Below are 72,089 nucleotides of genomic sequence, written 5' to 3'. Positions count from 1 at the left end.
TCATCAAGCGATAATTAAACTGGAGAGGGTAGAGAGTTACTACAAGATTTTACACATCAGGTGAAGCAAATTATTACTATATTTTTAAAAATTTCAGACTCCATCAAGCATGGCCAAGCACCCAACAATAGGTAGGTTACCAAGTTAAAAGAGATTTACTTGAACTTCATTAAAAAGCACTTCTTTATGGTTAATTAAAAAGCTCTTTATTTGAACTTGATCACAGAAAGACAAAAATCTTAAACAAGCAAAACAATTTATGCACCAAGACATAAAATAGAGAACACACTTTGATTAACCTCAATCACAAAAGGACAAAACATGAACATACGATGTGAAACAAAAATCAATAGAAGCACCTGAGCGTTAACTATCCTTTCCCTCCCTGACATTCCATCCATCTTTTTTTTTGGGGGGACGGGGGTGGTGGGGGTTGGTCGTTGAACAGCTTGGGGAATAATCAACTCCACAGTTTCTAGTTCCACCCTCAAAAGTGAAAAGTGAGGTAATAAAAAACTATTCAACCTGGATAAATCGAATAACATCCAATATCAGATGAGGCAAAAATGTCCTTTGCCAGCTTCCAAAAGATAACAAAAGCACCTTCATAGGTGTCATTTCCATAGAAGACACCTACAAAACACCTGCCTCAACATGCACCAAAATGCCGCTAAATAAGATCAGTAGTTGCCTGAAAGAAATCAGGTAGTAGCTTCTATACCAAAAAAAGTCTTAGTGGGGCGTCCCTTACCCTTATACCTTATACATGAATAGGCTTCGAGAACAAAAAATGGTTCTCCATACCTGTACTCTTGTAACTATGATTATTATTCTCACAAGGCCCTATATAGCTGCCCGTAGCGAAAGGGGGTTAACAATTCTAATGCTATGGTATCGATTTACAGAAGAACAATGCGAAGGCCTAATAAAAGGCATGTCAGCAGGCACATCATAATGCAACTTGCAAAGATGAAATCAGACAGCTAATAACAAACAAACCATTACCGGATTGCATTACAAAGTCTCAGTTACGAGCCTATGATATAATAGTTCAAAATTAACAGATATACATAAACATTTAACTGTACAGTTCCACTCTGTTACAGTCTAATCTTTAGCTATCAGAAAAGGAGACACTGACAATTCCATAATAAGTGAAGCCAATTTCAGCCACATAAGCTGTTTAACCCAATGTCAGCTCCACATATAACTCTAGCACTATTGCCACCATCCATCCCACAAACAGACCATAAATGGCATAGTGATCAAATCCTGTCCAGTTGAGCTGTCATGGCGCTGATCTCACACCCAGCAGAATCAATAACAGAGAAGGAGGAAAAGAAGAATGTAGAATTAAAGATCGATAAGAGCCAAATCCTGGAACACTCAACCCAATGACTTGCAATTAACTACAAGTGAGACTAATTGGTGATAATATACGAGAAAAACAGGCCTCCCCACAGAACAAGTCACAGTAATGAACTTAGGTAATTCTGATTTTTCGACAGAAAATATTTGATAACTGCAATCCGATAAGCAACAAACATTAACTGAACCTCCATTCCTCTCGAAAAACCCCCAATCAACAGCTTATGGGGAAAAAACTGAAGACAGGTCTTACAACAACAGATATGCCAGAACCAATACCCAGAATCAAATGCAGAACATTATAATCATCACATATTCACATTTCATTGGCTGTTATGCTAACTCATTTTTTAAAAAAAAAAAAGAGAGAGGATGTGTCCACCTTCAGTTTTAAGCAAATCTGGACTCAAAATGACAAATTATAGCAACAAAGATGTAAAATTTCATAGAAGTCAACCGTTCAGATAATGCATCCAACGCATAAACAACGTGCCCCAACAGAACAATCACGCGAGTCAATAAGACAAAATCTAAAGCAGCAAACTTTAGTTAATATACCCGCCAAGCACATCTCAGATTCACCATTAGCTTAACCCATAGTCATATCCATCAATCGACCAATACAATAATTCACTAATTGCCTACTATCCAACTCCTAAATCACCAACAAAATAAATAAAATCAAAACAACACAACACAAATTGAGATCGATTCTATGAATCATCTATATCCATGCCGGTTCAATTGGACTCCTTTCATTACAGCATTCAATAATTTGTCTATTGAGACGAATCAAATTGCTAGAAATTGATTCGAAAATAAAATTACTAAAATTGAAGGTTTCTTACCGGATAAATCAATAGAAGAAGATTGGTCGAAAGGGAGAATGTGTTAGAAAGAGAAAATGAGAGGTAGGGTTTTCATATAGATGAGATCGAAAGTGCATGCGTCATTTCCAGTTATTCTCAAACAATTTTTTAGAGAGATAAAGGGAGCGAGGAGAGAGAAGGAGTATCGGATTCGTCGAGGCATTTTCTACGCTACTCATCTTTTCCTATCTGGTTTGCGGGCGGGAGATAGAGAGGGGAGGAAAGGGCAACAACGGTTTCACGCGCCGGTTTGAGAAGTGGCTGTTACACCGTATAAAAAAATGGTATGAAGGTGATGGGATTTATGTTTTAAGATGACGACAATATCATAGTTCGTAACCTTTTCTTCTTTCTTTTTTCATAACAAATAAATTATTATTTTCCTGAAAAGGCGTAAGTTATACTCCATCTGTTTCATATTAAATGAGGTAGTTTGACTCGTCACGGAGTTTAAGAAAAAAGATGAAGACTTTTGAAACTTGTGGTCTTAAAAGCTTAAGGGTAAAAAGTTTGTGGGGCCATGACATTTGTGTGGCTATAAAAGCTTCTCATTAAGGATAAATGAATAAAATGAAAAAGTTTAAAGTTGAATTATTTCCAAACTTAAAAATATATAATTTGTTTTGGAACAGACTAAAAAGGAAAGTACCTCATTTAAATGAAACGGAGGGAGTAATATATTTTTACAAGTGAAAATAATTCAACTTTAAACTTTTTATTTTATTCATTTTATTCTTAATAAAAAGCTTTTATACTCATACAAATGTCATGGTCTCACAAAGCTTTTACCCTTAAACTTTTAAGACCACAGGTTTTAAAAGTTTTTTTTCTTAAACGTCGTGCCGAGTCAAACAACTTGATCTAAATTGAAACGGAGAAAGTATATACTATTATGTGGAAAATAATACTCCATCTGTTCCAATTTATGAGAACATTTTCTTTTTGGTCCGTTCCAAAAAGAATGACCCCTTTCTAAATTTGAAAACAATTTAGCTTAAACTTTCAATACTACACTTAATGAGAAGCATTTATAACCACATAAATACTTTGGACCCCTTTTTAACTTGTTTAGTACCACAAATTCTAAAAAATTTATTTTTTCTTAAATTCTGAGCCAGTCAAACATGTTCACATAAATTAGAAGGGAGGGAGTAGTATTTCAACTAAATATTGGAAGAGTATTTCACGCAAGAATTTGAGATTAAAAATTATTAAAATTGCTTAAATATTTACAAAAGATATGTAAGTATGTCCAAATGGCATTAAAATAAAAAAGGAAGTGAAATCTACGCGCGTTGGGTGGTCACGGAAATGGGATTTCGAATAGTTTAAGACGTGAGGTCATTGATCAACATGGGACGACGTGACAACGAGGTTAATGCCAAACACTTTTTAAGTTTCCAAGGCACTACCACTATAAGGTTAGTTGCGACATTGCATTAATTTTTCAAAAAGAATCTAGTAATTTTCGTTAGCTAAATAAAAACTTATTTGTAATGTGTTTTAGTTTATTTATTTAAAATCATATAAATTACTTTTCTATATCATATTGCCATTACTATTTAACTTTTTTTACTTGGCAAGTTATTCTCGAGTTTATATTTTCCCCTTTCATTTTTACTTGTCCAGTATTCTAAAAATAAATTTTTATTTTTACTTGTTACTTTTCGTATATTAACAAAAAAATAATTTATTTTTCTTATTTTGCCCTTTAGCATTAATTACTCATTTCAAATTATTTTTTAAATTCATTACGACTATACACTAACTAATATGGATATCATAATAATTATGAACTTTAATTATTATTTCTTCTTTAAGGGACGTGCAAAGTCCAAAATAAATAAGTAAACGTGAATGGAGGGAGTAGTCGTAAACCTTAGCCATATATGCCTTGACTTAGGAACATCGAAGCAGAACAAATGTTTGATTAATTATTGTAGGAACTCCCGAAGGATACACGCAAAGGACCATGAGATCGAAACTTGATTTAGATTCTATTAGTTTTATCCAATGAGATCGAAACACGAGCTTAGTTTAGAAAACAACTAATTCATACTTGACAGGTAATCTCTAATAAGAAGTCATATGCAAATCATAATTTGCTATATAAGTTTGACTTCTATATACACTTCTGCCTTGGTTAACGAGAGTTCGATTCTCCACCTTATAATTCTCTTTTGTATATTTTTTTTAATTAAAAAAATAAATACATACAAATAATATACAATAATTCCTAATGTCATACAACGATAATAATAAACAATCATCCATGAAAAGGTGAGATTAATACTCAAGTTATATGCTCTATATAACGGGTTAAAATTACAGTAATAGAGCAAAAAACCTTATTTTATAATTTATGTTAAAGTTAGATACTAAGGTGACGTTGGGGGCGTAGAAAGAATAATATCCTTATCAGTAATCTACTATTCCCTTCGTTTTAATAGGAATCTAACATATTTCCTTTTTAGTCAGTTTAAAAAGGAATGATCTTTTTTTAAATTTAGAAATAATGTAATTTTAAATTTTTTATTTCACCCTTAATGAGATAATTTATAGTCATACAAATATTTATAAATTATTTTGGACTATAAGTATTGAAGCCTTCTCTTCTTCCTTAACCTTCGTCCCCAATCAAATATGTTCAAACAAATTAAAACGAAGGGTGTATAATATCTATCCCCTATTAGTGGTAATCTTTTCCATATTGTTGACAATCATATATTATATGATGACGAAAAACCCAAATCGATAAGAATGGAAGTTGCCTTTAGAACAATTGTTTTTCTCGGTAAGGATTGATACAAAGTCACTCGATTATAAAGAGAGGGAACAACTCACAATATTACGCCCAAAAATAATACGAAGCCCTTTCAAATGATCTATAATATATAATCTAAAGAGTCTAATAAACTATACTCGCCCGTGAGGTGAGTGAAGAAAGTTGTGAAGCTCCTAACTTTAATTACCAACTCAGAATTATCATATCATCATTATCATATTATATTATTGTATTATATTATATCATAATAATATAATAATATAATTAATTAATTAATATTATATCATAAGTATAAGTTAAAAGACTACCATAGCCATCAAAGCTTGAGTGATTGTTTTGCCATTATTTCAAAACCTGTTTGGGTTAAAAATGTAAATATATATTCTGTAAAGATAACTATACTTTTTAAAATAAAAATAACCAAAAAAAAAAAAAGTAAATTCTGAAGAAGAGAACGTGGGAGCCGTTGATGGGAAATTGCACAATTAGCCACTAATTAGAAATGTCTGTACTCTTTAGCCACTATTTCAAATGTATTTACTCTTTAGTCGGTGCTTAATAAATTTTTACTTGCCCAGACAAAAGTACCCTTGTGCTAGATATGGGTGATGTGTAAATATTAAGGACAAAGTGTCATATATTTGCATCTTATGTTGTTAAACTTTAGGACATGGCGTCCTTAATTTCATGTGTGCAATGTAAATATTAAGGACTTGGTGTCCTTAACTTCATGCGTGCAGTGTAAATGTTAAGGACATAATGTCCTTAACTTGTATTTGCATCTACTGTTGTTAAACTTTAAGATATCGTGTCTTTAACTTCATATGTGCAATGTAAATATTAAGGACATGGTGTCCTTAACTTCATGTGCATAGTGTAAATGTTAAGGACATAATGTCCTTAACTTAACTTTATGAGTGTTGTATAAATATTAAGGACATGGTGTCCTTAACTTCATGAGTGTTGTGTAAATATTAAGGACAAATGTCCTGTATTTGCACCTTTTGTTATTAAACTTTAGGACATAATATCCTTAACTTCATGAGTGTTGTGTAAAAATTAAGGACATTTCCTTAACTTTTGTCCTTAATATTTACACACAGGGGCGGATCTATTGAGGCCCGAGGGGTTAATACGCCACCCGCAAGCTTTGGTAGGAATTCTATGTATGTATGTGTATATATGTAACAAAAAGGATAAATAGAAGTGGTGCCACCCAGAGTATTAAAAGACACCAAGGTGCCAGTGGTTGAAGCGCAGAGTTTTCTCCTTGATGGCGAGGGATCAAATCTTTCTTGTAGCATTTTTCGGATGTTTTGGCTTGCTGCATGTCTAGGACTTTTTAAAAATTATATTACACACTTTTTTTCGTTGATAAGTTTAGTGTATAAAATTAATTATATTATATTTGTTATAAATAAAATTCTATTTAAGGTGAATGTCTATATTCTAGAGAGATTCTAGGGTTTATTACTTGGTGGCTAAGTCACCCTCTCCCTATAAGTAGAGGGTTCTATTCCATTGTAATTCATCCCAAAAATCAATAAGAGTTCTCTCTCCCTACTTTTCTCTGCAATATTCTTTTTCTTCTTCTTCTTTTATTGTTTCATAACACGTTATCAGCACGAAACTCTAACCAATTGGGTGGAAGCTTTGAGATTGAGCATAATAATTGTCAATTGTTCTATGAACTTCCTTCATGATTAAATTCTGGATTTAAGGTAAGTATTTTACTTTTCTCTTTCAAATTCTTGACATTCTATAATTTGATTTTAAATACAAGCAAAGACGATAAATTTTGATTGCAACTCTAATGGAATTTGAAAGAGATTATAACCACCCAAAGTGGTAAAATTTCTATGTCTTGCCATGATCAAAGTCATGTATGATTGTGAGCACAAGAAGTGAAAACTCGTCCCATTGAATTTGCTTCATTCTCATTCCCTTAAGAGAATGTGATAGCAATATGTGATAAGTCTGAAAGAAGACAAAATTATTACCGCGAAGGTATCAATGGATATGGACGTGGCAATAAACAAAATTATAATCGTCATCATTGTGATAATGAGAATAATAAGGATTCTCAAAATAATCTTTCACTCTGTGAAAGTAATATTTGTCATCGATTTGACATGAGATTGTATAAAGCACATATAGATGATTATGGTCCATTCATGATGTGAATGTGACAACATCTAATTTATGAATACATATTCATTCTTGGAAGAATATGAACGTGCTAGTGGTAGTGAATATACCACACTCACCTCTAGATGGAGGTTTGAGATGAAATAAGAAAATAATGTCATTATTATGGCATGAATGATCATTGGTCACGTACTTATTGTACGCCAAAATATTATGGCAATGTGATTATTAAAAGACAATGGTAATGCAAGAAACATATCTTGCATATAATTTGACCATGACCACAATGGTATAACCTTTTCTTTAAAAAAGATATTCATCACATGGATGTTGATGAATCTGTGGTAGTACAAAATTAATTGAGAGCTCTGAAAGAGCCAATTATTACTATTTTGGAGGAATACAATTGATTATCATGTCAATTTATTGTGTTGTAGTAAGTCTCAAAGAAACTTATTCAGTTTCCAAAGTACACGCGAAAGCGGTTGATTATATTGAGACTATAAATAAAGGAAAGATTTAATATCTTCTATTACTACAACTTGTAGCGGGATAATATATATGTGAAAAGCTACCCGCTTTATTCTCCAGTTTGTACTACACAAATAAAAGAACACCACACTAAAGTGGATATTTATTGATATAAAAATCCATATCATAATAAACTTGGAGTTTATTGATAATTGCACATGTCATGGTGTAAACCTGAACTTATCAATATTGATATTTTATTCAGTTGGCATAATCAGTTTAGCCATATCAATTTAAGTATAATGTGCAAAAATAATAGAGAATTCACATGGGTAAATATTAAAGAACTAGAAAGTTATTTACGAATTCTCTTATATTGCTTGTTCTCATTAATTAATTGACCAACTAAAGTTGGGATTGAATCCAATGAATTCTGGAAATATCAAAGGTGAATATGGGTCCATTCACCTGCCATGTATACCACATAAGATGCATTTATGGGATGGTTACATGTGCGATTATTATTAACCTGCAACCTGGCCGGTGCTTGCCACTTGCTCAATAATTTAATTTAGAGCATATTCCAGATATTTTTTATTCAAGATAGTTCATCTTGATAAGTTGGTTTACATCACAGTTGGTTTAGCAAAATAATTTATTGAGTGCCTCCACTTAATAGCTAAACTATTTCTTATGAGAACAAAGTTATATATATCAATTTGATATATGTTATATACGAAAGTATATTGCATTCTCCCCTCACAAGTGGATCAGGGTCAGGAACCAAATAATTTCATCTTATTATTATTGATGTGCGGTGTATATTTTCATTAATATCATAATGCACAAAGATGGATTTTCAAAGTTGAGGAAGCAAGTTAGGTTTTCTAACATGAGGGGGAGACATGATAAACAGTTGAGAAAAAAGTTACATGGAATGAATTATTATTTATACATATAGATCCTCGAATAGGATAATATGAACCTGAAGTTCATAAAAGGATAATTCATTTGCAATATATTGCAAAGCATTCCATACGCATTTGCTGACCCAAAGAAAGTAATTATATTCTCATTGCAAATGCTCATATTAAGTCCTAGAAGGCCAAAGTCTGTGGTACGCTTAAAGCGTATAGACAAATCGGTTTCAAATAGAACTTTTTGATAAAGAAGATGAGCAAATGATCAAAGTGATCATAATAAGGAGGCAAGTGATCTAGAAATTCACATGACATAACACTTCATAAAATCTTATGAGAGATTCAGGTACCTGAATATATAAATGAAGAGATCTCTATGTTATATCTTTATGAAAAAATATTGGAACCGATATAAAATGTTTGTCGACGACATCTATCATAACGCTAAGTATAGATGAGGATCTTAAGTCTATCGAATATAGACACAAAAATATTGGCCAAATGGAAGAGACACAATTCGAATAGAATTGGTTTCATATAAAAGACATATAATTTTGTCTATGTTGTTCAAATACTTGAAAGTATAAAGTCAATGGTATGTGCAATCAGTTTTCGATATCTTATATATCTAACATGACATGAAAACTTGATATACATCTAAAGTCTCTTTAGATGGCTTATATGACTTAACTTATATGACAATCCATGAAGGATTTAAGTTGCTTAAAGCATATACAATTCTTGATCATTAAGTACCACTTTCTCAGTGCAATTTGTGCACATTTGTATCTTGCTATAACTATAAGCATGATAATGTGATGACGAGGATTTTTAAGGTGCAATATATTCATTGGAGTTAATATGGCTGATTTATTCACCAAAACTCTGCTGATGTCAACCTTCAAGAAGCTAGTGCACAAGATTGGAATGTGAAGGCTCAATGATGTTAATTGATGCTCTCATCAGGGGGAGTTAATACGCGTTGCACTCTTTTTCCCTTACAAGGTTTTGTCCCACTGGGTTTTCCTAGCAAGGTTTTTAACGAGGCAACCAAAAGGCGTATTGTTAGATATGTGTACTCTTTTTCCTTCTCTAGAATTTTTTTCCTATTGAGTTTTATTTAGTTAAGGTTTTAACGAGGCACATTATCTGTTGAATAGACATTCAGGAGGAGTGTTATAAATAGAATTCTATTTAAGGTGAATGTCTATATTCTAGAGAGATTCTAGGGTTTATTACTTGGTGGCTAAGTCACCCCCTCCCTATAAATAGAGGGTTCTATTCCATTGTAATTTATCCCAAAAATCAATAAGAGTTCTCTCTCCCTACTTTTCTCTGCAATATTCGTCGTCTTCTTTTATTATTTCATAACAATATTAGGGTTTAAAATCAATTAATAAGTTTCCTAAACAACGTGGGATTTTCCCAAACCAAAATTTCAAAGCCCGCTATTTGTAATTTGGCTATGAAAGTACTCTAAAGGCTAAAACTATACCTCGAAAGCTTCTCTTTCTTCCTTTTTTTTAAATTTAATTCTGGGTTAATCCAGCTCACAGGTTATTCATATTTTTTGTTGTCACTTTTATCCTGTTCTCTTAGGATTAACGTAAATATAAGAAAAATTAACATGAAAGGTATTATGGTTATGTTACATAGTTTAAAAGTAAATAATTTATATAAGGTAAAAACTTATTTGAATTTAAAGTCCTAAATATTAGGACCTTCTATGTACCTCAAATAAATAACCATAATTTTAATTTATTTTTAAATTATTAAAAAATAATAATAATTTTATCCAATATAAAACGTTTCAAGGATAAAAAAAAAGTTAATCAACATTTTGCGAATATACTTCGTGTTTGGGGTCACCTTAGGAGAAGCGTTTGCCACTAGCTCAAGCCTCACTCTAATTATATCGTGAGGCTGATTGAATCCGGTTCAAAAATCCGAAAATATATATAATATAAAATTAAAAAAAAATAGTTTCCTTCTTCCAAATTTTCATAATTATTATGTTTTTTTTCTTTAATTGATTTGTCTGTATAAATCGTAGGACAAACAATGAGGGTCGAGAAAGCCCAAAATTGATCAAATCAATTAATATTATTCTAGTTGGACCGTATAAATAACAACATGTTTATGTTTAAAGTAGTGTGGCACTCGTAATATTCAAATTTTGGATCCGCCTCTATTTATACAGGACTCATGAAATTAAGGACATCATATCCTTAATAATTATACAACACTCATGAAGGAAGGCTAAACACATCTTTTTGTATTAATCTAAAAATAGAGTAATGGTTTTTTTTCGCAATATTAAAAATACTGAATAAAAATTAAATACCATATTAAAAAGTGACTATGTCACGCCATTTCTGCGCCGTTGATGGCCACGAATGTCATATTCACATGACCAGCTTTTAATGTCATTTAGGCTTTTGGGTTTATTGTCAAAGCTCAAATAGGAAACAACTGTACAAGTAAAAGAGTCATACGTGTAAGCTCACACATGAAACAACTAATGAATTGTTTGATTACAAAATTCATTATTACGTCATGAAGTTCGTATGCCTCTCCGCATCACAAACAATGAAAAATGAATAACAAAGAATTATTTCATCCGTTGCAGAAAATTATTAGACAGCTAACTAAATTTTAATCAATGATCAATTTATATAAGTAAACTATAAATCAATATATCTCTAAGTATTACCGTTTTACTCGTAAAACAATACAGTTGAATTTGTAATGTTTATAGACACGTGAATTAATTTGATCCAAAAATATAAAATAATTAATAATAAAAATAAATTGATTAAAGAAACTTGAAGAAACTATAAACCTAACGGTGAGATGAGCTTCTCTGGAAGCAAGAATAAGAACAATATGTAGAATAAAAAGAAAGAATGTTGTTAATATTGTCACGACACCAAATTTCCCTCCATATGATGTCGTGATGACACCTAGTCTTAGGGACTAGGTGAGTCTAACACTTACTGAATTATCGGCATACTCAACCAACAACTATTAGATATGAACTAGAAATTTTCTTTACAAAGTCAACAATTTCAAAACCAGTAGTACAAGTCATAAGCTCTATTGAGTTTGCTAGGAAATCCCTAAGTACAACTGTTCCAGAATAGAAAAGGTAAAATTTCAGAAGGTGACTCCGAGGCCTGCGAATGCAACAACAGGTATACCTTGAATCTTTATAACAATTCTCGATCAGCTAGCTAATGATCAACAAACATCCGGGGTACCTGGATCTGCACAAAAGTGTGCAGAAGCGTAACATGAGTACATCATAGCGGTACCTAGTAAGTATCAAGACTAACCTTGGTGGAGTAGTGACGAGGGACAATCAAGTGAATCATGTGTTTTAATCATAGTTTGCACTCTAATTACTGCATTTTACTTGTGTTTGTGCTTAAATGTTAGTGTATTGCACTTATTATGTGTTTTATGCATTGCAGGAAGTGATTTCGAGTTAAAAAGATATTCGGGAGAAAAATCGAATAAGTTGGAGTTTTGGAGTCTGAGTAAAAGCCCACGAAATTAAATCAGGAATTTCTCGAACATTGTTTAAATCCAATCTCTGTGGAGACGATGTTATACTATACTATCTTTGATTAACGAACATCAATTTCATGTTGTATTTTGCGCTCGTCAAATTTTAGTGCCGTTGCCGGGGATTGGCAATCAATAGTGTTCAAAATAGTTTTTGGTGCTAATTCAGAAATTTATTTTATTTTTTATTTTTATTTTTTTTTACGGGTTTCCTCTTCCGTGTGCATGCAACGGATTGACGTCTCTGGTGTATGACTTGATCTTCTTCAAAGGAATTGATTCCATAAAATCTAGAGGTAGAAAAGAGTCTGCAACATTGAGGAAAGAGAAAGAACTCACCAAAAAGTTCGTAGGGAAACCTTCAACCCAAGAACACATGGCTAACAACGGTGAAGACAAGGTGCAATTATCTGCAAGAGAGGCAACATAGTAGCGAGAAGAAACTGCAAGGATAGCAGCGAAGGCAGTTCTTAGAGCTGCTGAGGAGACCGTCGAAGATGATAGGTGTCAAAGATTCAATCTAAATCGACATTTGATTGAAGACTAGTTCAAGAACACGGTACCTAAACCGGGTAAAGCATTGGATAATTATGCCAGATCAGTCTATAATTAGGGACTGTCCAGTGTCATACCTCCACCAGTAGCAGCGAATAATTTTGAGTTGAAGCAAGGCTTGCTTCAAACTATCCGTAATAATTGTGTCTTCAAATGGAAGGTGAATGAAAATCATAATACTCGCTTGATGGATTTTGAGGAAATCATGAACATCTTCCAATATAACAGAGTGTCAAAAGATGCAGTATACTTAAGGGCATTCCCCTTTTCACTAAAGGATGACGTGAAGCATTGGATTCGTAGCTTACCAACAGTGTCAATCAGAACATGGGAAGATAGACTAGAAAGTTTCTTGACAAATACTTCTTAGCTACAAAAATATTGAAGTTCAGAAGGGAAATTCACAACTTCTGCCAGATGGACAATGAAACAACTTTCGAGGCTTGGGAAAGATATAAGAAGATAATGAGGAAGTGTCAGCATAATGGTATTGAATTGTGGATGCAACTCCAGGACTTTTGGGATGGACTGACACCTCCCACAAGACGAACTCTGAACACTGCAATTGGAGGTCCTTTAATGAAGAAGACTCCTGAGGAGATTGTGGCAATACTTGATGAGCTCTTTGAAGATGCTAACCATTGGCCTGCTGACAGTAATGATAGAAGAAAATCAGTTGGAGTTCATCAAGTAGATTCTAACACAGCAGTGCAAGCCTAGCTAGACGTTATGGCCAAAGAGATAAGAAAGTTAACCTTAGCCAAGGTCCAGAGCCAACCATCACCAGTTTGTGATTTCTATGGAATGGGTCATCCAATGCATGAGTGTCAGGCCTTAGCTGCAGATAAAGTGGTAAATGCTAGAGGAAGCTTTGATAGAGGCAACTACCAGAGTGGTAATAATTTCAATCCTATGGGACAGAGGCACCCAGGCTTTTCTTGGAATTCACCAAGTGAAAGCCTGAACTCATGGAAGCAAAGTAACTCTAGACCCCAGGGACAAGGAGCTCCAGGCTTTCAAAATCAACAGAGGCAACAATATCAGCCTCCACAGTCTAATCAGTCTAGTATGGAAGATCTAATAAAGGCTTTTACTATCAAGATAGAGGAGAGGCTTGAAACTCATAGCGCAGCTATACGAGAATATGGTGCAGCTATCAAAGAACTAGGCACGACTTTTCGAAACTTGGAAAGACATTTTGGGCAACTAGCGACTCTATTGTCTGAGAGGGTTTCAGGAACACTCCATGTTGATACTGAAAGAAATCCAAAAGAAACAATCAATGCAGTGCCTTTGAGGACTGGGCGCGAGTTGGAGGATCCCATAGCAAAGCAAAAGCATGAGTTGATGGAGGGAAAAATAGAGATTGTGCAGGAGCAGAAAAATAGCAATAGTCAAGAAGGTGAGTGAAGGTAGATAAGGGTTCAAAGAAGAAGGGGAATATTAGAGCTCATAAAAAGAAGAGAGATGATAATGCAACAAATAATGAGACTGAAGAGAGCAAATACATGATTGCTCTACCTTTTCCCTAGAAGCAAAGAAGAGAAAAGCTCGATAAACAATTCGAGCACTTTCTAGAAATGTTCAAGCAGGTGCATGTGAATATACCTTTCACAGAAGTGCTTTCACAGATGGCAGCTTATGCTAAATTCATGAAGGAGATATTTTCCAAGAAGCGGAAAGTGGAAGAGACATCGATTGTCAAGCTGACGGAGCGTTGTAGTGCCATCTTGCAAAATAATCTCCCTAAAAATGTGGAGATCGAGGGAGTTTTACTATACCTTTCTCTTTAGGAAGTACTAAATTTCAAAATTTTTTGTATGATTCAGGTGCTTCTATTAATCTTATGCCTTTGTCTATTTTTAGGAAATTGGAGGGAGAGATTGGAGAGATTATGTCGATCCCTATGTCCTTGCAACTGGCGAATCCGACCACAATCATACCGGAAGGAATAGTTGAAGATGTGTTGGTTCGAGCCGATAAATTGTGTTCCCTGTGGACTTCATTGTGGTGAAAATGGAGGAAAATATGGAGGTCCCTCTGATTTTAGGAAGACTTGGCTACAAGCAGAGCAATTTTAGACATTCAAAAAAGGCAGCCTATGCTCAGAGTGGGGGATGAAAAGTTGTTCTTCAAAATGGAAGGAGAAAAGGGGGCCCTGAAAGAGAAAATTGAAAAGAGTGAAGCTGATAAGTGTGGGGTGTACCTAAAGAAGGTATAAAAGAATCTCTCAGCGTGGATGTGTGCACTGGGTCGGGCGTACAAAGGAGATCCCAACTTCGATTCAGACCCCGACTAAATGAATCATGGAAGTTTCCTTTATCTCATACTTTTTATTTGTGTGTCACGGAGAGATGTCACAATTTAAAGTGTGGGGTGGGGTATGTAAATATGTATGTGTATTCGTGTGTTTGTTTTAGTTTCTTTTGATTGAATTTTTTTTTGACTTTTCCCGACGATGGATTTTCTCGACTGTCTTCTTAAGGGATCAAAGTCGAAGAAAAAATATTTTGGCTTTCCTTAGGTAGTGTAATAATTCTCCCTTAATTTTTCTTTGTGTCACGGTTCTTTTCCAAGGGTTTTGTTTGAATCAAGTATAGTTAGTTTTCTTTTATTAGGAATAATGAAGTCTTGTGCTATGATATTAAATGAAGATGTCTTTTGACGTTGTTGTGCCTTGAGAGCAAAGAGTGCCTTAGTTGTGATACCTAGGCTCAGTTTTTGACTCATGTATAAGTGCCTTAAATTATTTGATTTTGACTTTGCCTAACTGCTTTGACTGGAGAGTCGAAATGGATCTGATCCTAAGTGATTTTTGTGCCAATGTGTGTGTGAGATTTTGTTGATATTCTGTGCATGTCGGTTAATGTCTAGAACTTTTCCCGTGTGTTTCTGAAGTGAAATATTAGTCTTGTTCAATCTAGGAAGTGATATGGGCATTTCTTTATTGAGCCGGATATATGTGTTTACCCACTTAATGAATGTGTATCTTAATTAGCCCCTTTGAGCCTGTAATCCTATTTCTTTGGCAACCACACTACAAGCTTGACCCTTTGTTTGAATTGTCTATCTATGTGAACTTTTTACCTCTCTTGAGCACTTGAATTCGTTATGAACGTGTTAAAAACTAAGTGAGGTATGGTCAGATTTTTGAGTAGAACTATTGAAAAAAGAGAACATTGTGTGAAAAAATATTTTGAGAGCCATTTATAGAGAATTGAAAAAAATGAGTTTGCTTGAAAAGAAAAAAACAGAACTCAGAAAAGAAAAAAATGATTCCATGTTAGTGGTAGTTCTCATCTTGTTGTGCTTAAAGATATAGGGAGCTTGATGCTATTATGTGTGAAGGTTGGGATTTGGTTCAAAATAAGTGTGGTGTTTAGATCACTAATGTATATGTATTAAAGTGCTCAGGGAGGTGTAGTCACTATATCCAAATCTATCCTACCCGTCCTGTAGCCTATATTACAACTAATTAAAGTCGTACTTGATCCTTGACTAAATGATCTCAATTAATAGAGTATTACACTACGGGCAAGTCTATGGTACATTCTCTGTGGCACATGAAACTTAATTCTGAGAGTGAGTGAATTCTTTCTATCTTGAGTTCTTAATTGTTCTTGAAATTTATTGTGTGTAGAACTACTCTCTATTATTTATGTGAGGGCACATGGTTTGCGAAGGTAAGGTTAAGTCTTTAACCTCTGTGTTGCAATAAGTGAGCATGTTGTGAAAAATGTGTAGTGCTCGTGAGTCGAGTCTTGACGCGAGGATGTTATGATATGGTGCGTAGTCTGTTTTAAATATTCTTGGCATGATGCATTAGGGAAGTTGTCTGATAAGAAGGTCGTCTCTATGTGAAGTGTAGTTTGATTTCTCGAGGACAAGCAATGGTTTAAGTGTGGGTGTTGATGGTCGGGTAGAATCATGTGTTTTAGTCATAGTTTGCACTCTAATTACTTCATTTTACTTATTTTTGAGCTTGAGTGTTAGTGTATTGCACTTATAATGTGTTTATACCTTGCAGGAAGTGATTTCGAGTTAAAAGATGTTCAGGAGCAAAATTGAACAAGTTGGAGCTTAGAAATCTGAGTAAAAGCCTTAGAAATTAAACCAGGAATTACTCGAATATTGTTTAAATCCAATCCCTATGAAGACAATAATATATTATACTATCTTTTATTAACGAGCATCAATTTTGTATTGTGTTTTGCGCTCGTCATCAAGACACCTACTGGACTAAACAACCTGAACAAGTATGAAGGTGAATTAACGGGGAAATAATGTTAATATAAAGCTAAGCACGGCAAGGAAGACAAAACAATACTCGCAATATGATACTGGAAACAACAATTAGCAATAGGAAGCAAACATGTAATAATGTTGTAGAGTAAGTTGAACACAGTTTAAGTCCGGTGAAACCAAATAAAGGAAAATAAGTAACAACTGCTTTTACACCATATTTATTCAAGAATTTCCACGAGGTATCAAACCTTAAACTCACAATTCACGGGTCCCAACTCATGAACACTAATCACTTAGCATGCTCGGATTACAATTCATAACCGCACGAACGACTCATGTGCTAAGAGAGTGACAATACCTAATATCCGTACGGACAACTCAAGTGTCAATAATAACAATAACTTATGACCGCACGGACGACTGACGTGCCAATAGAATAATACTCCCATAGAAGGCAAGTAAACAAGAGTACATGTAAATGACCAATAACATTAGGATTCATCTTCTTAAACCGAAATGGGTGATTAATTATATGTATGCTTGTGCAAGTGTTCTATCACAATTCAAGTCAACAACCAAGAGTAGAGATAATGAGTGGCACATAAGAAACGATCATCACAAAATGTATAAAGTAAAACTCACACGGTAGGCACACCACTACACAAATATCAACAATAACAATGCCCCAAGCCATCACAAGTCATCACAAATTATTCCCCGACATAACCCACCTTGTCTCGCCACATGCGTAATAATAAAGTAAATGCACGCCTTGTCTCGCCGCATGCACATAATAATATTCTCACCTTGTCTTGCCACATGCGCAAACCCACATATATAGCCTACCTTGTCACTCCACATATGTAAATATCAATAATAACAACAGCACGGAAACTCACGTGCAAACACCCCGACAATCCTCTCAACAATACCACGTGTGCCAAAACATAACAACACAATAAAATGACTTTCACAACATGTGCCCATATGCCACAATATTTCCTCGAAACAATTTCAGTACCACAACCATGCATAGCCCTTGGCTCAACAGCACTGAGTACAACAACAACAATGATTACAACAACAATAATACGAGAATATGACAAGTAAATCAACACAAGAACTTAAGAATACAAAGAAACGGAAGAACGAGCTTACAAAGAAAGACACAACATGGAATAATGGTCTCAATAAGAGTAGCTCAACAAGGGAGAGATAATGAGTAACAATGATTCCACAAAAGTATAATTCGATGATAAGAGAGATAGCATAAATCAATGGCCCCAAATAAGAACACGTCAACAATTAAAGGGATAACAAAAACTTCAATTAAGGCTAAGCAATTACGGAAGAGGTAATAATAACTTCAATTAAGGCTAAGCAATTATGGAAGAGGTAATAATAACTTCAATTAAGGTTAAGCAAATACGAAAAATATAATAATGATTTAAATCAAGGTTAAGCAATTACCGAAAAGACAATATGGCAATAAAAGAGGCAACAACTTCAATTAAGCCACATAAGAGTTCAATTGGCAACAAGGGTAGAACATGAATCAATTAACTCCAAATAAGACACGTAAGGGTGAATTTAATAAATGGAGGATTTAACATGATAAAACAATTTCATATCTGGTAAACATAAGAACCTAAGAGCCCTAAACGGTCAATTTTTTACAAATAAGCCCGAGTACATACTCGTCACCTCGCGTACACGGCCTTCACATGACCTAATTAGCACAAATGACTCAAATCCTAAAGGGTAGTTCCCCACATGAAGTTAGACAAGATACTTACCTCAAATAAGCTAGACTAACAAAATTCAACCCTAGAACCGCACCTCGGAACCCGACAAAATTAACAAACCCATTTGATAATAAGTCCAACCATACAAGAATTACCAAATTCCGATATCAATTCGTCCTTCAAATCACCATTTTACATTTTAAATTTTTTTACAAAATTCTCATATTCTTCCATTCAGTTCACTAATTAAATGATAAAAATAAAGATAAAATCATGAAATAAAATAAAATTCGGGTAAAGATCGCTTACCCCAAACAACCACATGAAGAACCCCTAAAAAATCGCCAAAATCCAAAGTCTACAATCCAAAATATGATAAAAATGGCTAATCCTAAAATTAGAGTACTTTTATATTCTGCCCAAATATAACACATCGCGATCGCAGAAAATTCCTCCCAATCGCGAAGAACAAAAATGAAGGCGGTCAAAATAACCCTATGTGGATGCGGACAAACATCTGCGAATGCGAAACACAACAACCTCCTCTTATGCTATCACGAACCCATTGATGTGAAAGCGAAGAATGAATTCCTGATACCCTTTCAAGCTCTAACTCTAAGCGAACGCGGAATACACATCGCGAACGCTGACCATAGCCAACTGGACCATACACGATCACGTGCACAAAGTTTCAAACGCCATGAACAAAAACACTGAGCTTCCAGAATCACTTCGCGATCACAGCTTCGTCTTCGCGATCACGAAGAGCAACAGTCATTTATGTAATTTTATTTATAACAGCAGGCTACATACCAATTAATCCAAATTATCAATCAATAATTATTAAATAAAGTTATTTATAATTATCATTTTAGTAACATGACAGTATAATTTTTTTACGCCATCAATATATAGAACTTAAACTCAAAAAGAAATAGACACGACAAAAGCAAAAATGAAAAGTGAATTGAAAGAACTTTACGCAAAAAAAAAAAAAGAAACATCATAGCAGAAACACCCTAGGACGTGGACTAATAGCCTGTTTGGCCAAGCCTTTTGGGCCAAAAGTACTTTTTATTAAAAACTGATGTTTTTGGCTAAGCTTTTAGAAGGAAAAATAATGCTTTTGAGGAGAAGCAAATGCAGTTTTTGAGAAGCAGAAAAAGAAAAATACACTTAGAAGCAGTTTTTAGAAACTTGGCCAAACGCTAATTACTACTCAAAAGTGCTTTTCAAATTAATTAGCCAAACACAGACTGCTTATTACCAAAAGCACGTTTTTGAAAAGTACTTTTGAGAAAAGCACTTCTCAAAATAAGCTGACTTTAGAAGCTTGGAAACAGGCTATAAGTTGATGAAGTTGGAAAGAGAAAACGATGATAAATCAGGGTTCGAATTTCGATAGGCGGAACAACACAAGTGGATCCTGAGGGGTGCCTAACACCTTCCCCTTAGGATAATTTCAAGCCCTTACCCTATCTCTGGTTATCAAACATAGTTGTAGTTGGACCTTATAGGTGCCCTAACGCACCTTAAAATCGTTAGGTGGCGACTCTTCAAATACCTAATTCCTAAAAAGGAAATGAGTCATTACACTTCATGAACGTCGAAACCCGGACTCCTCTCCGTGGAGGAAAAAAAGGGGGCATGACTGTCCGTAGTAGATTTAGGCTTGAATTGGCGAAATTGGATTTTTGGCGTTTTCCGGTTGCTAGGTGAGGTAATTTCACTAAACATGCTGCATAGAGTTCAAATAGGCAGTTAAAACACGTAGGCATGCTTTTCTAATCTAAACAAGGTAGCTACATATGCTAGTGTAGTTCAAACAAGGAGAAATAGGTTATGACTTAGTGAAAAATGGAGTTTTACAATAAATAGCCCGTGTATGTAGTCGTCACCTCACGTACACGGTACTCACATATCAAACAGTACCAAATCCTAAGGGGAGTTCCCCCACACAAGGTTAGGCAAGCCATTTACATCAAACCAAGCTCAAATCAATCCGTAATAATGCTTTTTCCACAAATATCCAGCTCCCGATGGCCCAAATCTAGCCAAAACCAATTATATAACATAAATATAGCTACAAGAAACTAATCTAGCTAATGAAATCAAAGCTAAGGCAAGAAATTAGAAACACACCCAAAATGCCTCCTCGGGCCCACGTCTCAGAATCGGGTAAAAATCACAAATTATGAATACCCATTCACTCACAAGTTCACTCGTACCAAAATTATCCAAATCTGATGCCTAAATCCCAATCAAAACTCAGAAATTCGATTGGGGAACTTTTCCCTCATTTTCCCAACTTTCTCACTCAAATTCCTTGATTAATTGAAGAAAACAACAATAGATTAATAAAATGTAACCAAAATCGAGTAAGGGATCGTTACCCCCAAGCTTCCTCTGAAAATCCCTCGAAATTTTGCCTCAATCCGAGCTTTCTAGGTCCAAAAATGGAGAATGAAATCAAATCCTCGCATTTAGTCCTTTTCTGCCCAGTTATTCCACATCTGCGAACTTTTCATTGCACCTGTGGAATTTCCAGCGTAGGTGCAAAAATGACTTAAGGGACTAGGTCCGCATCCGCGAGCAATTGGTCGCGCCCGCGTTGCGCACCTACCGGCCCATGTCCGCTTCTGCGGTCTTCTTCCACTTTTGCGAGTCTAGAAGCGCATCTGCGGGCATCGCAGATGCGTCATTTCCTTGGCACCTGCGACCCCTGACCATTCCTTCCAAATCTGCTTATGCACCTGATCTTCCACACGTACGAGTCCGCACCTGCGGTCTCCCCTCCGTAGGTGCGAAAACACCAGAAACTAGCATATCTCAGCAATTGCCTAAGTCCAAATTTCAATCTGTTAAGTATCTGAAACACGTCCGAGGCCCCCGAGACCTCAACCAAATATTCCAACAAGTCCTAAAACACCATACGAACTTAGTCGAGCCCTCAAATCACATCAAACAACGCTAAATCATGAATCACCCTCCAATTCAAACTTAAAGAACTTAAAACTTTAAATTTCCACAACCGATGCCGAAATCTATCAAACCACGTCCGATTAACTTCAAATTATGCACACAAGTCATATTCAAAACTATGGACCTACTCCAACTTCCCGAATCAGATTCCGATACCGATATGAAAAATTCCACTACCGGCCCAAAACTCCAAAAATTCGACTTTCACCATTTGAAGCCTAAATGAGCTACAGACCTCAAAAATGCAATCTAGACATGCCCCTAAGCTCAAAATTACCCAACGGAGCTAACGGAATCAACGGAACTCCATTCCTAAGTCGTCTTCACATAGTTCCGACTTTGGTCCAATATCTAAGTCTTAAGCCTCCGTTTTAGGGACTAAGTGTCCCAAACACTTCGAAAAACCAAAATGAACCTCCCGACAAGTCATAATAGCAGAAAAAGATACGGGGAAAGCAGTTAATAGGATATCGGGTTTCTATCTCTCAAAATGACCGACCGGGTTATTACATCCTCCCCCTCTTAAAACAATCGTTCGTCCTCAAACGAGCATAGAGACATACCTGAAGTGGTGAAAAGATGAGGATAACGGCTGCGCATTTCCTGCTCGATTTTCCAAGTCGCCTCCTCGACCGGCTGGCCCAGTCACTGAACCTTTACTGATGCAATGTTCTTTGACCTCAGCTTTCGAACCTGCCTGTCCAAAATAGCCACTAGCTCTTCAACATAAGATAGATCCTTGTCCATCTGGACTGTGCTGAAATCCAACATGTGAGACGGATCTCCGTGATACCTCCAGAGCATCGAAACATGAAATACCGGATGAACTCCTGCTAGGCTGGGAGGTAAGGCAAGCTCATAAGCAACCTCCCCAACTCGCCGCAACATCTCAAAAGGACCAATAAACCTTGGACTCAACTTACCCTTCTTTCCGAACCTCATAATGCCTTTCATAGTGAAACCCGGAGCAAGACGCACTCTCCAACTATGAATGCCACATCACAAACCTTCTGGCATGCATAACTCTTCAGTCTGGACAGGGCTGTGCGAAGTCTATCCTGAATCACCTTAACCTTCTCCAAGGCATCCTGAACCAAGTCTGTACCCAATAATTTGGCCTCGTCCGGCTCGAACCAACCCACTGGATACCGACACAGCCTACCATACAGAGCCTCATACGATGCCATCTGAATGTTGTATTGATAACTGTTGTTGTAGGCAAACTTCAAAAGTGGAAAGAACTGATCCCAAGAACCTCCAAACTCCATCACACACGCACGACGCATATCCTCAAGAATCTGAATAGTGCGCTCAGACTGTCCGTCCGTATAAGGGTGAAATATTGTGCTCAACTCCACCTGAGTACCCAACTCCTGCTGTATGGCTCTTTAGAACCATGATGTAAACTGTGTACCCTAATCAGAGATGATGGATACCGGCATGCCATGAAGTCTGACAATCTTACGGATATAAACTCAAGCAAGCTGCTCGGAAGAATAAGTAGTCATCATTGGAAGGAAATGATCTAACTTGGTCAGTCTATCCACAATCACCCAAATTGCACCAAACTTCCGCTAAGTTCGTGGAAGTCCAACAACGAAATCCATAGTGATCCGCTCCCATTTCTACTCCGGAATCTCTAACTTTTGAAGTAATCCACCCTGCCGCTGATGCTCATACTTCATCTACTAATAATTTAGGCACCAAGCAACATACTCCACTATGTCCTTCTTCATCATACGCCACCAATAATGCTGCCTCAAGTCCTGGTATATCTTTGCGGCACCAGAATGAATAGAGCACCACGAGCTGTGAGCCTCCTAAAGAATCAACTCATGCAAACCGTCTACATTGGACACACATAGCACGCCCTGCATCCTCAAAGAACCATCTTCCCTAATAGAAACCTTCTTAGCATCACCATGTTGGACCGTGTCCCTAAGGACAAGTAGATAGGGGTCATCATACTGACGCTCCCTGATACGATCACAAAGGGATAATCAGGAGACCACACAAGCTAATACTCGACTAGGTTGAGTAATATCCAATCTCACAAAATGGATGGCTAAGGCCTGAGCATCCAACTCCATGGGCCTCTCTGCTGCTGGTAGATAAGCTAAACTCCCCAAACTCTCTACCTGGTGTCACACCTCCTTTTTCTACCCCGAAAAAGAGCATAAGGGAGTTTTTCCAATTAAATTGACAATAATTGAAACGAGATTATTTATATTCAAATTCAGAGTCGCCACTTGGGATAATTTATGGTGTCCCATGTAACCGATTTATTTTAAATCCCAAATCGAGGAAAATTTGACTTCGTTTAAAGTCTGCGAAATCAGAAAAAATAGGTAATGAATTGTGTTAACCCGGGAGAAGGTGTTAGGCATTTCCGGGTTCTGTGGTTTTAGCACGGCCGCTTAGCAATTTATCCTTGGCTAAATTAAATTGTTTAATTATTCATTTTAGAACTTATGTGCATTTTCCTCTTACTGCTTTTAATTACTCGAATATTCATGATTATGGAATTATCTTGAAAACGAGTCACGCGTACGTGTACTCATTTTGTTTGCGCATCAAGAATAATGTCACGCGTACGTGTCCATAATTAATAATGCTTTATTAATATTAAGAAATTTTGGTTGAAGTTGTGTGAATGCATACTCCGATTTTATTTTTAAAATTGTAATCATGTCACGCGAACGTGTACACAACCACGATGATATATTAAACGTGCCTAAAGCAAACTACGAATATAACAAGTGATAAAACATTAAATGAGAGCAATAAAATATCCAAGTTCCAAATTCTCGTTACTATGTTCAGAACTTCATGGCTTAATTTCATTTAATCACAATTACCCCAATGACCCAATTGGTCAATGAATTTACTACCCCAATTGACCCTAACATTGTAATACCATTCTAAAGTCAAAATTATTATCCCATCACTATATAATAATCCAAATTTTCTAGCATTAAAATCAACTAAGTAGCTTGTTAATAACCAACTAAAATAAACTGACAGCGTGAAAATTACTTACTACTACATACTATTACATAAGTTAAATCCTATTCAAAAACATAAGAGATGGTAATTAAATAGGAACTTAAATTAACTAAGGAGCTAGAAATAATAAACGAAAAGAGGCAGTACAAAAGGCAAGCAATTAATAATGGAAATATATTAAGACATACAACTAATGAGGATTACAAAACAAAAATATTAGGAAGGAAAGAGCTAACCAAACGTTCTGGATTTAAAACCATTTTACAGCAATAGAACACTAAGCATTTACGATCAGATGAAGTAATGACATCCAAAGCTAGTCTGACAGCAAATCGAGCAAAGCGAATAGTAATAACTTTTAATAATTCCACTGCCTCGAAAGATACTAGAGAACAATGACAATACATCTGAAATCATATCAAGAGCTGGTGAACGTGGAAGCTACATTGAAATAAGGCCAAAATAACAAATTAAAAGGAACTAATAAGCTACTTCTCATGCTTTCCATCATAATAACAAAATAAAATACCACACCAAAGGATCATACTAACAAAATAATAGGTGTAGTAAAGAGAGAGAGTGGACCTTTAAGCCAAACAATTTTCCATAACTTGAATGATATTTACAGTAGAGTAAAATCGACACAACTTGCACGTCGAACAATAAAAAGCTTGAACGCCTCGGACCGGAAACTCGAACGACCTCAGCTAAACCTCAACCATTGGAGTTATTTTGGATTTGCATTTCATGGTGTTTTTCAGCTGGGTTTCTGCCGTCAAAAATGGAGTGGAAGGTTGTCGTTTTGAGTTGTTTTTGCCGGAGTTGAGGGCTGTTTTAAGCTGCATATTTTAGGTGTTTAGGGTTGAAGTGAAGGTGCTTTCATGGCTGAAATTGTTGTCTATTTAGTTGTGTTTCATGGTGTTTGAAAACTGAAAGCTAGAGGAAAATGAATGAGGTGTTTATCGCTGATTTTGGGCTGTTTTTTGAAGCAGATTTTCTATGGTTAAAAGTGGGAGTTTTAGCTCTCTTTTGTCAAGAGCAAGTGACGATGAAGTATTTCAAGAATTCTACGGGGGTTGTGGCTGCTTTCTCCTTTCTTTGTTCATAGATGATGCTCTCCCTCTTCCCTGTTATTTTTCGTTTCAGATCTCAGCCTCTATCTATCAGTGTGTGTATATGTGATAAGAAGTAGCCTTGTGGTCCCCCTGGCAAAAAGTACGTGAATGGGAATTAAAATGGGGTGCATGCGAGTTTGTTACCAAGAGATAAGGTGTGTCTACATTGTTGAATTGATTTCCTTTGCATTTTTGCTTTTTCCGTTACCTCTTTTATTTCTTCGTTCCTTTCCAATTTTTCACGTTTCTTTCTTCTTCTTTTTTTTGTTGTGTTTTATTTTCTATTAATGATAAAATAAAATTAGTTTTTTATCTATAGTAAGTAATATTAAAAGAGAACTATAACAATCATATTAGAAAAATTCAAATACTACTCGATATTTACGAAATACTTATAACTTAAAATTACACTAAAACAAGTAAAAAAAATATTTTTAAAACTTTTCTAAAATAAAATAAAAATAACTAAACAAAATATCAATAATCTAACATAAAAAGAATTTTTTTTTGTAGTTTTTAGTTTTTTTTTAAATAAAATCAACCGAAGAAGTATAAAAATAGCCAAAACAGCGATATTAGACCTAAACTAAATATTTAACACTAAAATGTGTAAAATCCTGGGGAAGGACAAAAATTACATGTCTACAGTTGCCCCTCTTTGACTGAAAATGCGAAGAGTTTTCAGACAAAGAACGACGAGACGTATTTTTTGACCCGACCCTTATTTAGAGAGACCAAAAGCTAAGAGAAAGGAGAATGTGACCGAGCCCTGGTATTTAAGCTGCCTACATATCCTTGGCTATAAAGGAATCAGTCCACGTGTAGTTCAAAGTTAGGAACAGTGATGGAGTATAGAGGTGGAGAGCCGATTGAGGTGCCATCGAGGTTCCGGTCCGCGGTTCCTGTTATTACATCGAAATTAAATTTTAAAAGACTGCCTAAGGCTACCAGCTACGAGTTACAAGATTCCTATCTATAGGTCTTCTGTAGCTTGATCTTGAGTCTTGGTTGGTTCTTCATGCGAACTCTGATCTGAATCTTGATGCTTGTTAGTTGCAGGTGCTGGTTTATTCTTTCACGGCTTCTTCGGATCAAGACCGAACATGTAGAGCTTATGACTTCAATCACATCTTGAGCATTCCACAGCTTTTCTCTACTTCTGCACTTCGAGTTCACTTCTTTTCTTTTCTTCTTTTTTCTTTTATTCTGGATTGAGAATTCTTCTTTTGGTCGTCTCGAACCCTACGCCTCGAGGTAAAACATGCTCAAACACCAAAACAAAAAAACGGACAACATTTTTCTGCCCTAATTTTTACTAGAAAAATTTCGTGAGTTATTGTAACAAAATTCTAAACTACTTCTTTATTGAAAGCAATAAAATCGGGATTGTGTATCCTTGAGAAAAAGAGATTAGGGAGTGGAGACCCTATATCTAAAATAAAATCAACAAGGGATTGGAGACCCTAAGTTGGAAAGATTACCAGGTTATGCTAACATCAACTAAGAAGTGGGACCCTATGTTGGGAAAAGATTACCAGATTATGCTGGCATCAGCTAGGGAGTGAGACCCTATGCTGGAAAAGATTACCAGGTTATGCTGGCATCCACTAGGGAGTGAGACCCTATGTTAGAAAGTGAGACTACTGAATTGTGTACCTATGCTAAAATGAACCAAGAAGTATTTTGTTTTTGAGAAAAAAAACATTTTTAAACAAATTGCTCCAACTTTTTTCAAAGGCATGAACAAAAGACCCCTTTTTTTTAATTGAGACAACCTTTTTTTTCCTAGGAGAAAATTCATCAGACTAGGTTTTTATATCTTAGGAGAAAAATTCGTCAGACTAAGACATCTATCCTAGGAGAAAGTTCATCAGACTAAGTTTTCTAATTTATTATCTTAAGAGAAAAATTCATTAGACTAAGATTTAGTCCTAGGAGAAAATTCATCAGACTAGGTCCTTTTTTTTTTCTTTTTTTTTTGGTATCTTAGGAGAAAGATTCATTAGACTAATATTTCTATCCTAGGAGAAAGTTCATCAGACTAGGTCTGTTTTCTTCTTTTTTTGGTATCTTATGAGAAAGATTCATCAGACTAAGATTTTTATCCTAGGAGAAAGTTCATCAGACTAGGTATTCTATCTTAGGAGAAAAATTCATCGGACTAAGGCTTTGATCCTAGGAGACAATGCATCAGACTAGGCTTTTGTTATCTTAGGAGAAAAATTCACCAGACTAAGATTTTTATTGGGAGAAAATCCATCAGACTAGGACTTTTATCCTAGGAAAAAAAATGTGAAGAGCAATGGCAACATTTTATGCACACCAGCAAGGCAGATAAAGGTAAAGATTTGAGAAACTTCCTTTTGTCGGCTCTTCTCTTCTTTTCTTTTATTCTTTTTTTTCTTCTTTTTTTGAACCATTTTTCTTGCATTGCTTCGTTCCTGTTTCAAACAAAGAAAATTTTGTCAGTTTTAAAATTGGTGGTGGGTTTGTGGCTTTGACTCCTAGGCAGCTTGGCTTTTGCTCAATCAGCTTGAGTCGGTTTCAAAAGACTTTTGCTCTGCATCAACCCTGATTGTTTCACACCCAGTACCATTTGTATTTGTGGCTCAATCAGCCTTATCTCAACTGGATATTTTTGCTTAGGCGACCTTTTCTGATATCTTGAATGACTTCCTACTTTTGAGCAATTTGTCTGTCAGAGAGAATCACAAGTTATATTTGCTTGCGCCAAGTAGGCTGACAAGGGTCTTTTTGGGGGGGACGCCTTTGCATGAATCCTCAAGGCATGTTGACAATAACAACTGAGCGTGCTGGCCAAATTTACTTTGTGCAACTAAAAAAGCTGGTAGTTGATGTTGAAATTTTTTCTTGCTTGTTTTGACAAGGACGGACTTAGAATGAAGGACACAAATGATGCAAAGAAATAATATTAATAAGAAATGTCCCTGTCGAGAAGGAAAGAAGGAAGGTTTTTTTTTAAAAAAAAAATTATTTTTTTTCTTTTTTTTAATAACTAGCCTTAATGAATCATGACATGTATTTTAGACTTAACGGCCTGATCTATCCAACTAATCCAATCTTCCCTTTTATCATTCTTATGACCTTTGAAGTAGGGCTTGTTCGTGCCGATCCTTTGCATTGGCTTCATGACTTACTTTCGACTAGTGGTGCCCCGAGGAGTTTTCACCAACAAGTCTCTCTCATTTATTCATCTCTGCTTACCATCATCTTACAGTGCCTGTGAAGGTTTTCACTAGTAAGACTCTTATTTTCTTTTATTTTTATTTTTCTTTTGCTTTCTTGTGTGAGCAACCTGATAGTGGTCTATGTCGCGTGATAATTGTTGCTCGTTGCATGCGTCTATTGGCATTCTTGAAGGTTGATCAAGAGGTCTTTATTTGGAAGGCTTTTGGATATGGATAGGAAGAAAGTCCGACATGAAGGCTCAAAACAGACTAAAGATGACGGGGTTATATACTTACAACTTTTGGAATCGACTCTTTCAAAAGTGAAATAAAAAATCTTTGCCACTGTTTGAGATACTAGGATTTTTTTTGGAATTTTTCTTTTGTGTTCTTATTTGGTTAGACCAAACTGTGAGGTTGCCTACGTATCCTTTTTATTAGGGAATCAGGTCGAACATAATTCAAACATATGACCTAACTATTTTTTTCATCTTTCTTTCTTTTTCTTTGTCTTTTTTTTGATGTTTTCAAAACAAGTTGCCCCAGCTTCTATTTTCTGGGGGAATGGACTCTTGCCAGTTCTTTTCTTCTTCATTTTTTTTCACTTGAACTTTCTAAGAATTGCCCTATTTTGTACTCTTGGGACAAGAACTTCTTCTTTTTTGTTCTTTTTCATTTTATTTTCTTTTTTAATTTTTTTTTACTCTTGACTCTAAACTTGATTCCAAAAGAGGGTGGTCAAAGAAAATAACACAGGCTCAAAAGGGGTAGCGAAGGATATAAAGTGTTTGGATAGCAGAAAAAGGGCCTCCCAGCCTCGAGAACGCAAAACATAGTATCCTTTCGCAAACACGGCATTGATGAACATGTTTATCTTCTTGGTGTGTCGTGGTCGAAAGACACCTTCCATTCCTTAATGTCAAACTTTTCAACAAGCTTCAATTTATTCTTCCTTAGCCCGATCTTCACAATGATTTTGAAGGTAAAGATTCTTAACCTCCACGAGTATGACTATTCTAGTTCCACTTGAATTTTACTCGGGCTTAATTCCAAGTAATTTCAAATATTTTTCATCCTCAAAAGTATCTTTTTCTCAGTTGTCCAATTCAAGCTTAAATCAATTTTCTAAGATCTGGCAAAAAATTCCGCATACATGTCATGTAATTCAAACTAGCGGGAAAAGAACTATGCATGGAATGACACAAAAGGACAAACTATATTTCATTGAGTAAACAACAAGACAAACAACCTAAAATCCGAGTTACAACCTTAAAATAACCCGGCTAATGAAAATAACAACAAAATAGATAGACAAGACTCATACAGACAGAATGGAGGGATGGAAGGGTTTGACTCAATAAAACAAAGACAACCTTGAAATAACCCACATAGTAGGAAAAACATCAAAACAAGCTACCAAGATTCCTCCTAGTAAGGAGGGAATGACTTTTCAATTTCTCAGGCTTAACATTTAGCCACAAATTTGCTCATCAGAATCAGCAGAGCCTTCTCCAATTTCGTTCCCTAGAGGATTCTCATACTCCATTTCACCAGACATCATCCCCACAAAGTGTGCATCATCATGTGCAGGTAAAGGATTCTGCGTGATATTCTGGGCGTCACTATCTTGGATCACAATCAATTTTTCCTGGATCATCCTTTCTATTTCTCTTTTCAAATTCTGACAGCTTTCAACATTGTGCTCCTGGGCATTGGAATGGTATTCACACCTTTTAGATGGGTCAAATCTTCTTGCACGTGGGTCCACATGATTTGGAGGAATGGGTGCAATCATGTCATGATACTTTAACTTCTCAAATAAGCTTGCATAGGGCTTTCCTATTGGTGTAAAATTATCTTTCAACCTTTGTTCCCTTCTATACCCCTGGCATGGATGTGGGTTATAGGGCACTTGAAAATTTTGTGGAGGCTGGTGAAGATTTTGCGGTGCTGGTGCTCACCTTTTGGGGTATCTTGGTGGTCGGGCAACAAACTGAGGTGAAACAACAGAGTATTGAGGGTTCTGAGGTGGATAACAGTGCTCAAGTGAGTCATGGAAAACCTGAGGAGGCTGGTAATACCTTCGAGATGTTCTCCTAGGACCTCTTCTCGACCCTAATGTCATCATAATTTCTTCAACCTTCTCATTTGTGTCACCAAAATTATCGGATTCAATCTGGACAGCCTGAGTTGCGGCTTTGAGAACTGCTTGACTTATAATTTTGCCCGTCTTAAGGCCATTCTCTACCATTTCTCCCATTTTGATTGCTTCCGAGAAGGATTTGCCAACTACAGACATCATGTTTTGAAAGTAATATGGCTCTTGAGCCTGAAGGAAGACAGTGATTAGCTCGTGGTCATCCATGGATGGCTTAACTCTAGCTTCTTGTTCTCTCCATTTAATGCCATATTCCCTGAAACTTTCAGTTGGTTTCTTCTTCAGGTTTGAAAGGGAATTGCGGTCTAGGGCAATGTCGATTTTGTATTGGAACTGTTTGACAAAGGCCCGAGCCATGTCATCCCAGACATGCCAGTGAGAGGTATTTTGATCCATAAACCATTCGAAGGCTGCTCCCGTAAGGCTTTCCCCAAAATAAGCTATTAGCAATTCCTCATTTCTTTCGACACCTCTTAGCTGATTGCAATACCTTTTTAGGTGGGCTATGGGGTCTCCATGTCCATCATGATTTTCAAATTTGGGAGTCTTGAAACCAGGTGGCAAGTGAACATCGGGGAACATACATAGATCCTTGAAGGCAATGCTCTTCTGACCTGCCAACCCTTGCATGTTTTTCAACCGTTGTTCTAAGCTTTTCACTCCTTGGGTCATTTCCTCATGTGCCATATTTTGGGCAGGCTTCCCATTCTTTGTAGGAATATCAAACAAGTACGAATGGTACTCAAGAGAGTGGTATTGCTCTTATCGGGTAGCAGATTGTGACTCATGACAAGGCTGTCCTTGGCCATTGGCCCATGCTTGACACATTTTGGTCATTTGCTGTTTCAGTATTCTATTTTCCTCAAACACAGTAGACTCTTGTTTAACCCTCTGACCCTGAGTCTCTTGAACACTTGTAACAACTTCAATGTCAGTTATCATTTTTCCTTAGATCTTGTGTTGTCCGCTTACCACAAACTGACCACCTCAAACTTTCTTCACAATTCAAAACATAAGACACGTTAGAATGGACTCAGTCAGTCCTTATTATTATCACCATTTTTCACTTTTTTTCATTTTTTCATTCATTTTTTTGGTTGATCGAATCTGATGTGGGTTGCCTACGTATCATGTGGGAACATGAATCAGATCTTGCGTAGTTCGGAAAAATCAAGAATAAAGTAAATAAACTAACTCTCATTTTTTTATTTTGAAATTTTTTTAAAAAAAAAATCTGAAAGAAAGACTTATAAAGAAGAAATAAAATATTTTTGGATCTCAATTTTTTTTGAGGAATTGTTTTTTTTAAAAAGAAAAACTTCAAAAGAAGAAAGAAAATATATACATCTTTTTTGAAATTTTGATATATATTTTTTGGGGAATTTCAAAAGAATAACTTCTAAAAAAGAAAGGAAATGTTTTTGGTGTCACGACCCAATTTCCGAACCCGCTCGTGATGGAGCCTCTCGTGAAGATAAGGCCAGCCAGACCAAAATGGAACACTTCGTTTTAGCATAATTAAATAACCACAGTCTAAACAAAGATTTCTTTCTTAAGTGCGGAATACAACCCACACGCGGCCCAAACCCGGGTGTCACAAGTCACGAGCATCTATTAGGGTGTAAATACAACTACAAGGTCAAATTATACAAAACAGGAATAATGAACAAAAGGGAGAAAAACGGTGCTGTGAACGTCGACAGCCACCTCGCTAAACTTCGATAACTCTGCCTCTGATCAGCCAAAACCCGCTACCGGGTGTATAAATACCTGCATCTGCACACAAGGTGCAGGGAGTAATGTGAGTACTCCGACTCAGTGAGTAATAAAGGTAAATAACAACTGAGTAGTAAGAAATCACGTAAAGCAACCAACATGCTGTATAGAAGTAGTGAAAACCCTTTGAGAAAAATAGTGAAGCTGTGAAATCTTTAGAAATATCTTAGTTCAGTTTAAACCTCTTTTGAAAATGACTTTCTCAACAGTTACGCAAATGAGTGCAAAACGAATAGTGCAGATAAGCACGGAAATCCGCCCCTCGGGCACAACACTCAATTAACAGATAATGCCATGCAATCAGATAGATATCACATGGAGTAGCACAAACAATAGATAATGGCAGACAAATGAGATAAAGTAAACACATAGAAAAATGTCAACACTGCTGCGGCGTGCAGCCCGATCCATATTTTACGTCGACAACGCTCACTGGGGGTGTGCAGACTCTGGGAGGTGCTCCTTACGGCCCAAGCGCAATATCAAGCCATCTCGTGGCATCAAATCTAGGCCGGCAGCCTCATATAAATCACAAGCCACCTCGTGGCGTACATATCTCAGGACCTCGGCCTCATAATCAATCAGTATCTCACTGCTGCAACGTGCAGCCCGATCCAAACGTATCCTCACACATAAGCCCCTCGGGCAGCAGTAAAATATGATGCTCAGCCCAAACATATTATTGGAAATATCGTGTCAAGTGTTAAAGCAAAATAAACTTGGCTGAGTTTTGAAAACAGCGGAAAAATACATGACTGAGTTCAAGTATAAAATCAAAACAGTGAAGAAATATCAATAATAGTCCCCGAATGGTTCAAATAGCTGGCACGAAGCCCAAATATGGCAATCAGCCCAAAACATAATGATCGCAAATAAGTTTCAGTCAAATATGCGGTAAAATCATCAATCGGGACGGACCAAGTCACAATCCCCAATAGTAAAAGACCCCATGCTCGTCATCCAACACATGTCTCACCTCAATACATCACTACGATGTGCAATCCGAGGTTTTCAAACCCTTAGGATATCATTTACAATCATTACTCACCTCAAGCCGGCCAAAACTCTAGCTCGCTATGCCCTTGCCTCTCAAATCGGCCTCCTTGCGCGTCGAATCTGACCAAAACTACAACGAATACGTCACAATAGGCTAAGGGAACAATACCCAATCGAAAACAATCGAAAAACATCGAAAATCCCGAAATTGGCAAAACCCGAGCCCCAGGCCCACCTCTCGAAACTCAAAAATTTTCACATCATTAGATTCCTTATCACCCCACGAGTACATACATACCAAAAGTTCTCAATTCCGACCTCAAATGGTCCCTCGAATCCCAATTCAAAAGTTCAAAATCCCAAGCCCTAGTTCTTCCATTTTTAGCTAAATTTCCATTAATTTCTAGGTTAATTTCACAATAGAATCATATTTTAGGTTCAAAAATCTTACCTCTAATAAATTCTCCTTGAATCCCTCTTCAATATCCCTCAAAGAGCTCTCAAAATGGTCAACTATGGAGGAAAAATGGCTAAAATCGCAGATAAAATAACTTATAAACTTTCTGCCCAGGTCTGACCTTTCCTTCTTCGCGAACGCGGTCAACGCCTCGCGTTCGCGAAGCACAAACTTACGTTGACCAAATTTTGCCCTACGCGAACGCGTCACCCTATCACGAACGCGATGCTTCTGCCTCCTACACCTTCGCGAATGCGACAACCTTACACGAACGCAATGAACAAAATGCCTTGGTCCCCAATTTGCTCTACGCGATCGCGAGTGCCTTCTCGCGAACGCGATGCACTGCTTCCCATCCTTTCGCGAATGCGAGGCACGTCTCGCTAACGCGAAGGCTTAATTATGGCCTTCCTCAAATCCTTCTACGCGAACGCGAAGGCTTAATTTTGGCCTTCCTCAAATCCTTCTACGTGAACGCGATGCTCCATCCGCGAACGCAAAGAGAAAATTCTTCTGCAACAGCTGAACAACAATTTCTGCAACTCTCAAAGCCAAAAATGTCCAATTGACCGTCCGAAACTCACCCGAGGCCCCCGGGACCTCAACCAAAAGCACAAACACATCTTAAAACCTCGTTCAAACTTGTTCCAATCATCAAAGAACCCCAAAAAACCACCAAATCCACCAATTTACATCGAATTCAAGCCTAAGTTTTTCTAAAACTTCCGAAATACGCTTTCGATAAAAAACCCAACCAAAACACGTCTGAATGACCTGAAATTTTGCATACACATCCCAAATGACATAACGAAGCTACAACAACTCTTAGATTTCCATTCTGACCCTCGGATCAAAATCTCACCTATCAACCGGAAATCGCCAAAATACAAACTTCGCCAATTCAAGCCTAATTCTACACCGGACCTCCAAAACCACTTCCGATCACGCTCCTGAGTCGCAAATCACCCAACAAAGCTAACCAAATCATAAAAATTCCGTTCCGAGCTCATATACAATTAAGTCAACTCTTGGTCAAACCTTTTAAATTCAAAGCTTTCAACTGAGACTGTTCTTTCAAATTCGTACCGATTTCCGTGAAAACCAAAATCAACGATTTACATCAGTCATAATACATCATACGGGGCAAGTCATGCCCGAGAACTGGCGATCAAAGTGCAAAAGCTCAAAATGACCGGCCGGGTCGTTACATCCTCCCCCACTTAAACATATGTTCGTTCTCGAACGTACCCAAAGCTATTCTAAAATCCAACCCGTAGCTGAATAACTTTACCATGCATATACCCGGGGGTGATCCCACGTCACCCTATCTCATATAGGTCCGATAACACAATATAACTGAAATTTCATAATCCATCCTAGTTCATAAACCATAGAACCACATTTCTACTTCTAAAATCCTCAATACGATCAGAATCTCACATTTATATTGTGAATAAGTCCGAACAAGCTGTAACAAACCATATCTGCTATCTCAGGTGCAATCACATGATATACCACATAACTCAAACACTCGTAGCGAAAACTTCTAATCACAGCAGCTGCACATAACAACGGAATACCGATAAAAAAAGCCTCTTATCAACTAAAGTCTCGTTCCAACACTTCCATATACTGCCAATGATAAAGGAAACACGCAATAAATCATAACCATTTCTCAGATCAACCATCCATAAGGCTACTTCTCCTTTGGCAAGGACCATAGCAAATTTCTAAGCCGAACCTCGATATTATCCTTCCAACATGCTGAAATAGAATCCGTTTGTATTCATTAATGATCCCAACGATCTCCTCTACACACCACCCTGGTGACATGACACATCAATAGAGGCCTAAGCCGCAACTAGTATAATACACGCACCAATAAGCAACGATCCGAACATACTCTAATCATGAAAGTGACTCAAATGAAAGAGCCTTACTTCAAGCTCGCCAATACCACCACAACACAAAGCAGAGAACCCGTCTCACATCATGGAATAGAACACACGAATCTAGCCCGCAAGGTCATATCTCCATATAGCTTCGATGCAATGTGCGATCCTATCCAAACACTGCTCCACATGAGACACCTCAAGTCACTATGCTCGAAATTGACAACCACGCACAATTTGATGTTTGGAACCAAAGCAGATCATTATACCTACGGTGAAACAAGTAACATATACCACGCAAACCCGATAGGACATAACCAATACGCCGTTCACCGAGCAACACTCAATTACTCTTTCCGCTCGACTTCCACTATGATCCCCAATAGAACCGCACCATGTGTGCCCATAACCAACAAATCATAACATCTCGCAATACAGAAAGGCAACTCATAGATCTCCCAGATTCACTAGTAAGCTCAATAATGGTCGAATCAACCTATCTCTCAACAATACAATTCAGGGCCAACCAAGCCGACTCAGCTAGAACACGCATCCACATTGGCCTGCCAACGAACTCCTTATCAAGGAAGCCTGAAGCTGCTCCTTCCACTACTACAACTCCTGTCGGAGCCATACAATACGGTGCCCAGCACCAAATCAATACCAAAATCAACAACCCTGCCCTGCGACATGCCCGGCCACATGAAACACATCCGAAAAGTCCCTCACCATTGGAACTGAATCAATATGAGGAGCCTCAGCATTGACACTCATCATAAGAGCCCAAGTAAGAAAGACAAATCCTTCCTAGCCGTCCGCTAAGTCTTCGAAATGTAAAACCACTCTACCAGGACTTAATCCGACGCACCTCGCTATTCAACCCGTGGCATTTCCGGAATAGCCCATAGCGCAATAATACAGAATAACCCAACATGGAGATAACCACTCTAATCCCCAATATCACATCCAGAATCTAACATACCAAACAAAGAAAGATCTACTTGGGTCTCCAAACCCTGATAGTCACTAAACAGTGCCGATACACATGACTCACAACTACAACATAGCCTGAATGTGAGAACTTCCCTGTCTCTAAATCCATATGGCGCACGAATCACCATATCCGATCCCAATTTCGCCGTCCGAATACATGTTACGCCTCAAATACCCAAATCATTCCACGATAGATACTCAAAAATTTCCCTGTACCACCAAGCAAACTCGAATATCACCAGTCAATCTAACAAGAAAGTGCCGGGATACTACCGAAGTACCATCAACCTAATCACATTGTCTTTTTTGAAATACATGCCCTCATCAATTCACCCCAATTAGCACTACTACTTCCTTAATCATCTGAAACTATCCGTGCTGCCTAAGAATTCATGACTTTCCGTTCAAAACTGAACTGTAACCTTCCACTCGCAATTGTCAATCCTCCACAACCTACCGTATATACCATACCATCTCAGGATAACATGAGAACTTCATCTTCCTTCCGAGCCACAAACATCTACGTACTCAACTAGTCAAGAACTTTCCATTGGTACCAATCTAGAAGAAAAATCACTATACATCCCATGCTCCTTGCTCCGCATGCCCATAGAAAGTATACATCTCCAAACCGTGGTAAAAACTATCAAGAACTCTCCGAGTTCCCTTTGCACAATTCAGACATGTCAGGACTAAATCCTTCTAACTCGATCAAGCTAATCAAGGCATCAAAACCTAAGAGCATCGCCACAAAATACCTGAAAGAACTCATTACCTTGAACACACACAAGGAATTAATCATATCCTTACCATACCGATTCGGTCTACTATCAAACTATTTCATCTATCTAAATTTCCTTCTGATTTACCTTCAACTTAATACTCATTCTTGCTATAACATCACAATTCCTCAACCTAGACTTACCACACGGGACCCAAGCATAATGCCAAACCGTCTACGGCTCATAAGCCGCTGAATACTTTCTCAGATATTCCCACGAGCACCACGATCAAGGTACTTTGCTCTGAAGAGACTTCCTGCAAATCTATATCAGTTACCTTTACCTTCCTGGTACTGATACATAGAATCTCATAATTTGTAAGGAAAATACCACAAGTCTCGACATCTTCCAATAAGAACTCAGTCTCTAACCACATATACAACTTAACTTACCCAACTGTTATATGTAAAATCTTGAACACATTAGAACCATTCTTGAGAGTCGTTCACCCTATTCAAACTGCAATTAGCCTGATCAAATGAACAGAACCGCCAGTGCCTCATTAGCACTTTGACACCGCAGAATGAAATCCTCATCCCAACACATCCAAGCAACTTCCTGCTCTATGCATCGAGCATTCTTTACCAACAACAACTTAAGACATTCTGTGATTCTTACACACTTATGAAGCATACTATATACCTTGTTAAGAATTTTTCTTCCTTTACTCGAGTCATCCCCACTCTCAATTTTCGGAAGCCATAACTGATTCACCCGCACTCCTCCAACTGGAACCAACGTAGCACCTAACTGTGCAATCAACTACTCACAACAGACTCCCCCACTTGGCTCGGAGCCATAGATCAAAATACTCTCAACAACTCATAACACTTGTACTTTATTGATGCCATAATACCATAGTGATATTTAACTCGAATCCTTTGTAAGCCTGTGAAAACACAGATCATCTAGTACTTTAACTCTTCTGCAATTCTCGCAATTCACTCGTGCAATAGTCAAGCTTGCTCTCTGAAGCGACCCACATTCAAATTTCAACACTTATATTCCACTGATAAATAAGATCTTCTAACAGACACATAAGGATCACACAACCCCAGAATTCTTCGCAGGGGATAACCCATCTGCTTTGCCTTCCATTAACATTTCTGTATACCTTCCACCGTCACAAATCGTACGATGTTGCTTAGTCTTTCTGAGTCTGAACTCGTACCGCAACATGAAATTTACTTCACCCCCAACTAGGAAACATGAAGAGATTCTTCACACGCCCACAACTCGGGCTATAACTCAAATCCAGATGGAAATCAAGCACCTAATAGTCCTTCTATCCTCCAACAGGCCTTCCTCGTCACTTCCAAGTCATATAGATACATCTCGCAGTACTAACATATTCATCACATAGTCATCCAGCCGTCACTTTCACTAATTGGGGCAATACTGAATATATAAGTGCAACACATTTGCTCACACAATCAGCACCTCGATGCTCAAGCCACAGGCAAAAATCCGGCCTCAAGTTCTCTAGACTGGCCCAACATCAAACTCACATAGATCACATCTCGCACCTCGATCAGGGAATCACAAGCCATCAAGGCACGTCTGATACTGAGCGCTCATGCGCGCATACGAACACGTGGAAGGAATTTCACAAGTTACTTTTCAAGCTAAATCACGGACGCACGATAAGAATTCAAGAATGTGAAGTTTTCCTAAAGGTTCCGCAGCCTCTTGAGGATAAATACATACATCTCCGCACCGATCCGCGAGACTCTACTAAACCTGCTCATGACTCGTGAGACCTATGTAACCTAGACTCTGATACCAACTTATCACGACCCAATTCCCGAACCCAGTCGTGATGGAGCCTCTCGTGAAGACAAGGCCAGCCAGACCAAAATGGAACACTTCTTTTAAACAGTTAATTATCATAAACAGTTCTAAACATGTTATAACAGCCATAATTTCCGGAAAATAACGATGACAATAGAAGAAACCATCCCGATACAGCCCAAACCGGGGTGTCACAAGTCACGAGCATCTATTAGGGTGTAAATACAGCTAAAATGTCAAATAATACAAAATAGGAATAATGAACAAAAGGGAGAAAAGTGGTGCTGCGAACGCCGACAACCATCTCGCTAAACTCCGATAACTCTGCCTCTGATCAGCCAAAAACCCGCTACCGAGTGTATAAATACCTACATCTGCACACAAGGTGCAGGGAGTAATATGAGTACTCCGACTCAGTGAGTAATAAAGGTAAATAACAACTGAGCAGTAAGAAATCACGTAAAGCAACCAACATGTTGTATAGAAGCAGTGAAAACCCTTTGAGAAAAATAGTGAAGCTGTGAAATCTTTAGAAATATCTTAGTTCAGTTTAAACCTCTTTTGAAAATGACTTTCTCAACAGTTACGCAAATGAGTGCAAAACGAATAGTGCAGATAAGCACGAAAATCCACCCATCGGGCACAATACTCAATTAACAGATAATGCCATGCAATCATATATATATCACATGGAGTAGCACAAATAACAGATAATGGCAGACAAATGAGATAAAGTAAACAAATAGAACAATATCAACACCGCTGCGGCGTGTAGCCCGATCCATATATCGCTGCGGCGTGCAGACCGATCCATATTTTACGTCGACGGTGCTCACTGGGGGTGTGCAGACTCCGGGAGGGCCCCCTTATGGTCCAAGCGCAATATCAAGCCATCTCGTGATATCAAATCTAGGCTCGCGGCCTCATATAAATCACAAGCCACCTCGTGGCGTACATATCTCAGGCCCTCCACCTCATAATCAATCAGTATCTCACTGCTGCGGCATGCAGCCCGATCCAAAAGTATCCTCACAATACAGACCCTCGGCCTTACTCAGTCAAAAATCACATAAGCCCCTAGGGCAGCAGTAAAACATGATGCTCAGCCCAAAAATATTATTGGAAATATCGTTTCAAGTGTTAAAGCAAAATAAACTTGGCTGAGTTTTGAAAACAACGGGAAAATACATGACTGAGTTCAAGTATAAAATCAAAACAGTGAGGAAATATCAACAATAGTCCCTGAAGGGTTCAAATAGCTGGCACGAAGCCCAAATATGGCAATCAGCCCAAAACATAATGATTGCAAATAAGTTTCAGTCAAATATGCGGTAAAATCATCAATCGGGACGGACCAAGTCACAATCCCCAATAGTAAAAGACCCCACGCTCGTCATCCAGCGCGTGTCTCACCTCAATAAAGCACTACGATGTGCAATCCGGGGTTTCAAACCCTTAGGATATCATTTACAATCATTACCCACCTCAAGCCGGTCAAAACTCTAGCTCGCTATGCCCTTGCCTCTCAAATCGGACTCCTCGCACATTGAATCTGACCAAAACTACAATGAATACGTCACAATAGGCTAAGGGAACAATACCCAATCGAAAACAATCGAAAAACATCGAAAATCCCGAAATTGGCAAAACGAGAGCCCCGGACCCACTTCTCGAAACTCAGAAATTTTCACATCATTAGATTCCTTATCACCCCACGAGTACATACATACCAAAAGTTCTCAATTCCGACCTCAAATGGTCCCTCGAATCCCAATTCAAAAGTTCAAAATCCCAAGCCCTAGTTAATCCATTTTTAGCTAAATTTCCATTAATTTCTAGGTTAATTTCACAATAGAATAACGTTTTAGGTTCAAAAATCTTACCTCCAATAAATTCTCCTTAAATCCCTCTTCAATGTCCCTCAAAGAGCTCTCAACATGGTCAACTATGGAGGAAAAATGGCTAAAATCGCATATAAAATGACTTATAACTTTCTGCCCAGGTCTGACCCTTCCTTCTTCGCGAAAGCGGTCAACGCCTCGCATTCGCGAAGCATAAACTTGTGTTGACCAAATTTTGCCCTACGCGAATGCGTCACCCTATAGCGAACGCGATGCTTCTGCCTCCTACACCTTCGCGAACGCGACAACCTTACGCGAACGCAATGAACAAAATGCCTTGGACCCCAATTTGCTCTACGCGATCGCGAGTGCCTTATCGCGAACGCGATGCACTGCTTCCCATCCTTTCGCGAACGTGAAGGCTTAATTATGGCCTTCCTCAAATCCTTCTACGCCAACGCGAAGGCTTAATTTTGGCCTTCCTCAAATCCTTCTACGTGAACGCGATGCTCCACCCACGAACGCGAAGAGAAAATTCTTCTGCAACAGCTGAACAGCATTTTCTGCAACTCTCAAAGCCAAAAATGGTCCGATTGACCATCCGAAACTCACCCGAGGCCCCCGGGACCTCAACCAAAAGCACCAACACATCTTAAAACCTCGTTCAAACTTGTTCCAATCATCAAAACACCCAAAAAACACCAAATCCACCAATTTACATCGAATTTAAGCCTAAGTTTTTCAAAAACTTCCGAAATACACTTTTGATAAAAAATCCAACCAAAACACGTCCGAATGACTTGAAATTTTGCACACACATCCCAAATGACATAACGAAGCTACAACAACTTTCGGAATTCCATTCCGACCCACGGATCAAAATCTCACCTATCAACCGGAAATTGCCAAAATACAAACTTCGCCAATTCAAGCCTAATTCTACACCGGACTTCCAAAACCACTTCTGATCACGCTCCTGAGTCGCAAATCACCCAACAAAGCTAACCAAATCATAAAAATTCCGTTCTGAGCTCATATACAAATAAGTCAACTCTTGGTCAAACCTTTTAAATTCAAAGCTTTCAACTGAGACTGTTCTTTCAAATTCGTACCGATTTCCGTGAAAACCAAAATCAACGATTTACATCAGTCATAATACATCATACGGGGCAAGTCATGCCCGAGAACTGGCGATCAAAGTGCAAAAGCTCAAAACGACCGGCCGGGTCGTTACATCCTCCCCCACTTAAACATACGTTCGTCCTCGAACGTACCCAGAGCTGTTCTAAAATCCAACCCGTAGCTGAATAACTTTACCATGCATATACCCGGGGTGATCCCACGTCACCCTATCTCATATAGGTCCGATAACACAATATAACTGAAATTTCATAATCCATCCTAGTCCATAAACCATAGAACCACATTTCTACTTCTAAAATCCTCAATACGATCAGAATCTCACATTTATACTGTGAATAAGTCCGAACAAGCTGTAACAAACCATATCTGCTATCTCAGGTGCAATCACATGATATACCACATAACTCAAACACTCGTAGCGAAAACTTCTAATCACAGTAGCTGCACATAACAACGGAATACCGATAAAAAAAGCCTCTTATCAACTAAAGTCTCGTTCCAACACTTCCATATACTGCCAATGATAAAGGAAACACGCAATAAATCATAACCATTTCTCAGATCAACCATCCATAAGGCTACTTCTCCTTTGGCAAGGACCATAGCAAATTTCTAAGCCGAACCTCGATATTATCCTTCCAACATGCTGAAATAGAATCCGTTTGTATTCATTAATGATCCCAACGATCTCCTCTACACACCACCCTGGTGACATGACACATCAATAGAGGCCTAAGCCGCAACTAGTATAATACACGCACCAATAAGCAACGATTCGAACATACTCTAATCATGAAAGTGACTCAAATGAAAGAGCCTTACTTCAAGCTCGCCAATACCACCACAACACAAAGCAGAGAACCCGTCTCACATCATGGAATAGAACACACGAATCTAGCCCGCAAGGTCATATCTCCATATAGCTTCGATGCAATGTGCGATCCTATCCAAACACTGCTCCACATGAGACACCTCAAGTCACTATGCTCGAAATTGACAACCACGCACAATTTGATGTTTGGAACCAAAGCAGATCATTATACCTACGGTGAAACAAGTAACATATACCACGCAAACCCGATAGGACATAACCAATACGCCGTTCACCGAGCAACACTCAATTACTCTTTCCGCTCGACTTCCACTATGATCCCCAATAGAACCGCACCATGTGTGCCCATAACCAACAAATCATAACATCTCGCAATACAGAAAGGCAACTCATAGATCTCCCAGATTCACTAGTAAGCTCAATAATGGTCGAATCAACCTATCTCTCAACAATACAATTCAGGGCCAACCAAGCCGACTCAGCTAGAACACGCATCCACATTGGCCTGCCAACGAACTCCTTATCAAGGAAGCCTGAAGCTGCTCCTTCCACTACTACAACTCCTGTCGGAGCCATACAATACGGTGCCCAGCACCAAATCAATACCGAAATCAACAACCCTGCCCGGCGACATGCCCGGCCACATGAAACACATCCGAAAAGTCCCTCACCATTGGAACTGAATCAATATGAGGAGCCTCAGCATTGACACTCATCACAAGAGCCCAAGTAAGAAAGACAAATCCTTCCTAGCCGTCCGCTAAGTCTTCGAAATGTAAAACCACTCTACCAGGACTTAATCCGATGCACCTCGCTATTCAACCCATGGCATTTCCGGAATAGCCCATAGCGCAATAGTACAGAATAACCCAACATGGAGATAACCACTCTAATCCCCAATATCACATCCAGAATCTAACATACCAAACAAAGAAAGATCCACTTGGGTCTCCAAACCCTGATAGTCACTAAACAGTGCCAATACACACGACTCACAACTACAACATAGCCTGAATGTGAGAACTTCCCTGTCTCCAAATCCATATGGCGCATGAATCACCATATCCGATCCCAATTTCGCCGTCCGAATACATGTTACGCCTCAAATACCCAAATCATTCCACGATAGATACTCAAAAATTTCCATGTACCACCAAGCAAACTCGAATATCACCAGTCAATCTAACAAGAAAGTGTCGCGATACTACCGAAGTACCATCAACCTAATCATATTGTCTTTTTTGAAACACATGCCCTCATCAATTCACCCCAATTAGCACTACCACTTCCTTAATCATCTGAAACTATCCGTGCTGCCTAAGAATTCATGACTTTCCGTTCAAAACTGAACTGTAACCTTCCACACGCAATTGTCAATCCTCCACAACCTACCGTATATACCATACCATCTCAGGATAACATGAGAACTTCATCTTCCTTCCGAGCCACAAACATCTACGTACTCAACTAGTCAAGAACTTTCCATTAGTACCAATCTAGAAGAAAAATCACTATACATCCGATGCTCCTTGCTCCGCATGCCCATAGAAAGTATACATCTCCAAACCGTGGTAAAAACTATCAAGAACTCTCCGAGTTCCCTTTGCACAATTCAGACATGTCAGAACCCCTATGTTGAGTCCCCAAAGTCAAATGCACGTGATGCAAACAAATATTCCTACTAGGGATCCGGCATGAGGCTATGTTATTCTAGGTTTAAACCTGGGGAAGTGTTCTAGACTTGGCTTATTCAAGCGGACAACTTGAGCCGAGGTGGGAGCGACGTACTGGGAGCAAGAAAGTCTACCCGGCCTAGTGGCTTATCCATCCTCGTTCTATTTGGTACGACCTCTAATAGAAAAGCGGGCCACGCGAATGTGTGCACCATTTTTGAGAAGACTCGGAAGGGAGGCATAAGAAGACAGTTTAATACAGTTCAAATAATATCAAAGCAGTAAATAAACGAAAATAAGCACATTAGGCCCAAAAAAATACAGTAATATCAACAGTTAATATAGCCAAGTAAAAATCACATTAATAAGATCAAATTCTTGAACCCTGAACCAGAAGTTCTGGGTTGTTCTCCCCAGCAGAGTCGCCAGAGCTGTCACACCTCCTTTTTCTACCTCACAAAGGGGCATAAGGGAGTTTTTTCAACTAAAGTGACAATAACGAAACGAGATTATTTATATTCAAATTCAGAGTCGCCACTTGGGATAATTTATGGTGTCCCAAGTCACCGGTTTATTTTAAATCCCAAATCGAGGAAAATGTGACTTCGTTTAAAGTCTACGAAACCGGAAAAACTAGGTAAGGAATTCTGTTAACCCGGGAGAAGGTGTTAGGCATTCTCGGGTTCCGTTGTTTTAGCACGGTCGCTTAACAATTTATACTTGGCTTAATTAAATTGTTTAATTAATCATTTTAGAACCTATGTTCATTTTCCTCCTACCGCTTTTAATTACTCGAATATTCGTGATTATGGAATTATCTTGAAAATGAGTCACGCGTACGTGTACTCATTTTGTTTGGTGCATCAAGAATAATGTCACGCGTACGTGTCCATAATTAATAATGCTTTATTAATATTAAGAAATTTTGGTTGAAGTTGTGTGAATGCATACTCCAATTTTATTTTTAAAATCGTAATCATGTCACGTGAACGTGTACACAACCACGATGATATATTAAACGTGCCTAAAGCAAACTACGAATATAACAAGTGATAAAACATTAAATGAGAGCAATAAAATATCCATGTTCTAAATTCTCGTTACTATGTTCAGAACTTCATGGCTTAATTCCATTTAATCACAATTACCCCAAAGACCCAATTGGTCAATGAATTTACTACCCCAATTGTCCCTAACATTGTAACACTATTCTAAAGTCAAAATTATTATCGCATCACTATATAACAATCGAAATTTTCTAGCATTAAAACCAACTAAGTAGCTTGTTAATAACCAACTAAAATGAACTGACAACGTGAAAATTATTTACTACTACATACTATTAAATAAGTTAAATCCTATTCAAAAACATAAGAGAGGGTAATTAAATAGGAACTTGAAATTAACTAAGGAGATAGAAATAATAAACGAAAAGAGGCAGTACAAAATGCAAGTAATTAATGATGGAAATATATTAAGACATACAATTAATAAGGATTACAAAACAAAAACATTAGAAAGGAAAGAGCTAACCAAACGTTCTGGATTCAAAATCATTTTACAGCAATAGAATACTGTCACGACCCAATTCCCCGAACCCAGTCGTGATGGTGTCTCTCGTGAAGACAAGGCCAGCTAGACCCAAACAGACCATCTCTTTTAAACAGTTAAATACCATAAGTAGTTCTAAAATATGATATAATAACCATAATTTGCGGAATTAACGATAACAACAGTAGAAACCATCCCGACACAGCCCAAACCGGGGTGTCACAAGTCATGAGCAACTAAGAAATTCGGATACAAGTCTACTGAATGCTAAATCCGATACAATAGTTCTAAAAACATGAAAATGATAAGATAAGGGAGGCACGGGGCTGCGAACGCCAACAGCTACCTCGTTTTCTCTGAATCACTGCATGGACTGGGAGAATCAGCACTCAGGAGCGGACTCTGCGATGCTTGAATCTACACACATGGTGCAGGGAGTAATGTGAGTACTCCGACTCAGTGAGTAATAATTATAAATAATGGCTGAAAGTATGAAAACACGTAAAGGCACAAAGCAATTCCATATCAAGCAGTAAATCAATGACGAAATCAAATGATATCCCTTTTTAAAACAAGTAAAACAGGTAATTTAACAGGTAAATAACAAGTAGAAATCCGCCCCTCGGGCACAGTATCAATCGCTCAGAACAGTATCAGCCCCTTGGGCTCACTCTTAGATTAGTATCAGCCCCTCAGGCTCAATAGCAATCATTTAGAACTGTATCAGCCCCTCGGGCTCACTCTCAGATCAGTATCAGCCCCTCGAGCTCACTCTCAGATCATAATGGGTACTCGCGCTCACTATGGGTGTGCAGATTCCGGAGGGGCCCCTTACGGCCCAAGCGCTATATCAAGCCATCTCGTGGCATCATCACTCGGCACTCGGCCTTACATCACTCAACATATCCTTATATATGGCCCTCGGCCTCACTCAGTCCGAAAATCATCACAAGCCCCTGGGGCATTAGTAAAACAGTAGTTCTCAACCCCAAGAATCATTTAGAAATATCATATAAGTTTTCAAATCTGAGTAAAAGTGGCTGAGTTTGTAAAACAGTAGACATCAACAGGACTGAGTTCAAATAATAAGTCAAAGTAGTGAGAAAATAGTGATAAAAATCCCTGAAGGGTTCAAATAATTGGCACAAAACCTAAATATGGCAATCTGCTCAAATCGTGATGATAACAAATAAATTTCAGTCAAATACGCGGTAAAATCATCAATCGGGACGGACCAAGTCACAATCCCCGGTAGTAAAAGACCCCACGCTCATCATCCAGCGCGTGTCTCACCTCAATATAGCACTACGATGTTACAACCCATATCCGCATGTGTTAGTTCATTCCATATATTAGTTAACATAAATCCAAGAAGGAATTATCTTTGAGATGATAAGAAGTCAATCCTATTGGTCTTAAGTGATACAAGAGTGTATAAGGGTGATTAACCAGTATTAGAAGTTAAACGAATCAAGGATGTTGTAACTCGTATTTTCAGGTAATCTAGCGGTGCTTAATACACTCAAGAGGTCATTTATTAAGGTATTTTAATCATATAATATCCGTATCATAAGTCTTGAAGTCAAACGAGTTATGAAACAAAAGTCGACAAAAGTTGTCGCAACTTAGGTTCATAATTTTACTTAAACATTAGGTCAAATGTTTCTAATCTTTTCTCATAATTTACAAGGAATTACGGGGTGATATACCAACCAAATTAAAGATCTATGAGTCTAGTTTCCAACTCATTAAACCGTTCATCAATACCATCTCGGAGTAGAGAGATATTCGCGTTTTCGCGAGACTGCGCCAAGCACCTCTCTATGGGGCCCACTAAGTCGGTTTAAGATATTTGGGCCTATATAGGATGACTCCAACCCGTTTTAAGTCATTTCTTTTCACTATTTTCAGACCTTAGAACCCTAGGAACATCCTCTCAAGGTTCTCTCAAGATTCAAGACCCAAAAAGGGGCAAACAACACAAATCAAGTGTCGGGAATTCCGTGGCGCTAGTAAGTCTCTTGTTCTTCTTGTTGTTGCTCATTTTTGTGTCGTTCCAGATCGTGTGGGAGGTTGTTTTAAAGGTTTTATGTTCTGTAAATACTCCCTCATGTTCTTAATATCAATCCTAGGTGATTTCAAGCCTTCTAAAGTGATTCTAGTGCCGAAAAACACTAATTGATCGCTAGTTTCGCTTTTTTGTTGTTGTGGCAGCATTGGAGGGATATTTCATGGAAATTTAAGGTCAAATTGGAGTTGTTATTTCTGTATAAAGGTAAGGAACCTCTTACTCTATATGTATTTAAGATTATCCAAGTTGCAGCTAAGCCATTGAAGCTAGAACTTGTGAAATATATATCGAAAGGCTTGGAAGTAATGTTATTGTTTTGTGGACTGTTTTGCGTTGTTGTTGGGCTGCGTATTTTACTACTATCTTGTGGAGTTTTGGAGGAGGAAGGGTGTGGAGAAACACCATATATATATGTAGGGTTATGGGCTGATAGTTATTCGTAACATTTCCAGGTTGTTTGACACGACTACGGTGGTCGTCGTATGTATGGAGTGATTAGGCTGTGTGTGGACTATTTTGGGAGGCTCAATATGTTTATTATTGATGTTGTTTGGGCTGTTTGGTGATTGTTTTGAATGGTGTGAGGTCATATATATAGGGGAGGTGCTGTCCGTTTCATCGTAAAATAGGTTGTGGTCGATACATAATAGTTATGACGCTTAAATGATAACGATAGTATCGTTTCTCTTATTGTAGACTAAGGAGTTTTGACAATTGCATAGCTTGAGATTGGGGCAGTATATACAAGGTATGTGAGGCTATCCCTTTCCTTCTTTTGCACGACTCCGATTGTACATAATGTAATGAACGATCTTCCAAGATACTCTACTCTTAGAAGCTAGCAGTACTTACATTGTTTTCCCTCTTATGGAACGATTGATGTTAATGTTGCTTCTCTTATTCTTATGTTATCAATGTTGTTGGTACTTCCTGATTCTTATAAGGTTCATAGTGAAGAGTTAGTCCTAATAACGTGTACAGAGGATACCGACCTTACGTCACTCCGAAAGGTTTAGAATGTGATTCCATGAGTCGAGCATGCATTATATATATGTATCTATTTTACTCTACCGAGCCACGCTATAGTTGGCCGGGTACGGCACCTATTGTGCAACCACTGATCAGTTGGGTTTTACCGAGCTCCACGTGGCCGGGTACGATTCTACCGAGCCTATTATGGCCGGGTACGATATGATGATGATGATGCCCACAGAGGCGAATGCTTTAAAGGTTTATGTATTTATACATATGTATCATGCATTTCATGTAAGTAGCCCTCAGAGGTACTAAGATGTTACAGGTTGTATATTCTCTATCCTTGCTTACATTACTGATCGCATTTATGGTTCCTTGCCTTACATACTCAGTACTTTATTCGTACTGACGTCCTTTTATTTATGGACGCTGCATGTCGTGCTGCAGGTCCTGATAGACAGGCAGGTGCAGCTCCCCCACCACAGTAGACTGTCCAGTTCAGCGGTGATTGGCGAGATCCCTTCTCCGGACTTGCCTTGGTCTTGGTATGCAATTTTTGTTATAGACATTATGGGTATGTCGGGGCCCTGTTCCGGCTATGTTGCAACACTTATGTTCTTTTAGAGGCTCATAGACAGGTGTCGTCTCATGTATAGTTTGGTATGCCTTGTCGGCTAGTTTTTGTTGTATAGTCTTTCATAGTAGCGAGGTAGCTCATATCTTATACGTAGTTTCTTGATTGTCTGGTCATCCCCTGCTATGTATGTTCATGCCGTCATATTTTATTGCTGGTTGTCCATGATCTAGGTCTACCATTTATATTGATCTCGTCAGCCTTAAAAGATAATAATGAAGGTTAGATGAAATGTACGTTGGTGCTCGGCAAGTGTGGTCGGGTGCTAGTCATGGCCCTTCAGTTTGGGTCGTGACATACGATGTGCAACCTGGGGTTTCAAACCCTCAGGATATCATTTATAACCATTACTCACCTCGAACCGGCTAATTCTCTAGCTCACGACGCCTTTGCCCCTCGAATTGGCCTCCACGTGCGTTTAATCTATCCAAAATCAGAACGAATACGTCACAATATGCTAAGGGAACAAAGCCCAAGCGAAAACATTCGAAAAATATCAAAAATCCCCAAATTAGCAAAATCCGAGCCCCGGGCCCACGTCTCGGAATCGGGTAAAATTTATATTTTCAGAATCCTCATACCCTCACGAGTCTAGCCATACCAAAACTATCCAATTCCGATACCATTTGGTCCTTCAAATCATCATTTTATATTTTTGAAATGTTTCACAATTTTCTTCCCAAATTCCATCCCAAATCATGAATTAAATGATGGATTCAATGATAGATTCATGTACTCTAGCCAAATCTGAGTTAGAATTACTTACCCCGATGAATTTCATGAACAACCTTCAAAAAATCGCCAAAATTTGAGCTCTCTAGGTCAAAATATTAAATAATATCCAAAACCTCGTATTTATAGAGTACCCCCTTAGATCTCAGCCTCCGCGGTCCGCACAGAACCACCACGGTCCGCGCAAATGCACCGCGGTCCGCACAAAGGCACCGCGGCCGCACTTCATTTTGTGCGGTCCGCACAGCATATACCGCGTTAGCACTTCCTTTTGTGCGGTCCGCGCGGGTGGGTTCCAAGGCCTGCAATCCTTCTGGACCTGCTACAGCTATGATTTTGGCCTAAAACATCCCGGAACCTACCCGGAACTCCTGGAATTCCAAACCAATTGCACCAACACATCCCATGACATCGTTCAAACTTGTTCAAAACCTCGGGATGCTCACAACAACATCAAATCACTAATTTAATAGGATATTCAAGCCTAAGAACTCCAAGAACTCTTAAATTATGCTTTCGATCAAAAAGTCTATCAAATCTCGTTCGAATGACCTAAAATTTTGCACACACATCCCAAATGACACAACAAAGCTACTGTCACTCTCGGAATTCCATTCCGATCCCTATATCAAAATCTCGTCTATCAACCGGAACCGCCAAAATATCAACTTCGCCAATTTAAGCCTAAATCTTCTCTACAACTCCAAAACCCATTCCGATCGTGCTCCTCCTGAAGCTAACCGAACCATCGGAACTCACTTCCGAGCCTTCTAACACATAAGTCAACATCCGGTTGATTTTTCCAACTTAGGCCTTCTTAAAAGAGACTAAGTGTCTCATTTCTTACCAAATCCTCTCCGAACTCGAACTAATCAACCCGATCACATAAAACATGGATAAGGAAGCGTAAAGAAGCTAAAATAGGGGAAAACGGAGCGGTAACTCATGAGACGACTGGCCGGGTCGTCACATCCTCCCCAACTTAAACAAATGTTCGTCCTCGAATGAGTCAAGAAACATACCTGAAGCCTCAAACAGGTGAGGATATCTGCTTCGCATCTCCCGCTCGGCCTCTCAGGTAGCCTTCTCCACGGGCCGACCTCTCCACTGCACTTTCACTGAAGCTATATTCTTTGACCTCAACTTCTGAACCTGACGACCCAAAATAGCTACTGGCTCCACATCATAGGTCAAATCATCATCCAACTGAACCGTGCTGAAGTCCAAAACATGAGACGGATCCCCAATATACTTCCAGAGCATAGAAATATGAAATACCAGATGTACACTCGACAAGCTGGGTGGCAAAGCAAGCTGATAAGCCACATCCCCAATCCTCCAAAGCACCTCAAAAGCTCAATGAACTGCGGACTCAACTTCCCTTTCTTCCCAAACCTCATAAAACCCTTCATAGGCGAAACCTTCAGCAAGACCTTCTCACCAACCATGTAGGACACATCTCGAACCTTCCGATCCGTATAACTCTTCTGATGCGACTGCGATGTACGAAGCCTCTCCTGAATCACCTTAACCTTCTCTAAGGCATCCTGAACCAAATATGTCCCCAATAGTCTAGCCTCACCGGGGTCGAACCAACCAACTGGAGATCTACACCGCCTCCCGTACAAAGCCTCATACAGAATCATCTGAATACTCGACTGGTAGCTGTTGTTGTAAGAAAACTCTGGAAGCGGTAGAAACTCATCCCATGAAACTCCAAAGTCAATAACACAAGCACACAACATGTCCTCCAATATCTGAATCGTACGCTCGGACTGTCCGTCCGTCTGAGGGTGAAATGTTATACTCAACTCCACCTAAGTACCCAACTCTCTCTGCACGGCTATCCAAAACTGCGAAGTAAACTAAGTACCTCTATTTGAGATGATGGAAACCGGAACACCGTGAAACCGAACAATCTCCCGGATATAAATCCCTACCAACCGCTCTGAAGAATAGGTAGTACGTACCGGAATGAAGTGTGCGGACTTGGTCAGCCGGTCTACAATCACCCAAATAGCATCAAACTTATTCAAAGTCCGTGGAAGTCCAACCAGAAAGTCCATAGTGATCCTCTCCCACTTCCACTCGGGAATAACCATCTGCTGAAGCAAGCCACTCAGTCTCTGATGCTCATATTTTACCTGCTGACAGTTGAGACACCGAGCTGCAAATCCCATAATATCTTTCTTCATTCTTCTCCACCAATAGTGCTGCCTCAAATCCTGGTACATCTTCGCGGCAACCGGATAGATAGAATACCGTGAGCTATGGGCCTCCTCCAGAATCAACTCTTTAAGCCCATCCCCATTGGACACACAAATACGGCCCTGCATCCTCAACATACCATCGTCACCGATGGTCACATCTCTGACATCATCATGCTGAACTCTATCCTTAAGGACAAGCAAATGCTGGATCATCATAGTGGCGCTCTCTGATGCGATCATATAAGGAAGACCAAGAAACCACACATGTCAACACCCGACTGGGCTCCGAAATATCCAATCTCACGAATCGATTGGCCAAGGCCTGAACATCAACTGCAAGAGGTCTCTCCCCAACTAGGATGTATGCCAAACTCCCCATACTCGCTGCCTTTCGACTCAAAGCATCGGCCACCACATTGGCCTTTCCCGGATGGTACAATATAGTGATATCATAATCCTTAAGAAACTCTAACCATCTCCGCTGCCTCAAATTAAGATCTTTCTGCTTGAACAAATGTTGAAGACTGCGATGATCAGTGAATACCTCACAAGATACGCCATACAGGTAATGCCTCCAAATCTTCAATGCATGAACTATGGAGGCCAACTCCAAATCATGAACAGGGTAGTTCTTCTCATAGGGCTTCAATTGACGAGAAACATAAGCAATAACTCTACCCTCCTGCATCAATACACAACCAATCCCAACTCTCGAAGCATCATAGTATACGGTATATGAACCTGAAGCTGATGGAAAAACCAATACTGGAGCTATGGTAAAAGTTGTCTTGAGCCTCCGAAAACTCTCCTCATACTCGTCCGACCATACAAATGGAGCACCCTTATGAGTCAACTTGGTCAAGGGCAATGCAATAGATGAGAATCCCTGAACAAACCGGCGACAATAGTCTGCCAACCCAAGAAAGCTACAAATCTCCGTGGCTGAGGACGGTCTAGGCCAACTCTGAACCGCCTATATCTTCTTTGGATCAACCTGAATACCCTCACTAGACACCACGTGTCCCATGAAAGTCACTGAACTGAGCCAAAACTCACACTTGGAGAATTTTGCATAAAACTTCTCCTATCTCAATCTCTGCAACACAACTCTCAAATGCTCTGCGTGCTCCTCTTGACTACGCGAGTACACCAGAATATCATTAATGAATACAATAACGAACGAATCCAGATAAGGCCAGAACACGCTGTTCATCAAATGTATGAATGTTGCTGGGGCATTGGTTAGTCCGAAAGACATCACAAGGAACTCATAATGACCATATCTGGTCCTGAAGACAGTCTTAAGAATATCTGAATCCCTAATCTTCAACTGGTGATAACCGGAATGGAGATCAATCTTGGAGAACACTCTCGCTCCCTGAAGCTGATCAAACAAATCATCAATGCAAGGCAAAGGATACTTGTTCTTAATTTTTACTTTGTTCAATTGCCTATAATCAATGCACATTCTCATCGTGCCATCCTTCTTCTTCACAAATAAAACTGGTGCACCACAAGGTGACACACTAAGCCGAATGAACCCCTTATCTAGGAGTTCTTGAAGTAGTTCTTTCAATTCATTCAACTCTGCTGGGGCCATACGATATGGCAGAATAGAAATAGGTTGAGTGCCTAGCACTAGGTCAATACCAAAATCAATATCCCTGTTCGGTGGCATGCCCGACAAGTCTGTAGGAAACACATCGGGAAAATCCCTCACAACTGGGACAGAAGCGATACTAGGAGTCTCAGCTCCAACATCCCTCACAAACGCTAGATATGAAAGACAACCCTTGCCAACTATATGTTGGGCCTTCAAGAAAGATATCACTCTACTAGGAACATAATCGGTCACACCACGCCACTCGATTTGCGGTACACTCGGCATAGCCAAAGAGACTGTCTTAGCATGACAATCTAGAATAGCACGACACGGAGATAGCCAATCCATGCCCAAAATGACATCAAAATCCACCATGCTCAATAGCAATAGATCTACTTGGGTCTCTAGACCCCCAATAGTCACCATACATGACCGGTACACACGGTCTAAAACAACAGTATCGCCCACCGGGGTAGATACATGAACAGGTAAAGCAAGAAACTCACTGGGCATACCCAAATAACGAGCAAAGTATGATGACACATAAGAAAAGGTGGAATCGGGATCAAATAATACAGAGGCATCTCTGTGGCAGACTGAAACAATACCTGTAATGATAGCATCTAAAGCAATAGCATCTGGTCTGCCTGGGATGGCATAAAAACGGGCCTAATCCCCCTGATCGACCTCCCCCTCTGGGGCGACCCTGGCTGCCTGACCTCCACCCCTAGCTGGCTGGATGGGTGGTGAGGTAACTGGAGAAGAAGTCGAGGGTTGACCCCTCTGTTGAGATGAACTAGCAATACGACGAGGACACTGCCTCCAAACATGTCCAAACTCTCCACACTCAAAACAACTCCCAGGTGATGGAGAAGGGGACTGAAGGGAACCACTCGCACCGGAGTGACCAGCTGATGCGCTCGGCATAGAAGAACCCTGAGCTGACGGGGCATGAGATGAACTCTAGGCTGGAAGGGCACTAAGTGATGACTGGCCCTACTGAGTACCGTGATAACCATGACCCAAAGATTCCCCACGATAACCTGGGCGGGCTGACTGAGCAGGCCTGAAAGAACGACCTCTACCATGCTGGAACTGGCCCCTCGAAGGAGCACCACTGTAGCTGCCAGATCCTCGAGGTCTCTTGTCCTCCCTTTCCTCCCAATCCTGACGGCGAACTGTCTCAATCTCGCGAGGAATGTCAACCACCTCCTCGAACGTAGCACCCAACACTCTCTCTAGTCATCAGAATACGGAGATGGTAGTTAAGGCCATTAACAAATCTTCCTCTCATGATCTGTCGGAACCATCCAGACAGCATGACAAGCCAACTCAGAAAACCTTGACTCATACTGTGACATAGTCATATCCCCCTATCGCAACCACTCAAACTGCCTACGCAGCTCTTCTCTGTGAGACCGCAGTACATACTTCTCCAAAAAGAGAGTGGAGAACTCATGCCAAGTAAGGGGAGCTGCTCCAACCGGCCTACGCCTCTCACACGCCTCCCACCATGTGAAGGCAGCCCCAGTAAACTGAAAGGTGGTAAATGCCACACCACTAGTCTCAAGAATCCCTGTTGTACGGAGCATCCGCTGACACTTATCAAGAAAACCTTGGGCATCCTCGCCCTCAACACCACTGAATGACGGAGGCTGGAGTCTACCAAACCTCTCAAGACGATGCTGCTCATCATCCGGCATAACTGGCACAACAAACTCCTGAGTTGGTGCAACCGACTGAGCTGGAGGTGCCCCTGGTGTCTATAGTCCCTGCACTACCTGCTCAGGTGTGCGAGCAGCGGGGGTCTGATTGCCTCCCCCAGCCTGTGAAGTAGTTGCTGCTGTAGTGGATGAAACTGCCTGAGCCAGGCCAGTGCAAACTGATAAGATTTGTGCCTAAGACCTGGAATCACGATGGGCACAACTGGTGCCTGAACTAGAGCTGCTGGAGCACCCATAGCTGGAGCCTGATCCGGAGCTAGGGTAGTTGGTGGATCTACAAGTGCTGCCCTTGTTGCTCTACCTCTGCCACGACCACGAACACGTCCACGGCCTCTGGTGGCCTTATTGGGTGGCACTGGTCATCGTCCACCTCGTCCGGTAGCTCGCGTCCTCACCATCTGTGAGAGAATGGAATAACAAAAGTTTAGTATTCGGACCAACAAGTTTGCACGACAAGAGTTTCAAGAATATGAAGTTTTTCCTAAAAAGGTTTTGCAGCCTCTCGTGGATAAATACAGACGTCTCCGTACCGATCCGTGAGACTCTACTAAACCCGTTCATGACTCGTGAGACCTATGTAACCTAGGCTCTGATATCAACTTGTCATGACCCAATTCCCTGAACTCGGTCGTGATGGCGCCTCTCGTGAAGACAAGGCCAACCAGACCCAAACAGACTACCTCTTTTAAATAGTTAAATACCATAAGTAGTTCTAAAACATGATATAATAACCATAATTTGCAGAATTAACGATAACAACAGTAGAAACCATCCTGACACAGTCCAAACCGAGGTGTCACAAGTCATGAGCAACTAAGAAATCCGGATACAAGTCTACTGAACACTAAATCTGATACAATAGTTCTAAAACATGAAAATGATAAGATAAGGGAGGCACGGGGCTGCGAACGCCAACAGCTACTGTTGTCTCCGAATCAATGCCTGGACTGGGAGAATCAGCACTCAGGAGCGGACTCTGCGATGCCTGAATCTGCACACATGGTGCAGGGAGTAATATGAGTACTCCGACTCAGTGAGTAATAATTATAAATAATGGCTGAAAGTATGAAAACACGTAAAGGCACAAAGCAATTCCATATCAAGCAGTAAAATCATTTAGAGCAGTAAATCAGTGACTAAATCAAATGATATCCCTTTTTAAAACAAGTAAAACAAGTAATTTAACAGGCAAATAACAAGTAGAAATCTGCCCATCGGGCACAGTATTAATCGCTCAGAATAGTATCAGCCCCTCGGGCCCACTCTCAGATCAGTATCAGCCCCTCGAGCTCAGTATCAATCACTCAGAATAGTATCATCCCCTCAGGCTCAGTATTAATCACTCATAACAGTATCAGCCCCTCGAGCTCACTCTCAGATCATAATGGGTACCCGCGTTCACTGTGGGCGTGCAGACTCCGGAGGGGCCCCTTACGGCCCAAACACTATATCAAGCCACCTCGTGGCATCATCACTCGACACTCGGCCTCACATCACTCAACATATCCTCATATATGGCCCTCGGCCTCATTCAGTCCGAAAATCATCACAAGTCTACCGGGCATTAGTAAAACAGTAGTTCTGAGCCCCAAGCATCATTTAGAAATATCGTATAAGTTTTTAAATCTGAGTAAAAGTGGCTAAGTTTGTAAAACAGTAGACATCAACAGGACTGAGTTCAAATAATAAGTCAAAGCAGTGAGGAAATAGTGATAAAAATCCCCGAAGGGTTCAAATAGTTGGCACGAAACCCAAATATGGCAATCAGCTCAAATCGTGATGATAACAAATAAATTTCAGTCAAATACGCTGTAAAATCATCAATCGGGACGGACCAAGTCACAATCCCTAGTAGTAAAAAACTCCACGCTCATCATCCAACGTGTCTCACCTCAATATAGCACTACGATGTGCAATCCGGGGTTTCAAACCCTCAAGACATCATTTACAACCATTACTCACCTCGAACCGACTAATTCTCTTGCTCGCGATGCCTTTGCCCATTGAATTAGCCTCCACGCGTGTCGAATCTATCCAAAATCAGAACGAATACGTCACAATATGCTAAGGGAACAAAGCCCAAGCGAAAACATTCGAAAAATATCAAAAATCCCCAAATTAGCAAAACCCGAGCCCCGGGCCCATATCTCATAATCGGGTAAAATTTATATTTTAAGAGTCCTCATACCATCACGAGTCTAACCATACCAAAATTATCCAATTCCGATACCATTTGGTCCTTCAAATTATTATTTTATATTTTTGAAAGGTTTCACAATTTTCTTCCCAAATTCCATCCCAAATCATGAATTAAATGATTAATTCAATGATAGATTCATATACTCTAGCCAATCTGAGTTAGAATCACTTACCTCGATGAATTTCTTGAAAAACCTTCGAAAAATTGCCAAAATTCGAGCTCTCTAGGTCAAAATATTAAATAAAACTCAAAACCTCGTATTTATAGAGTACCCCCTCAGATCTTAGCCTCCGCGGTCCGCACAAAACCACCGCAGCCCGCACAAAACTACCACGGCCCGCACAAAACTACCGCGGCCCGCACAAAACCACCGCAGCCGCACTTCATTTTGTGTGGTCTGCACAGCACATACCGCGACGCACTTCCTTTTGTGCGGTCCGCGCGGGTGGGTTCCGAGGCCTGCAACCCTTCTGGACCTGCTACAACTATGATTTTGGCCTAAAACATCCCGGAACTCCTGGAATTCAAAACCAATTGCACCAACACATCTCATCATATCGTTCAAACTTGTTCAAAACCTCGGGACGCTCACAACAACATCAAATCACTAATTTAACAGGGGATTCAAGCCTAAGAACTCCAAGAACTCTTAAATTATGCTTTCGATCAAAACGTCTATCAAATCTCGTCCGAATGACCTAAAATTTTGCACACACATCCCAAATGACACAACGAAGCTAATGTCACTCTCGGAATTCCATTCCAATCCCTATATCAAAATCTCGCCTATCAACCGGAACCGCCAAAATATCAACTTCGCCAATTTAAGCCTAAATCTTCTCTACAACTCCAAAACCCATTCTGATCACGCTCCTAAGTCACAAATCGCCTCCCGAAGCTAACCGAACCATCGGAACTCACTTCCGAGCCTTCTAACACATAAGTCAACATCTAGTTGATTTTTCAACTTAAGCCTTCTTAAAAGAGACCAAGTGTCTCATTTCATACCAAATCCTCTCCGAACTCGAACTAATCAACCCGATCACATAAAACACGAATAAGGAAGCATAAAAAAGCTAAAATAGGGGAAAACAGAGCGGTAACTCATGAGACGACTGGTCGGGTTGTCACAAACACTAAGCATTTAAGATCAGATAAAGTAATGACATCCAAAGCTAGTCTGACAGCAAATCGAGCAAAGCGAATAGTAATAACTCTTAATAATTCCACTGCCTCAAAAGATACTAGAGAACAATGACAATACATATGAAATCATATCAAGAGCTGGTGAACGTGGACGCTACATTAAAATAAGGCCAAAATAACAAATTAAAAGATACTAATAAGCTGCTTCTCATGTTTTCCATCATAATAACAAAACAAAATACCACACCAAAGGATCATACTAACAAAATAATAGGTGTAGTTAAGAGAGAGAGTGGACCTTTAAGCCAAGCATTTTTCCATAACTTGAATGAGATTTACAGTTGATTAAAATCGACACAACTTGCACGGCGAACAATAAAGAGCTTGAACGCCTCGGACCGGAAACTCGAACGACCTCAGCTAAACCTCAACCGCTGGAGTTATTTTGAATTTGCTTTTCATGGTGTTTTTCAGCTGGGTTCCTGCCGTCAAAAATGGAGTGGAAGATGGTCGTTTTGAGTTGTTTTTGCCGGAGTTGGGGGCTGTTTAAGCTGCATTTTTTAGGTATTTAGGGGTAAAGTGAAGGTGTTTTCATGGCTGAAATTGTTGTCTATTTAGTTGTGTTTCATGGTGTTTGAAAACTGAAAGCTGGAGGAAAATGAATGAGGTGTTTATCGCTGATTGTGGGTTGTTTTTTAGCAGATTTTCTATGGTTAAAGGTGGGAGTTTTAGCTCTCTTTTGTCAAGAGCAAGTGACGATGAAGTATTTCAAGAATTCTATGGGAGTTGTGGCTGCTTTCTCCTTTCTTTGTTCAGAGATGATGCTCTCCCTTTTCCCTGTTAATTGGGGATTGTCAAGTGCTGGGGAGTTGGATGACTATAAAATATTCATATATTATATACTTAAAAATAAATTATTTTAAATAATATATATATATATATATATATAATATGTCAATTATATATATAATATGTCAATTATCTGTATTTTCTAATAGTATTTTACAGGAAATAAAAATATCATGATAAAGAAAATAAAGGAATAAAAGAAAAGCACGAGACATCATGGCAAAAGAACCACGAGGCATTATGGCAATAGAAGCACGATGCATTATGGCAATAGAAACACGACGCATCATGGCAAAAGAACCACGAGGCATCGTGGAAACTTATGAGATTTGATTTCTATAAATAGGATGTTTGTGTTGAAAGGAAGAAGATCATACGTGCCTAATTAGCAACTTTTCTCTAGCTTTGGTCTTTACTCCTCTCTTTATCTATTTCATTTTATCTTGTAGTCTTTGAATTTTCTAAGAGTGTTGATAGTATTTTAAGAATTTCTTTCATTGTGAGATTTAAATACTCCATAATGGAGTAATCTCTTTTGTTGGGATAGTTGATGAAGCTCGATAGCGTTATAATATTAATCTCAATTTTACTACATGCTTGACCTGAAACTTTCTAATTATATTTCTATATTGTGCTGGAATATTATTTTTAATTAATTATTATCACTTCTATCTATTTATTCTCCAAAGTTAGTTGTATGTCAATTTTGTAATTCTCACGAAGCAAAATTAATATACGATAAAAAAATTAATATACGATAACTATTGGGTAAAATAAAAGAGTGAGAGTAATTCTTTTTAAGCTATCATTCCAAGTCTGTAATCTTGCTTACTTCCAATCTAATTCTCACGGAGGAGTTGTAGTTGGCAAGATTATTGATTTTTTAGTAAAAAGTAATCGCAAGAGGTTTTTGCTATCTTTTAGCACAATTTAGGCAAGAAAATTATTTCGGTTTAATCATCACAAGTAATATATCAATTGATTTACATAACCTCGCGAAGTGTTGTTAATTGATTATTTCGTAGTGAGCAAAATATAATTGTATTAGCAATAAATAGTTATTCCTAAGAAAAATATATATAGAATCTAAGATTTTATTATTATCACGCTATCGAGTGAATTCAATGATTCCCAACTCTTTTTAAATATAAATCTTCCGAAAGTTATTTAGTTTCAACTTAAGCAATTTAAAGTTTCAACAAACAAAACTTCATCAATTTGATTCTCTCAAATAGTAGTAAGAACATTATAAGTTTGTAGCTAGATTCTCCAATCTCTGTAGGACGATATCATAAACTATACTAGAATTTGATAGAGTACGAGTAGCAAAATCTTATACGCATTGGCCTCGTCAATTTTTTGGCACCATTGTCGGGGATTGGCACAAGTCTACTTCGGACTAAATATTCTGTTACTAATTTGGGAACTTACTATTAGTATTATTATCTTTGCTATCAATATTTACTAAATATTACTACTATTACAAGTACTAACATCTTATACAAGTGTTATTATCATTTATCCTTCTTATCATCATTATAGCATAGCACTCACTATTATTAATACTAGTACTACTTGTAACTATATTCTATATTAGTATTATATTATTATTCTCCATTGTTAGTTACTGTTACTACTAACTGATTTCGTTTACCATTTTTTTTCATAACATCTATTGCTAATTAGTACTAATGTAATTACTATTATCATATACTACTACTACTATAAACTATTATTATTATTATTATTATTATTATTATTATTATTATTATTATTATTATTATTATTATTATTATTATTATTATTATTATTATTAATAATAATAATAATAATAACAACAACAACAACAACAACATTATCATACTACTATTTTTATTTGATCGCTTATTATTTTTGTCATCTTTGTAATCTTTGTTGTCCTTGTTATTCATCACTTTCTTTTAATTATTTTCTTCTAAGTACTACTACTACCACCACTTTAGGAGTTAAGTTCAGTTTGTTATTTTAGAATTTTGAGTAGTTTATGACCTGCTATTCTATAAAAGAGTTGGTCAATTACGATCCTGAAATTGAAAGATCTCTTCGACTGCGCAGGAAAGGACAAGCATTATCTTCCCAAAGCATAGCTTGTGAAGGTATGGAGAATCAGGAAGTAGAAAATATCAATCCACGCGAAGTACCACCACCAGTACAAATAGAGGATCAATTTGATAAAGTGGCGCCAAGGCCAGCAAATAGAATCCTAAGGGATTATGCTAGACCTGACCGCTTCAACTATGAATCTAGTGTCAGAAAACCTCCAGTGGCAGCCAACAACTTTGAAATCAGGACTGGCCTGATTCAAACAACTCAACAGTCTTGCATCTTCACTGGAGACACAAGTAGATCCACACAGTCATTTAATTGACTTTTTGGAACTTGTTGAAACAGCTAAGTATAATGAAGTACCTCATGAAGCTATCAAGTTAAGGCTATTTCCTTTCTCTTTAAAAGGAGATGCCAAGACTTGGTTGCGAAGTTTGACACAAGGTTGCATTACCACATGGGATCAAATGACTCAGAAATTTTTAAACAAATATTTTTCCCCTACTAAAACTACAAAGTTAAGACAAGACATATCTAATTTCTTGCAGACTGACACAGAGTCAGTTTATCAAGCTTGGGAAAGGTTAAAAGCAATGTTAAGAAAATGTCCACACCACGATATTCTTGAACATATGCAATTGTATATTTTTATCACGGGCTAAAACCCTCTTCTAGAAATGTGATAGATGCAGCTGCAGGACGTTTAGTAATGGGAAAAACAACAGAGGAAGCATTGCAATTGTTGAATGAAATTTCTGAGAATGCCATCCAATGGCCATTTGAGCGTATAATTATCAAAAAGGCTGCTACAGTAAATCAGGTTGATGCTTTAAATACACTAACACAACAAATTGTTTCTTTGGCACAAAAGTTTGAAACTTTTCAGGTGAATACACAACAACCAATCCAATCTGAGGCTTGTGACATGTGTGGAGGAAATTATCAGAACCATGAATGTCAAGCAACCAATCACAATGTCAATGTTATCGGTTACAAGCAGTATCCTTTTGGAAGTCCAATGGCACAGAAACATCCAGGATTTCAATGGAGCAATCCAAATGGTGCAGAGAACTCTCAAAGCTTCCAGAAGCAACAAATATAGGGTCCACCCGGATACCATAATCCAAACCATGGTCAATCAAACTTTAGACCTTATCAACAAGCAGGGCCCTATCAGCAAAGGCCTCAACAAGCTCATTCAAGTCTTGATGATTTTCTGTATAAGTATATTAAGGTCAGTGATGAAAAGATGGAGAGACAAAATTCATCCCTCAAAAATCTGAAAATACAGTTGAGCCAATTGGCAGCTCTTGTTTCAGAAAAGATTCAAGGTCCCTTACCAAGCAATATAGAGAAAAACCCAAAAGGGCACCTTAAAGCCATCACCTTACGATCAGGTAAGGAGCTTGATGAACCCTATGCAGATCAGTCAGAATAACAGGTAAACAACGGTAAGAATATTGAAATACCCTCTGAACCATCTCAAAAGAATGAAGTCAAGAAAAAAGAAGAAAAAAGTATTGAAAAATTGACTCCTCTCCCTGTGAATATTCCCTTTCCACAAAAAATGAAAAGAGAAAAGCTTGACAACCAATTTGCAAAATTTTTGGAAATTTTAAAATAAATTCACATCAATATTCCTTTTACTGATGCTTTGTTACAAATGCCTTCATATGCTAAATTTTTAAAGGAAATTTTGTCAAGTAAAAGAAATTAGAAGAAGTTTATGTGGTAATGCTTACGGAAAAATGCAGTGCTATACTTCAAAATAAGCTACCACAAAAATTTGGTAATCCAGGCAGTTTTACAATTCCATGCACTTTGGGAGGAGTATATTTTGAAAAAGCACTTTGTGATTCTGGACCTTCAATAAATTTAATGCCATTTTCTATCTTTAAAAAGTTAGATCTTGGTGAAATAAAAGACACAAGTGTTACTCTTCAGTTTGCAGATCAAAGTACTAAGAAACCTAAGAGAATAATTAAAAATGTACTCGTAAGAGTACACAAGTTTGTTTTTCCTGTAGATTTTATAGTACTTGAAATAAAAGAATGTCCTAATGAACCAATAATTTTAGTTAGACCATTTCTTGCTACAAGAAGATCAATTATAGATGTTCATCAAGGACAGTTAATTCTAAAAGTTGATTAAGAAAGAGTCATATTTGATATGCAAAAGATACTAAGATATTCAGGAGATGAAATATCATATTCATGTTTTTCAATTGACATGATTAGTTATCTTACAGATGAATTCAAAGATGATCAATTAATTCCAGATTTGAAAGATGCTTGATCAAATCAGGCACCACACAGGACGATGATCCCACCATTAGAAAAGAAGCTGAAATATTGGACAAAAATTCAGAAGAAGAAGAGATGAAATTCGAAAAAGTTCAATAAAAAATTGAACTCAAAACTCTCCCCTCTCATTTTAAATATGTTTATCTTGAGCAAGAATTATTTCCAGTAATTATTTCATCTTCTCTTATTGCAGAACAAGAAAATAGTTTGATTAAAGTATTAAAAGCACACAAAGGAGCCTTGGGGTGGACTGTAGAAGATACTAAAGGGATTAGTCCGGCTATTTGTACACACAGAATCCTCATGGAGGATAGCTACAAGCCAATAGTCCAGCCGCAAAGAAGATTAAATCCAACAATGCAGGAAGTAGTGAAAAAAGAGATCGTAAAGTTGTTGGCAGCAGGTATTATATACCCCATTTCTGACAGCCTGTGGGTAAGTCCCGTTCAGGTAGTACCAAAGAAAGGAGGTATGACAGTTATAAAAAATAAAAATAATGAGCTCATACCTACCAGGACTGTTACAGGATGAAGAGTCTATATTGATTACAGACGTCTCTCTGATGTCACTAGAAAAGATCATTTTCCTTTGCCATTTATTGATCAAATGTTGGAAAGAATTGAAGGATATGGTTTTTACTATTTTCTTGATGGTTATTCAGGATATAATCAGATACAAATTGCACCAGAAGATCAAGATAAGACAACCTTCACATGCCCTCATGGAACATATGCCTATAGGAGAATGCCATTTGGTCTGTGCAACGCCCCTGCTACATTTCAGCGTTGCATGTCGGCAATTTTTGCTGACATGACTGACAAATTTCTTGAAATTTTTATGGATGATTTTACACTATTTGGCAAAACAATAAGGATTGTATTAACCATTTGACCTTAGTTCTTAAAAGATGTGAAGAAACAAACTTAGTTCTTAATTGGGAAAAGTGTCATTTTATAGTTACTGAAGGAATTGTTTTAGGACATAAAATCACTGCTAAAGGGATAGAAGTTGATAAGGCAAAAATTAATCTTATAGCAGGATTATCCCCTCCTACAACTGTGAAAGGAATTAGAAGCTTTCTAGGTCATGCAGGTTTTTACAGACGATTCATAAAAGACTTCTCAAAGATTTCAAAACCGCTAACTAACCTCTTGATGAAAGACACTAAGTTTAATTTTTCAGGTAACTATGTGAAAGCATTTGAAACCCTTAAGGAAAAGTTATCAACTGCACCTGTAGTTGTGTCCCCTGATTGGAACCAACCTTTTGAGGTCATGTGTGATGCTAGTGATACAACAGTTGGAGCTGTTTTAGGCCAAAGAAGGGATAAGATTTTTCGTCCTATTTACTATGCTAGTAGGACATTGAGTGAGACACAAGTGAATTATGCCACGACAGAAAAAGAGTTACTAGCAGTAGTGTTTGCTTTTGATAAGTTTCGCTCCTATTTGATAGGAACCAAAGTCACTGTTTTTACTGATCATGCAGCTTTAAAATACCTCTTAGCTAAAAAAGATGCTCGACCTAGATTATTAAGATGGATTTTACTTCTGCAAGAATTTGACCTTGAGATAAAGGACAAAAAAGGGACAGAGAACCAAGTAGCTGACCATTTGTCTAGATTAGAAAACCTTCCCCTTGAGTTTAATGAGATAAAAGAAGAATTTCCTGATGAACATATTTTTTCAGTTGACACAATTGTGACTCAACCACCCTGGTTTGCAGATATCACAAATTACTTGGTTGGAAAGTGGATACCGCATGATTTCTCTTACCAGCAAAGAAAAAAGCTTATATATGATGCAAAGTATTATCTGTGGGATAAACCTTTCTTATTCAAAAATTGTGCAGATAATATCATTAGAAGGTGTGTACCTGAAGAAGAGATGAATAAAATTCTATATCACTGTCATGATGGAGCAATTGGAGGACATTATGCAGCAAATCGAACAGCTTTTAAAGTTTTAGAAGTCGGATTCTTCTGGCTCACACTCTTTAAAGATGCCCGAGCATATGTAGCACAATGCGACAGGTGTCAGAGAACATGTAATATCACCAAGAGAGATGAGATGCCACTACAATCAATACAGGTATTTGAAATATTTGATGTTTGGGGAATAGATTTTATGGGTCCTTTTCCTTCTTCTCACTCTTTTGAATATATCCTTGTGGCTGTGGATTACGTTTCAAGATGGGTTGAAGTCATCCCTACAAGAAAGAATGATGCTCGTACAGTGTGTAATTTTCTTAGAAAAAATATTTTTACCAGATCTGGCACACTGCGAGTCATCATTAGTGACAAAGGAACTCATTTCATCAATAGGCAATTTTTTGCTTTACTGTCAAAATATAATGTGACTCACAAAACAGGAACACCATATCATGCTCAAACTCAAGGGCAAGTTGAGATTTTCAACCGCGAGTTAAAAAGAATTCTTGATAAAACGGTTGGAATCTCAAGAAAAGACTGGGCTTTAAAATTAGATGATGCATTATGGGCATACCGAACGGTTTTCAAAACGCCAATTGGAACATCTCCATATAGATTAGTCTTTGGAAAAGCTTGTCATTTGCCCGTAGAATTAGAACATAAATCTTTTTGGGCATTGAAAGCACTGAACTTTGATTTAACCTCCGCTGATAAAAAGCGATTTATTCAGGTTAATGAATTAGAAGAACTGAGATTGGGAGCCTATGAAAATGCTAAAAAAATTTAAAAAAAACAAAAATATGGCATGACAAGTTGATCTGACCAAAGAGTTTCAAAATTGGAGATCAGGTACTTCTTTACAATAGTCGATTCAAGTTATTCCCGGAAAAATTAAAATCCAGGTGGACGGGTCCTCACAATGTTATAGGTGTTACTCCGTATGAGCCAATTGAAATTCAAAAAAATGGAGGAGACAAGTTTAAGGTAAATGGTCACAAGCTAAAATTGTACTATGGAAGACATTTTGAACAACATCCATCGGTTACTTTGATAGACTGATGAATTCTACAATTAATAAGTCGAGCTGACGACGTTAAACTCAGAACTAGGATACAAAACCCGTAGCCATTGAGGGAGAAGCAGTGGAGCCTCATAAGCCCGACATAGATTGGGGTAATTAAATGTTTAATCAATTGATTTGGTCAATATCCAGGTTATTATACAACCAGAACATCTCATGGAGGCCTCTACAAAAACAGAGTCACCTGTGCAGGAGTAACTCCATGGTGATCGGTATGCCTAAGTAACTGGTTGATTAACCATTTAATGAATCAATTCAAAATGTTGGCACAGGTAAATTTGTTGATTTATATTTAAACCAGGACCAAATGATTGATAAGGTCTTAAATTAGTCAGTCTATTACATATAAAAACATGTGTTGTCACACACTCTTTCAAGTTTCTCTCTCTCTCTCTCTCTCTCTCTCTCTCTCTATATATATATATATATATATATATATATATCCATCTTTTATTTTATTCTTAATTGTTGTTCTTTTACAATATTAAAGTTTTAAAGTAAAATTTTACATATTTTTCAAACATAATTTTTTTCATTTATGCCATATAACTTCCAAGTTTGTGATTTTATTTTTGTGAAGGCAAGAACGAGTATCTCCAAATTTGAGAAAGTGTTGGAATTGAGAAGCATTATGATCTCAACAGGTAGAATCAATAAAATTCTGCTAGAACTTGCCCCAAATGTCTATCAAGGCGAAATTCTAGACAACACTATTTTTAGAATGAAATTAGGCTTTCTTTGACACCTTTTTTAGCCTATCTATTTTTAACCACAAATATTTATATTTTACCTTTTAGCACCCAACTTTGAGCCCCCAAAAAAAAGAAAAAAAAAAGAGAGGGATAAACCAACTTTTATTGATACACTATATTGGTTTACCTTACAAAAAGATTGATACTACTCCTTCCGGCTAGAATTGAGCAAAAATGATTATTAAAGCTAGCGATGAAGGAATACTTATGGAGTAAATGTTCTATTTCACTCTTAAAACAACAAAAGAAGCGGAAAACAAGGTGTATATACCTGTAAAATAGATTATTGGTTCAAGAAGCTTGAATTTAAGAAATCTATTGAGAGAAATGATGACTTAAGTTATATTAATTATGAAATTGGAGACCGGGACCTTTAGCCCAATCTCTAGAGTTATTTTCTTGTGTTGAGATGTACATAGTTACTTTGATAAAATAATCGGATCTCATAATAAAGCTGGATGGAACAAGTCACTACAAATATATCCTTTTACCTTACCAGCATTAAGCCTATCATTACAAGCCTGAAAAAGTCCTAAAATAATTTTAGAAATTAGTGTTAATTCTACATTAGTGGAGACTGACATGAAGGGCAAGCCTATGGACAAATTGAGAAACTCGAAATTGTAATCATAATGTTATCAATCTCAAAAGGTTCATCAAAAGAGGAGTTGAAAGATTTTGGCAAACAAAAGCAGAAGCAAAAACAAGGTATATATTTGGCGACTTGAAAAACTTATAGGTTTTGAATTTTATGTGAAACTTTATTTTTTTTTACTTTTCTACTCTACAAGAAACAACAATTATTAATAAAATTACTATCTCAAGGACGAGCAAGGATTCAAGTGCGGGGAAGTTTGATGACTATAAAATATTCATATATTATATACTTAAAAATAAATTATTTTAAATAATATATATATATATATATATATATATATATAATATGTCAATTATCTGTATTTTCTAATAGTATTTTGCAGGAAATAAAAATATCATGATAAAGAAAATAAAGGAATAAAAGAGAAGCACGAGGCATCATGGCAAAAGAAGCACGAGGCATCATGGCAATAGAAGCACGACGCATCATGGCAATAGAAGCACGACGCATCATGGCAAAAGAACCACGAGACATCGTGGCACCTTATGAGATTTGATTTCTATAAATAGGATGTTTGTGTTAAAAGGAAAGGGATCATACGTGCCTAATTAGCAACTTTTCTCTAGCTTTGGTCTTTACTTCTCTCTTTATCTATTTCATTTTATCTTGTAGTCTTTGAATTTTCTAAGAGTGTTGATAGTATTTTAAGAATTTCTTTCTTTGTGAGATTTAAATACTCCATAATGGAGTAATCTCTTTTGTTGGGATAGTTGATGAAGCTCGATAGCGTTATAATATTAATCTCAATTTTACTACATGCTTGACCTGAAACTTTCTAATTATATTTATATATTGTGCTGGAATATTAGTTTTAATTAATTATTATCACTTCTATCTATTTATTCTCCAAAGTTAGTTGTATGTCAATTTTGTAATTCTCACGAAGCAAAATTAATATACGATAACTATTGGGTAAAATAAAAGAGTGAGAGTAATTCTTTTTAAGCTATCATTCCAAGTCTGTAATCTTGCTTACTTCCAATCTAATTCTCACGGAGGAGTTGTAGTTGGCAAGATTATTGATTTTTAGTAAAAAGTAATCGCAAGAGGTTTTTGCTATCTTTTAGCACAATTCAGGCAAGAAAATTATTTCGGTTTAATCACCACAAGTAATATATCAATCGATTTACATAACCTCGCGGAGTGTTGTTAATTAATTGTTTCTTAGTGAGAAAAATATAATTGTATTAGCAATAAACAGTTATTCCTAAGAGAAATATATATAGAAGCTAATATTTTATTATTATCACGCTATCGAGTGAATTCAATGATTCCCAACTCTTTTTAAATATAAATCTTCCGAAAGTTATTTAGTTTCAACTTAAGCAATTTAAATTTTCAACAAACAAAACTTCCGCAATTTGATTCTCTCAAATAGTAGTAACAACATTATAAGTTTGTAGCTAGATTCTCCAATCTCTTTGGGACGATATCATAAACTATACTAGAATTTAATAGAGTACGAGTAGCAAAATCTTATACGCATTGGCCTTGTCAATCAGTGTGTGTATATCTATTTTTGAAAGAAGGAAAGTGATAAGAAGAAACCTTGTGGTCCCCCCTAGCAAAAAAAAACGTGAATGAGAATTAAAATGGGGTGTATGCGAGTCTGTTACCAAGAGATAAGGTGGGGTCCACATTATTGAATTGATTTCCTTTGCATTTTTGCTTTTTCCATTACCTCTTCTATTTCTTCGTTCCATTCCAATTTTTCACCTTTTTTTCTTCTTTTTTTTTTTTGTTTTGTTTTATTTTCTATTAATGATAAAATAAAATTAGTTATACAAAATACTATTTATCTATAGTAAGTAATATTAAAAGAGAACTAAAATATCATATTAGAGAAATTCAAATATTACTCGATATTTACTAAATACATATAACTTAAAATTACACTAAAACAAGTAAAAAAATATTTTTGAAACTTTTCTTTTTATCCTTTGTAAAATAAAATAAGATAAAAATAACTAAACAAAATATCAATAATCTAACATAAAAAGAAATATTTTTTGTAGTTTTTAGTTTTTTTTTTTTTGAAATAAAATCAACCAAAGAAGTTTAAAAATAGCCAAAATAGCGATATTAGACCTAAACTAAATATTTAACACTAAAATGTATAAAATCTTGGGGAGGGTCAAAAATTGCATGTCTACATCAGCCCCTCTTTGACTGGAATCGCAAAGTGTTTTTACACAAAGAACGTCGAGACGAGTTTTTTGACCCGACCCTTATTTAGAGAGACCAAAAGCTAAGAGAAAGGAGAATGTGACCGAGCCCTGGTATTTGA

At 37.9% G+C, this 72,089-nt stretch overlaps 1 protein-coding gene, 1 long non-coding RNA gene and 1 other non-coding gene across 4 annotated transcripts in view; all 3 read right to left on the bottom strand.

Moving 5' to 3' along the window:
- Window positions 1-2,429, bottom strand: part of LOC107778819 (uncharacterized) — a 4,426-nt gene extending 1,997 nt beyond the window's left edge. Inside the window, exon 1 of one of the 2 annotated variants that reach the window (XM_016599128.2) lies at window positions 2,217-2,429. The gene's annotated coding sequence lies outside the window, so the exon portion shown is untranslated. Of the gene's footprint in view, window positions 1-359; window positions 537-2,216 lie in introns of those variants that run through there. The other variant, XM_075223018.1, reaches the window with a different exon arrangement.
- A 44,550-nt stretch (window positions 2,430-46,979) lies between these two features.
- LOC142164690 (uncharacterized) lies at window positions 46,980-60,984 on the bottom strand. The gene is made up of 4 exons (XR_012695572.1): window positions 60,443-60,984; window positions 58,761-58,828; window positions 55,683-57,789; window positions 46,980-47,266 (listed from the first exon to the last, which is right to left on the bottom strand). It is a non-coding gene; the product is annotated as an uncharacterized LOC142164690 (long non-coding RNA).
- A 2,609-nt stretch (window positions 60,985-63,593) lies between these two features.
- Window positions 63,594-63,700, bottom strand: LOC142165697 (small nucleolar RNA R71). Its single transcript, XR_012696345.1, has one exon. It is a non-coding gene; the product is annotated as a small nucleolar RNA R71 (small nucleolar RNA).
- Window positions 63,701-72,089: the final 8,389 nt, after the last annotated feature.

The sequence above is a fragment of the Nicotiana tabacum genome, chromosome 10 (genome assembly GCF_000715075.1).
Source record: "Nicotiana tabacum cultivar K326 chromosome 10, ASM71507v2, whole genome shotgun sequence".
Taxonomy (NCBI): Eukaryota; Viridiplantae; Streptophyta; class Magnoliopsida; order Solanales; family Solanaceae; genus Nicotiana; species Nicotiana tabacum.
This window is presented reverse-complemented; position numbering and strand designations above follow the sequence as displayed.